General features: G+C 44.5%; 1 protein-coding gene across 1 annotated transcript; it reads right to left on the minus strand.

Moving 5' to 3' along the window:
• Positions 1-1,973: 1,973 nt before the first annotated feature.
• Positions 1,974-43,101, minus strand: LOC119329817 (disease resistance protein RGA5-like). Its single transcript, XM_037602912.1, has 2 exons — positions 42,290-43,101; positions 1,974-3,816 (listed from the first exon to the last, which is right to left on the minus strand). The coding sequence occupies exons 1-2, from the start codon at positions 43,099-43,101 to the stop codon at positions 1,974-1,976; spliced, it is 2,655 nt and encodes an 884-aa protein (XP_037458809.1).
• Positions 43,102-72,089: the final 28,988 nt, after the last annotated feature.

A 72,089-nucleotide genomic window follows, 5' to 3' on the forward strand; every position in this document is an offset into this window, starting at 1 on the left:
ATGCTGCAGTTTATTTCCATGTCAAGCATCATTAGCATCGTCTTCATGCATGCAGTCAATTCACGAACAGAGAGGTCTCCATTCCAACACCAGCCAGGACACTTAAAATTTATCATCTATTACTGAAGCATATGGAGAGAATCACTGCAAATCATTGGTAACATCGAAAATTAATGGTGATATACATAGCAAACGAATATTGAACTGTAAAAGACTTTAAGCATCACAACATCCAAATCGCCGAGAAAATGACAATGGCTTACTTATGAAGTGTTTTGCCTAGCTGGGAACCTAGCATAACAGTTGCACAAAGTTTCCTTGATGTCTAGCTCTCACCAAAGACAAGCTGTTTTTTGAGGGAGGGGAACGGTAACTATTGCTCAAGGAATAGTACTAGCTTGTTCACCATTTCTTTAATGGAAATGGTCTCTTTTTTCAGCTTTCCAGAGAACTTGGTGAAGGAAATGAACAACAATACATGACTAAATTAATTAAGGAGAACAAACAAGGGAAATTATCCTAAGTTGTACAGGACCAGGTGTTAACAAGACAAATGCTTAGCAATAAAAAACTTATTTTTCATTGCTTATGCACTGAATGAGCCTAATTTTAGTCCATGTACTCTGCTTCTAAGCAAGTGTGATGATATGATTAGTAGTGCCATTACAAAGTCATAGCTTGTGAAGCGCATTAGGCGAAGTTCCTTTTCTTAAGGGGGAATTCGTCGGTCAATAAAAACTGAAGACGTACTGAAGATGCAAAGAGTCCAAACACACAAAGTTCACACCACAAGCCAAGAAAAAGTCTGAAACAAGGGATAAAGCTACAACTTCTTGTAAAACCTGTTCAAATTTGAGATGATGTACCAGGTAAGCAGAAGCATCTAGCAGCAACTCTGATGTTCTTGGTTTCTACTTCCAAATTAATTGGGTAATATTGTCTTAGTCTCCTCAAGAGAGAGGTTGTAGTGATCCGATGCCTCATCTTCATGCAACTCATTAACGAATAGAGAAAACACATAAATAATAATCTGCTACTGAAGCATCTAGAGACTAGCACTGCAAAAAATAATAATTGATAACATCAAAATGTAGCAGCAATACAAATATAGCAAGCATGTATATAACTGTAAAAGATGAGAGAAGCGCATGAAGTGTAGATAGTGCGACAGTGGCACAAAGGCATTTCCTTGGTTGATGTCAACCTTGCCAAAGAACGTCTATGCTTGCAGAAGGAAATATTTAACTAAGAATGCATTTCTAATGGAGTGCAGACAGAAATGATATATATAGTTCTAGTAAAGTTGGGCAGGACCAAATAATTAACACACCACTTTTAGAAGAGAACTTCAAAATGTACCACTAGCCAATTCAAGGTATACACAATGTGTAGCAACAGCACAACTAGTTGGCCTGTCATCTTCCTCCCATCACCACAAGAAAAAGGCCCGTACGCGAATGCGGAAAGTTTGTGCAAGAACCTCACATGTGTACCACTAGTTTGTGGTCTATCTGAAGCGCGCATCAGTTATCTGGCGCTGGGAGCGACAACTACCAAAATTAAGACACATTTGAATACTTATCTTTGAGAGGCAAGACAACATATGCATTTTTGGATGGCAACTTGGATGTTGTTACGGTAAGGCAAGGGACTGCAAATCCTTTATCCCCAGTTCAAATCTAGGTGTCGCCCGACCAACAAGTACTCATGACAATTCAATGCATATACTTGACCAGCAAGAGACTGCTGCTTAACCTAGAAATAAATTATACTACCAACTAAATAAGATAGTTATGCTGAGGCCGGGGTTAATCCTCCTTTTCTATAAAAAAAACTAAATATATAGTACTACTAATGTATCGGTTCATGCATCATAAAAGGGAGAAGGATATATTAGCATGCTGATGATATACGCACCGGGTAAATATTTACAGGTCCAGCGGCAACTCCCCATTTCCTGGGCCTTGGCTTGTTTAATCAAAGCTGGGCAGTCGGGAGAAAAATATACTGTTACCTTTCCAAAAGCCTAGACTAGGGTGGTTGGGATGTGTGCTCGCTGCTGTCTCCACGGCAGTTTCTACGGCTTCAACAATGCCATCGTTGCCATTTACAAAGCATTTGACAGTACGCAGGCAGGGGAGGTTCTCGATTCCAAAGCTCGGAGAGTCAGATTCATTTACGTGGCAAACAAGCTTGAGTTTTTCTAGCTTGGGCATGGATCCTGCGGCAAATATCAGAGCTACCGGGGATACACCATTTCCATCATAAATAAAAATCCTCAATGACCGGAACCCAACTTCACCACTTATTCTGAGCTTATTCCTTGACTCTGTTCTCTGCGTGAGGTGCAGAATGAGCAGAGTGGGTAAGGCCCCAAGCATGCATAGGTCATCCTGCTTGACTCCATCCACTTGAAGGATTAACTGTTGGAGGTTTTTGAGGGAGCTCAGCCATTTCGGAATCTGCGGGATGGCTAAAGAGCAGTTGATAAGTTTCTCGAGGGTAGGCAGGCACAAAGGTTCCTGTAAGAGGCCGCTCAAATCCATAATAGTCAGAGAGCGAAGGTTCTGGGTGCCTAGCTTACACAGGGAAGAGATGACCTCCCCAATCACATTTGTATGCCCAGTGTCAGAATTAACATTGAACCTAATGTGAAGGACCAGATTCCTCAAATTTTTCAGCTGGCCAAGGCTTGACAGAAAGTCTAATGATTGTCTGGAGACACTGACCAATTTCAACGTCTCCAATGCTTGCATGTTCGCAACACCATCAGGAAATTTAACACCAACATCAACAAGTAGATGTGATAATTTTCTGAGATTAACAATAGATGCAGGTAATTCCATTACATCAGTTTCTCTTAGGTCCAGGATCTCTAAGCACCCTAAACGTCCAATTTGTTCTGGGAGCTTTCTTATTCCTATATGTCTGAAGCTCAGGTACCTTAGCTGGAACAGCCTCACTATATTTTCAAGATTTTGTTCTCCCAATCGTTGGTAATCGTGTAAGTTGAGAACACGCAGATGTCTAAACTTCTCCAAAGAAGGCATTTCCACAAAAGATCCAGAGACTGATCGGACATGGGACAGATCCAAACCTGTCGTTGGTATTGTTGAATTTCCTTCCTTGACGCCTTGCAAAAATAATCGACGAATGACTTTGCTTTCTATCCCAGTTGTCGGAATGGGAGTACTAAGGAAAGTAATGAAGTTCTCTTCGGTGGACTTGGATATTATGAAATCAAGAATTATGTCATGAACTCGGCAGCCCTTCACTTTACCATATTCATTTGTCTCGACGGGTTGGATCAAACACCTATTGACGAGCTCGTTAAAACACCTTTCTCCTACCTCATGTGTTGTATATCCGTCTTCTTTTTGAATGAATCCTTCACCTATCCACCTCCTTATCAAATCATACTTCTCAATAAAAGAATCTTCCGAAAACATACTCACATATAAGAGACAAAGGTAACCCAGCACATTTTTTATGTTAGCCAACAAACCAGAAACAGCGATGATTGCCAAAGGTAACCCAGCACATTTTTTCAAGATTTGATCACATACTTCTTCAAGGTATGGTGGGCAATTTTCTTGGGAGTCGAATAGTCTTCTGTGAAATAGCTGTCTTGAATGCACCACTGTAAGAGGCCTTACCCCATAAATATTGCCACTGAAATATGAACTGCATGATTCGGCAACATCATTTCTACGAGTAGTGGTGATTATGATACTGCAAGAACTAGTCTTGGGGAATGCAAGCTTAATAACATTCCATGCAGCCACATTCCATATATCATCAACGACAACAAAATACCTGCACATGGATTCAAAGATGATGTCAACAGGTTTTAATATAAAGAGTGTACAGCAAGATAGACAAAAAAAAGAAACTTGAACACAGTGACATCATAAAAAATACTCCTATGTAAGAATGCTACAGGTGTTGAAAATCATTGTCAAAAATGGCGTGCGCTTTGGTGAAATAGGTGGTAGGCAGAGGAAAAATTAGAAACTTATGCCAAACCACTAGTAGAAAAGGGGGCAACGTCTAGGCCGGGTCAGCCCATTAGTCCCGGTTCAGTCTGGAACCGGGACCAATGGGGGCATTGGACCCGGTTCGTGAGCCCAGGGGGCCGGCCGGGCCACGTGGGCCATTGGTCCCGGTTCGTCTGGACCTTTTGGTCCCGGTTGGTGGGACGAACCGGGACCAATGGGCCTGGCTCCTGGCCCACCACCATTGGTCCCGGTTGGTGGGTTGAACCGGGACCAAAGGCTCCCCTTTAGTCCCGGTTCATGCCACCAACCGGGACCAATGAGGTGCTTATATATACCCTCGCCCGCGAGCAGAGCACTCCGGTGCTCTGTTTTTCTCTGGCCGGCGAGGGGAGGGGTTTGTGGTGCTCTAGCTCACCTCCTATGCACATGAGGTGTTCGATGAAATGCCCGAGCCACAGTAGTTAAGCTTTCTCCTCTCGAACCTCGACCTCAAAGCTCCATTTTCCTCGAGATTTGTCTAGATTTAGCGGTCCGTCACGCCCCACCCCCGTCTTCACCGTCGTCGATCACCCGCGCCGATCTCATCACCGACACCACCGTGGTGAGCCTCTTGTTCTTATCTTCTTTCTGAAAGGAAAAATATTGTTACTTGTATGTTTAGATAGATATTTGTATAATTTTCTTACTTTTATTATTGCATCTTATATAGTGCGATGGTTTTGGTATGCGCCCCCGTCGGCCCTCGTCTTGTCTATGATTCGGATGTGGTATATATATTATCTTTATAACTATTGGTTCATTTATTGTTTATGAAAATTATGCGGACCAACGTGATATAGATTTTATATATCTAGGATGTATGTGAACCGGAAATTCCAACCGACCCTATTGTTGAGAGGTTAAATTTAGTTGAAAAAGAAAACAGTTTCTTGAAGGAAAAAATAAAAAAAATTGAGGAGGAGAAGATGATATTGGAGTTGCATGTTGCGGATGTCGTCGATGATCACAAGATCAAGATGGATGCAATGCCCTTGAAGATTAGAAAGATTAGAAAATATGCCATTCATACCGAGGCTTGGTATCATTATGCCGTTGGATCAATTGTTACCTTGGTTGCGATTATGATCGCCTTTGTTTTTGCATTAAAATGTTTTACATAGTTTCAATGTATGTTTTAATTAATTAGATGCTCTGGAGAGCTATATGTTGTTAGATGAGAACTATGTATGTACTTTGGTTTTAATGTGATGATGAACTTCTATTAATTTGGACACTTAATTATATATAATGCACGCAGATGAACCGGCAATGGATGTACGGTGACAGACACACCTCCGAGTACATTAAGGGCGTGCATGAGTTTCTCGATGCGGCTGAGGCAAACAAGCAGAATGGTTTTATGTGTTGTCCATGCCCTGATTGTGGGAATACGAAGTCTTACTCTGACCGGAAAATCCTTCACACCCACCTGCTTTACAAGGGTTTCATGCCACACTATAATGTTTGGACGAGGCACGGAGAAATAGGGGTTATGATGGAAGACAATGAATAAGAAGAGTACGATGACAACTATGTGCCCCCTGAATACCGTGATGCTGCAACGGGGGGAGCTGGTGAAGATCAAGAGGAACCAGACGATGTGCCCAATGATGCTGCAACGGGTGAAACTGCTGAAGATCAAGAGGAACCAGACGATGTGCCCGATGATGATGATCTTCGCCGGGTCATTGTCGATGCAAGGACGCAATGCGAAAGTCAAAAGGAGAAGCTGAAGTTTGATCGCATGTTAGAGGATCACAAAAAAGGGTTGTACCCCAATTGTGAAGATGGCAAAACAAAGCTCGGTACCGTACTGGAATTGCTGCAGTGGAAGGCAGAGAATGCTGTGTCTGACAAAGGATTTGAGAAGCTACTGAAAATATTGAAGAAGAAGCTTCCAGAGGATAACGAATTGCCCGACAATACATACACAACAAAGAAGGTCGTATGCCCTCTAGGATTGGAGGTGGAGAAGATACATGCATGCCCTAATCACTGCATCCTATACCGCGGTGCATACAAGGATCTGAACGCATGCCCGATAGGCGGTGCATTGCGGTATAAGATCAGACGAGATGACCCTGGTGATGTTCACGGCGAGCCCCACAGGAAGAGGGTTCCTGCGAAGGTGATGTGGTATTCTCCTATAATACCACGGTTGAAACGTCTGTTCAAAAACGGAAAGCATGCCAAGTCGATGCGATGGCACAGTGAGGACCGTAACAAAGACGGGAAGTTAAGAGCACCCGCTGACGGGTCGCAGTGGAGAAAAATCGAGAGAAATTACTGGGATGAGTTTGCAAAGGACCCAAGGAACGTACGGTTTGCTTTAAGCGCGGATGGCATTAATCCTTTTGGGGAGCAGAGCAGCAATCACAGCACCTGGCCCGTGACTCTATGTATGTATAACCTTCCTCCTTGGATGTGCATGAAGCGGAAGTTCATTATGATGCCAGTTCTCATCCAAGGCCCTAAGCAACCCGGCAACGACATTGATGTGTACCTAAGGCCATTAGTTGAAGAACTTTTACAGCTGTGGAATGGAAACGGTGTACATACGTGGGATGAGCACAGATAAGAGGAATTTAACCTAAAGGCGTTGCTGTTCGTGACCATCAACGATTGGCCCGCTCTCAGTAACCTTTCAAGACAGACAAACAAAGGATATCACACATGCACACACTGTTTAGATGACATTGAAAGTATATACCTAGACAAATGCAGGAAGAATGTGTACCTGGGCCATCGTCGATTTCTTCCGACCAACCATCAATGTCGAAAGAAAGGCAAGCATTTCAAAGGCGAGGCAGATCACCGGAAGAAGCCCGCCATGCGTACCGGTGATCACGTACTTGCTATGATTAATGATTTACACGTAATCTTTGGAAAGGGTCCCGGCGCACTAGCTGTTCCGAATGACGCTGAGGGACACGCACGCATGTGGAAGAAGAAATCTATATTTTGGGACCTAGCCTACTGGAAAGACCTAGAGGTCCGCTCTTCAATCGACGTGATGCACGTGACGGAGAACCTTTGCGTGAACCTGCTAGGCTTCTTGGGCGTGTATGGAAAGACAAAATATACACCTGAGGCACGGGAGGACCAGCAACGTTTGCACGAAAAAGACGGCATGCCTCCGAAGCAGTATGAAGGTCCTGCCAGCTACGCTCTTATGAAAGAAGAGAAAGAAATCTTCTTCGAATGCCTGCTCAGTTGAAGGTCCCGACTGGCTTCTCGTCGAATATAAAGGGAATAATAAATATCCCAGAGAAAAAGTTCCAGAACCTAAAGTCTCATGACTACCATGTGATTATGACGCAACTGCTTCCGGTTGCATTGAGGGGGATTCTACCGGAAAACATCCGATTAGCCATTGTGAAGCTATGTGCATTCCTCAATGCAATCTCTCAGAAGGTGATCGATCCAGAAATCGTACCAAGGCTAAGGAGTGATGTGGCGCAATGTCTTGTCAGTTTCGAGCTAGTGTTCCCACCATCCTTCTTCAATATCATGACGCATGTCCTAGTTCATCTAGTCGACGAGATTGTCATTCTGGGGCCCGTATTTCTACACAATATGTTCCCCTTTGAGAGGTTCATGGGAGTCCTAAAGAAATATGTCCATAACCGCGCTAGGCCAGAAGGAAGCATCTCCATGGGCCATCAAACAGAGGATGTCATCGGGTTTTGTGTTGACTTCATTCCTGGCCTTAAGAAGATAGGTCTCCCTAAATCGCGGTATGAGGGGAGACTGACTGGAAAAGGCACGCTAGGAGCGGACTCAATAATATGCAGGGATGGGCATTCTTGGTCTCAAGCACACTACATAGTTCTACAGAACGCTACCTTGGTGACCCCGTATGTCGATAAACACAAGAACAGTCTGCGCACCAAACACCCGGAGCAGTGCGACGACTGGATTACATGTGAACACATTAGGACTTTCAGCAGTTGGTTGGAAGCACGTCTCAGAGGTGACAACACTGTTTGTGATGAGTTGTACTTGTTGTCCAGGGGACCATCTTTGACTGTATTGATTTACATAGGATACGAGATAAATGGGAATACATTTTACACGATTGACCAAGATCAAAAGAGCACCAACCAAAACAGTGGTGTCCGCTTTGATGCAACAACTGAGAAGGGAAAGGACACATATTATGGTTACATAGTGGACATATGGGAACTTGACTACGGACAAGATTTTAAGGTCCCTTTGTTTAAGTGCAAATGGGTCAATCTGTCAGGAGGCGGGGTACATGTAGACCCACAGTACGGAATGACAACAGTCGATCTGAAAAATCTTGGGTACACTGACGAACCGTTCGTCCTAGCCAATGATGTGGCACAGGTTATCTATGTGAAGGACATGTTGTTGGAAATATGCCCTAGAGGCAATAATAAATTGATTATTATCATATTTCCTTGTTCATGATAATCGTTTATTATCCATGCTATAATTGTATTGATAGGAAACTCAGATACATGTGTGGATACATAAACAACACCATGTCCCTAGTAAGCCTCTAGTTGGCTAGCTCGTTGATCAATAGATGGTTACGGTTTCCTGACCATGGACATTGGATGTCGTTGATAACGGGATCACATCATTAGGAGAATGATGTGATGGACAAGAGCCAATCGTATGCTAAAGCTTTTCTAATGTCAAGTATCATTTCCTTAGACCATGAGATTGTGAAACTCACGGATACCATAGGAGTGCTTTGGGTGTGCCAAACGTCACAACGTAACTGGGTGGCTATAAAGGTACACTACAGGTATCTCTGAAAGTGTCTGTTGGGTTGGCACGAATCGAGACTGGGATTTGTCACTGCGTGTAAACGGAGAGGTATCTCTGGGCCCACTCGGTAGGACATCATCATAATGTGCACAATGTGATCAAGGAGTTGATCACGGGATGATGTGTTACGGAACGAGTAAAGAGACTTACCGGTAACGAGATTGAACAAGGTATCGGGATACCGACGATCGAATCTCGGGCAAGTATCGTACCGATAGACAAAGGGAATTGTATACGGGATTGATTAAGTCCTTGACATCGCGGTTCATCCGATGAGATCATCGTGGAACATGTGGGAGCCAACATGGGTATCCAGATCCCGCTGTTGGTTATTGACCGGAGAACGTCTCCGTCATGTCTGCATGGTTCCCGAACCCGTAGGGTCTACACACTTAAGGTTCGATGATGCTAGGGTTATAAAGGAAGTTTGTATGTGGTTATCGAATGTTGTTCGAAGTCCCAGATGAGATCCCGGACGCCACGAGGAGTTCCAGAATGGTCCGGAGGTAAAGATTTATATATAGGAAGTCCTATTTCGGCCATCGGGACAAGTTTCGGGGTCATCAGTATTGTACCGGGACCACCGGAACGGTCCCGGGGGTCCACCGGGTGGGGCCACCTGCCCCGGGGGGCACATGGGCTGTAGGGGGTGCGCCTTGGCCTACATGGGCCAAGGGGCACCAGCCCCAAGAGGCCCATGCGCCTAGGGTTTCAAGAAGGAAGAGTCCAACAAGGGGAAGGCACCCCCTAGGTGCCTTGGGGGGGAGGGAATCCTCCCTTGGCCGCCGCCAACCCTAGGAGATTGGATCTCCTAGGGCCGGCACCTCCCCCTTGGGCTCCCTATATATAGTGGGGAAGGAGGGTCTCTCAAGACACACCTTTGCCTTTGGTGCAGCCCTTCCCCTCTCCCAAGTCCTTCTCCTCTCCCGTGGTGCTTGGCGAAGCCCTGCAGGATTGCCACGCTCCTCCACCACCACCACGCCATTGTGTTGTTGCTGGATGGAGTCTTCCTCAACCTCTCCCTCTCTCCTTGCTGGATCAAGGCATGGGAGACATCGTCGGGCTGTACGTGTGTTGAACGCGGAGGTGCCGTCCGTTCGGCACTAGGATCTCCGGTGATTTGGATCACGACGAGTACGACTCCATCAACCCCGTTCACTTGAACGCTTCCGCTTAGCGATCTACAAGGGTATGTAGATGCACTCTCCTTCTCCTCGTTGCTGGTTTCTCCATAGATAGATCTTGGTGACACGTAGGAAATTTTTTAATTTCTGCTACGTTCCCCATCAGTGGCATCATGAGCTAGGTCTATTGCGTAGATTCTATGCACGAGTAGAACACAAAGTAGTTGTGGGCGTTGATTTTGTTCAATATGCTTACCGTTACTAGTCCAATCTTGTTTCGACGGTATTGTGGGATGAAGCGGCCCAGACCAACCTTACATGTACTCTTACGTGAGACCGGTTCCACCGACTGACATGCACTAGTTGCATAAGGTGGCTGGCGGGTGTCTGTCTCTCCCACTTTAGTCGGAACGGATTCGATGAAAAGGGTCCTTATGAAGGGTAAATAGCAATTGGCATATCACGTTGTGGTTTTTGCGTAGGTAAGAAACGTTCTTGCTAGAAACCCATAGCAGCCACGTAAAACATGCAAACAACAATTAGAGGACGTCTAACTTGTTTTTGCAGGGTATGCTATGTGATGTGATATGGCCAAAGGATGTGATGAATGATATATGTGATGTATGAGATTGATCATGTTCTTGTAATAGGAATCACGACTTGCATGTCGATGAGTATGACAACCGGCAGGAGCCATAGAAGTTGTCTTTATTTATTTATGACCTGCGTGTCAACTTAAACGTCATGTAATTACTTTACTTTATTACTAAAGCGTTAGCCATAGTAGTAGAAGTAATAGATGACGAGACAACTTCAAGAAGACACGATGATGGAGATCATGGTATCATGCCGGTGACGATGATGATCATGGAGCCCCGAAGATGGAGATCAAAAGGAGCAATATGATATTGGCCATATCATGTCACTATTTGATTGCATGTGATGTTTATCATGTTTATACATCTTATTTGCTTAGAACGACGGTAGTAAATAAGATGATCCCTCTTTAAAATTTCAAGAAAGTGTTCCCCCTAACTGTGCACCGTTGCGACAGTTCGTTGTTTCGAAGCACCACGTGATGATCGGGTGTTAGATTCTTACGTTCACATACAACGGGTGTAAGCCAGATTTACACACGCGAAACACTTAGGTTGACTTGACGAGCCTAGCATGTGTACAGACATGGCCTCGGAACACAGAAGACCGAAAGATCGAGCATGAGTCGTATAGAAGATACGATCAACATGAAGATGTTCACCGACGTTGACTAGTCCGTCTCACGTGATGATCGGACACGGCCTAGTTGACTCGGATCATGTAATCACTTAGGTGACTAGAGGGATGTCTATCTGAGTGGGAGTTCATAAGATGAACTTAATTATCCTGAACATAGTCAAAAGGTCTTCGCAAATTATGTCGTAGCTCGCGCTTCAGTTCTACTGTTTAGATATGTTCCTAGAGAAAATTTAGTTGAAAGTTGATAGTAGCAATTATACGGACTAGGTCCGTAAACTGAGGATTGTCCTCATTGCTTCATAGAAGGCTTATGTCCTTAATGCACCGCTCAGTGTGCTGAACCTCGAACGTTGTCTGTGGATGTTGCGAACATCTGACATACACGTTTTGATAACTACATGATAGTTCAGTGCGTAATGCTAAATGGTTTAGAATTGAGGCACCAAAGACGTTTTGAAACGTCGGGAAACATATGAGATGTTTTGAGGGCTGAAATTGGGATTTCAGGCACGAGCCCACGTCAAGAGGTATAAGACCTCCGACGATTTTCTTAGCCTACAAACTAAGGGAGAAAAGCTCAATTGTTGAGCTTGTGCTCAGATTGTCTGAGTACAACAATCATTTGAATCGAGTGGGAGTTGATCTTCCAGATGAGATAGTGATGTTTCTCCGAAGTCATTACCACCAAGCTGCTAGAGCTTCGTGATGAACTATAATGTATCGGGGACACATATGATGATCCTTGAGATATTCGCGATGTTTGACACCAAAGTAGAAATCAAGAAGGAGCATCAATTGTTCATGGTTGGTGAAACCACTAGTTTCAAGAAGGGCAAGGGCAAGAAGGGATACTTCATGAAACGGCAATTCAGATGCTGCTCTAGTGAAGAAACCCAAGGTTGAACCCAAACCCGAGACTAAGTGCTTCTGTAATAAAGGGGAATAGCCACTGGAGCAGAATTACCCTAGATACTTGGTAGATCGGAAGGCTGGCAAGGTCGATAGAAGTATATTGGATATACATTGTGTACTTTACTAGTACTCCTAGTAGCACCAGGGTATTAGATACCGGTTCGGTTGCTAAGTGTTAGTAACTCGAAATAAAAGCTACGGAATAAATGGAGACTAGCTAAAGGTGAGTTGACGATATGTGTTGGAAGTATTTCCAATGTTGATATGATCAAGCATCGCACGCTCCCTCTACCATCGAGATTGGTGTTTGCGTTGAGCATAGACATGATTGGATTATGTCTATCGCAACACGGTTATTCATTTAAGGAGAATAATGGTTACTCTGTTTATTTGAATAATACCTCCAATGGTCTTACACCTAAAATGAATGGTTTATTGAATCTCGATCGTAGTGATACACATGTTCATGCCAAAAGATATAAGATAGTAATGATAGTACCACCTACTTGTGGCACTGCCACTTAAGTCATATCGGTATAAAACGCATGAAGAAGCTCCATGTTGATGGATCTTTGGGCTCACTCATTTTTGAAAGGATTGAGACATGCGAACCATGTTTGTTGGAAGATATGCATGAAGAAAATCTATATAGATGGACCGTTTGGACTCACTTGATTTTTTGAATCACTTGAGACATGCAAATCATACCACATGGGCAAGATGACTGAAAGCCTCGGTTTCAGTAAAATGGAACTGGAAAGCAACTTGTTGGAAGTAATACATTTTGATGTGTGCAGTCCAATGAGTGCTGAGGCGTGTAGTGGATATCGTTATGTTATTACTTCACAGATGATTTGAGTAGATGTTGAGTATATTTACTTGATGAATCACGAGTCTGAATTATTGAAAGGTTCAAGTAATTTCAGGGTGAAGTTGAAAGATCGTCGTGACAAGAGGATAAAGTATCTATGATATGATCATAGAGATAAATATCTGAATTACGAGTTTGGCACAGAATTAAGACATTGTGGAAATTGTTTCACAACTGATACAGCCTGGAACACCATAGTGTGATGGTGTGTCCGAACATCATAACTGCACCCTATTGGATATGATGCATACCATGATGTCTCTTATCGAATTACCACAATAGTTTATGGGTTAGGCATTAGAGACAACCACATTCACTTTAAAAGGGGCACCACGTAATTCTGATGAGATGACACCGTATGAACTATGGTTTAAAGAAACCTAAGCTGTTATTACTTAAAAGTTTGGGGCTGCGACGCTTATGTGAAAAAGTTTCAGGCTGATAAGCTCAAACCCAAAGCGGGTGAATGCATCTTCATAGGACACCCAAAACAGTTGGGTATACCTCCTGTCTCAGATTCGAAAGCAATAAGGGATTGTGTCTAGAATCGGGTCCTTTCTCAAGGAAAAGTTTCTCTCGAAAGAATTGAGTGGGAGGATGGTGGAGACTTGATGAGGTTATTGAACCGTTACTTCAACTAGTGTATAGCAGGGCACAAAGAGTTTTTCCTGTGGCACCTACACCAATTGAAGTGGAAGCTTATGATAGTGATCATGAAACTTCAGATCAAGTCACTACCAAACCTCGTAGGATGACAAGGATGCGTACTACTTCAGAGTGGTATGTAGTCCTGTCTTGGAAGTCATGTTGCTAGACAACAATGAACCTACGAGCTATGGAGAAGCGATGGTGGGCCTAGATTCCGATAAATGGCCCGAGGCCATAAAATCTGAGAGAGGATCCATATATGAAAACAAAGTGTAGACTTTGGAAGAACTACTTGATGGTCGTAAGGCTGTTAGGTACATATGGATTTTAAAAGGAAGACGGACAATGATGGTAAATGTCACCATTAAGAAAGCTCGACTTGTCGTTAAGAAGTTTCCCCACAAGTTCAAGGAGTTGACTACGATGAGACTTTCTCACTCATAGCGATGCTAAGAGTCTGTTGGAATTATATTAGCAACTACTGCATTATTTATGAAATCTTGCAGATAGGATGTCAAAGCATTGTTTCCTCGACGTTTTTCTTGAGGAAAGGTTGTATGTGATACAACCGGAAGGTTTTGTCAATCCTGAAAGACGCTAATAAGTATGCAAAGCTCCAGCAATCCTTCTAAGGACTGGAGTAAGCATCTCGGAGTTGGAATGTATGCTTTGATGAGATGATCAAAGATTTTGGTGTATACAAAGTTTATGAGAAACTTGTATTTCCAAGGAAGTGAGTGGGAGCACTATAGAATTTCTGATGAGTATATGTTGTTGACATATTGTTGATCAGAAATGACGTAGAATTTCTGGAAAGCATATATGGTTATTTGGAAAGTGTTTTTCAATGGAAAGCCTGGACTAAGCTACTTGAACATTGAGCATCAAGATCTATAAGGATAGATCAAAACGCTTAATGGTACTTTCAAATGAGCACATACCTTGACATGATCTTGAAGGTGTTCAAGATGGATCAGTCAAAGAAGGAGTTCTTTCCTGAGTTGCAAGGTGTGAAGTTAAGACTTAAAGCTCGACCATGGCAGAATAGAGAGAAAGGACGAAGGTCGTCCCCTATGCTTTAGACGTAGGCTCTACAGTATGCTATGCTGTGTACGGCACCTGAAGGGTGCCTTGCCATGAGTCAGTCAAGGGGTACAAAAGTGATCCAAGAATGGATCACAAGACAGCGGTCAAAGTTATCCTTAGTAACTAGTGGACTAAGGAATTTTCTCGATTATGGAGGTGGTAAAAGAGTTCGTCGTAAAGGGTTACGTCGATGCAAGCTTAACACCTATCCGGATAGCTCTGAGTAGAGATACCGGATACGTATAATGGAGCAACAATTTAGAATAGCTCCAACTAGAACAGCTATTTGGAATAGCTCCAAATAGAACGTGGTAGCTACATCTAGGAGATGACATAGAGATTTGTAAAGCACACACAGATCTGAAAGGTTTAGACCCGTTGACTAAAGCCTCTCTCACAAGCAACATGATCAAACCCAGAACTCATTGAGTGCTAATCACATAGTGATGTGAACTAGATTATTGACTCTAGTAAACTCTTTGGATGTTGGTTACATGACGATGTGACCTGTGAGTGTTAATCACACGGCGATGTGAACTAGATTATTGACTCTAGTGCAAGTGGGAGACTATTGGAAATATGCCCTAGAGGCAATAATAAATTGATTATTATCATATTTCCTTGTTCATGATAATCGTTTATTATCCATGCTATATTTGTATTGATAGGAAACTCAGATACATGTGTGGATACATAAACAACACCATGTCCCTAGTAAGCCTCTAGTTGGCTAGCTCGTTGATCAATAGATGGTTACGGTTTCCTGACCATGGACATTGGATGTCGTTGATAACGGGATCACATCATTAGGAGAATGATGTGATGGACAAGACCCAATCCTAAGCATAGCACAAGATCGTGTAGTTCGTATGCTAAAGCTTTTCTAATGTCAAGTATCATTTCCTTAGACCATGAGATTGTGAAACTCCCGGATACCGTAGGAGTGCTTTGGGTGTGCCAAACGTCACAACGTAACTGGGTGGCTATAAAGGTACACTACAGGTATCTCTGAAAGTGTCTGTTGGGTTGGCACGAATCGAGACTGGGATTTGTCACTCCGTGTAAACGAAGAGGTATCTCTGGGCCCACTCGGTAGGACATCATCATAATGTGCACAATGTGATCAAGGAGTTGATCACGGGATGATGTGTTACGGAACGAGTAAAGAGACTTGCCGGTAACGAGATTGAACAAGGTATCGGGATACCGACGATCGAATCTCGGGCAAGTATCGTACCGATAGACAAAGGGAATTGTATACGGGATTGATTAAGTCCTTGACATCGCGGTTCATTCGATGAGATCATCGTGGAACATGTGGGAGCCAACATGGGTATCCAGATCCCACTGTTGGTTATTGACCGGAGAATGTCTCCGTCATGTCTGCATGGTTCCCGAACCCGTAGGGTCTACACACTTAAGGTTCGATGACGCTAGGGTTATAAAGGAAGTTTGTATGTGGTTACCGAACGTTGTTGTTCGGAGTCCCGGATGAGATCCCGGACGTCACGAGGAGTCCCGGAATGGTTCGGAGATAAATATTTATATATAGGAAGTCCTATTTCGGCCATCGGGACAAGTTTCGGGGTCATCGGTATTGTACCGGGACCACCAGAAGGGTCCCGGGGGTCCACCGGGTGGGGCCACCTGCCCCGGGGGGCACATGGGCTGTAGGGGGTGCGCCTTGGCCTACATGGGCCAAGGGGCACCAGCCCCAAGAGGCCCATGCGCCTAGGGTTTCAAGAAGGAAGAGTCCAACAAGGGGAAGGCACCCCCTAGGTGCCTTGGGGGGGAGGGAATCCTCCCTTGGCCGCCGCCCCCCCTAGGAGATTGGATCTCCTAGGGCCGGCGCCGCCCCCTTGGGCTCCCTATATATAGTGGGGAAGGAGGGCCTCTCAAGACACACCTTTGCCTTTGGTGCAGCCCTTCCCCTCTCCCAAGTCCTTCTCCTCTCCCGTGGTGCTTGGCGAAGCCCTGCAGGATTGCCACGCTCCTCCACCACCACCACGCCGTTGTGCTGTTGCTGGATGGAGTCTTCCTCAACCTCTCCCTCTCTCCTTGCTGGATCAAGGCGTGGGAGACATCGTCAGGCTGTACGTGTGTTGAACGCGGAGGTGCCGTCCGTTCGGCACTAGGATCTCCGGTGATTTGGATCACGACGAGTACGACTCTATCAACCCCGTTCACTTGAACGCTTCCGCTTAGCGATCTACAAGGGTATGTAGATGCACTCTCCTTCCCCTCGTTGATGGTTTCTCCATAGATAGATCTTGGTGACACGTAGGAAAATTTTGAATTTCTGCTACGTTCCCCATCACATGTCTACCAGACCGAGAAAAAGAAAAGATAAGGAAACGAATACATCATACGATGAGCCAAAGCGCCACATAGTTCTTTCAGGAAAAAGGGACATCCTGGGAGTGGAGGGCAAGACAGACATGTCTGAAGATTATGAAAAGTTTCATGAAATTCCTCCCTTCAATGTCAAGGCTGACCCAAGCATCCTGATAAACGATGAAGATTATTCATGGTTATGGCGCAATAAGCAAATGACACAAGCAAAGAAAAAGTGAAGATTTTATCCCGCAACTATTATGATGATACCATGCCAAATTTTTAACACGAGTATGCTATGCCAACTTTTTCAGAGTTCATTTGAAAACTATGAATTTATGTCGAATTTTCTCTATAGGTGCATCTATGTTCATTTTTTTAGTAAAGTTAATCACAAACTTGTGATCCACACAAATTTCAAAGAATTCAAATTTTAACTATTAAAATTTGAAAACTAATGGCACTAACAGAAAGTTTATATTTTTTCTAAAACTAATGGCACTAACAGAAAGTTTATAATTTTGCTGACCTAAAAGCAAAAAGAATTAAAAAATAAAGCAAGAAACAAAATAAAATAAATAAAGCAACAAAGAAAACAAAAAAACTAAAAAAGTGTTTTCAAATTTGAAAACTAATGGCACTAACAGAAAGTTTATAATTTTTCTAAAACTAAAAGCAAAAAGAATTAAAAAATAAAGCAAGAAACAAAAGGAAATAAATAATGCAGAAAACAAAACAAAAAAACTGAAGGGTTGGCCCTCGTTGCACCCGTAGTTTAGTCCCACCTCGCCAACCGAAGGGCGCCCACACCTGTTTATAAACCCGTCCCTCTCTGCGTTGTTGAGCTCCTCTCAAGGTGAAAATAGAAGCACCTATAGAGGAAATTGGACCTAAATTCATAATGAATTTCTCTGAAATTCATAGAAATTGATTATGAATTTAGGTTTAATTTTCTCTATAAGTGCATCTATGTTCACTAACAGAGAAGTTTATAATTTTTGTGACCTAAAAGAAAAAAGAAATCACTAAAAAACTATAATTATTTAGTTCTAAGTAGAAATGAAAAAATAAATAGCAAAAAAAGCCTATAATATTTGTTATGACTAATTAAAATTACCAAATTGAGTATAATAATAAAACACAGTAATATTAAATAGCAGGAAAAAGATTGACTCAAAAATCAATTTTTATAGTAAAGTTATTCATAAACTAGTGATTCACCCAAATTTAATCTAGTCAAATTTTAAAACTAATGGCACTAACAGAAAGCAAAAATATTTAAAAAATAAAGCAAGAAACAAAAGAAAATAAATAATGCAGAAAACAAAACAAAAAAACTGGAAAAAATTAAATATAGCAACAATAAGTATTTTGTTGTAAGTAGAAACAAATAAACAAAAAAAACAAAAAAAGTGCCACCTACTGGGCACCGACGTCCTGAATACGACTAGAAACCCTACCATGGGCCAGGACTCAGGCCTGCGGGAGGCCCAGTAGGCCCACATGCACATATTGCAAGGTTAGGCCCGAAAGCCTGCTTTAGAGAGGAGCTCGAGAGGGAAGGCGCACCGCACCTTATAAACAGGTGCGGCTCCCTCTCAACTAGCGAGGTGGGACTAAACATTTGGGCACGGGGCAGCACAACGCCTTTGGTCCCGGTTGGTGGCACCAACCGAGACTAAAGGGTGGCATTGGTCCCGGTTCGTGGCACAAACCGGGACTAATGCCCCCCTTTAGTCCCGGTTGGTGCCACCAACCGGGACCAAAGGCCGCCGCTTCCCTCCCTTTGGGCTGCTGAAAAGGGACCTTTGGTCCCGGTTGGTGGCACCAACCGAGGCTAAAGGGTGGCATTGGTCCCGGTTGATGCCACGAACCGGGACCAAAGCCTTTTCTATATGAGCAAACACTTAGCAGTTTTCGACCAAATCACACACTTCTCCCCCGACGCCCCCTGCTCCTCCTCGTCGTCGTCGCCGTCGCCGCCCGACGCCCTTGCTCCTCCTCGTCGCCATCGCCACCGACGCCGTCAGGCTGCTCACCTTCGCCGTCGCTGCCGCCACCGACGTCGTCAGGCTGATCGCCTTCGCCGTCGCCGCCGCCCTCTCGGGGCATTAGTAACAATTTTAGAAAAGTTTATACATGAAAACGTTACAATTTTAGAAAAAGAAGGATAGGAAAGAAGAAAATAAGAAGAGGAAAGAAAGAAGAAGAGGAGAGGAAAAGAAGAGGAGAAATAAGTAAGAAGAAGAAAAAAGAAGAACAAGAAGAGGAGAAGAAGAAAGGAATAGTGGAGAAGAAGAGAAAATAGAATATTCTATTTTCTCTTCTTCTCCACTATTCCTTTCTTCTTCTCCTCTTTTTTTTCTTATTTTTTTTCTTCGATCTTCTCCTCTAGCTATTCCTTTCTTCTTCTCCTCTTTCTTCTTCTTCTTCTTCTTCTTCTTCTTCTTCTTCTTCTTAATTTTTATCGGGAACAAGGGTGTCGAGGATCGCCGAGGGGTCGAGGGTCGGGAACTAGGGTCGAGGGTCGTTAAGGGGTCATGGATCGAGGGTTTCAGGGGCAAGGGTTCGAGGGTTCTATAGGGTCTAGGGATCGAGGGTCGAGGGTTCCAGGGTCGTCGAGGGTTCGAGGGGTCGAGAGAGGTTTCCTAGTGTCAAAGTATTGAAGAAATCCATGGCTTCATCATTAGCCGGAAGTAACCAGGGCATGATGGTACGAAGTCCTCCAAAGTTATTTTGGAATGGTGTCCCGGATAGGATAATTTGCCTTTTTGTATGAATTTCAGCTAAGGCCTTCCAAATAACGATATTTGGAAGGTTCTTGCTGAACTTTGTACCAAAAAGCGAATTATCCTATCTGGGACTCTGTTCTAAAATAACTTTGGAGAGCTTCGTACCATCATGCACCTGTTACTTTCGCCTAATGATGAAGACATGGTTTTGTTGAATCCTTTGACACTAGGCAACCTCCCGACCCCTCGGCGATCCTCTCGAACATGAGAGGACGAAGAGGATAAAAAAAGAAGAGGAAGAAGAAAAAAAAGAAGAAGAAAGAATAGAGGAGTTCTTCTCCTCTATTCTTTCTTCTCCTCTTTTTTTTTTCTTCTTCCTCTTTTTTTATCGGGAACGAGGGTCGTTGAGGGACATAGATGTAGTGTCGTCGTTGTCGATATACCCCCTCCCGATAGCTTCAACATGTGGGGGGGTCGATATTCCCCCTCCTTGAAGCGTTCTTGAGGCCACCCCAAACCCTTGAAGCGTTGTCGAGGCCACCCCTAACCCTAGAGAAGCAGCGTCGAGGCCACTAATTAATATATATGATTCCTTACTATGATTAGCTTGCTAGTTCTACGTTTGCCACTAATATATCCATCTGTCATGTTTGAATAATAATTGCCATGTTGTAAATATTTGTAGAAACTATGGACACCGCCCGAGACGAAGCAAACGAAGCGATGTTGAGGGACATAATCTCACAAGGAAATGATGTCGTCTCGTTGTTTCTCAACGACACCGATGGTCTGGAAGGAGAGGGTGAAGAAGCGGGCTCTGGTGACCTAATGCCGGTGCAAGAAGAAGAACGTGAGGACGGCTCCGGTGACCCAATGCCGGTGCAAGAAGGAGACCGTGATGACGGCTCCGGTGACCGAACCGAGGCCGGCCAGGTATATATATTAGTTAAGCCTGTGTTGACTAGCTAATTGATGCATTCATTGTTTTGCTATGTACACATATTAATTAAGTCTTTGCTCTTTTTTCTAGCCCTCCGGATCGAGCACAACTGAGGTAAAGAGACGAGGCCCGAAGAAAAAGTTGAGCTCGGACGAAAGGTTTGAGATCATAGCAATCGCGCCCGACGGCCAACCTATTGAACCCATCTGAACAAAGAAGGCATTTGTTGCTCAGTGCGGGGTTCTGGTTAGGGACAAGATCCCGATCAGCATCCAGCAATGGTTAAAGCCGGCTACAGAAGACCCTAAGGTGTCTTACGTCAATGATATGCAGAAAAATGATCTTTAGACTGAGCTGAAGACAAATTTCACCCTACCGCCAGAGGATGATCCGAAGAAGCCAGTTAAAGAGCAATTAATCAAGTCTTTTGCTCTTAAGAGGATGGCAGACCTATTCAAGAGGTGGAAGAAAGACGTGAATAGGTTTGTCGAGAAAAAAGAGACACCAAAATTCAAGGGCATATATGAGATGATCAGAGATGCCTAGCCTGCATTTGTGGCCCACAAGACATCGGAAAACAGTAAGAAGATGTCGGCGACAAACAAGAAAAATGCTGCGAAGAAGAAGCTTCACCATCGCACGGGGTCAGGTGGCTACCTCGTAGCCCGGCCTAAGTGGGCCAAGGCTGAGAATGATCTGGTTGAAAAAGGGATCGAACCAGAGACAATGAGCTGGCCAGACCGTTGCCGAACTTGGTTCTTCGGGGCTGGCGGAACCTTGGACCCTGTAACAGGGAAGTGCATTTGGACGGACGAGCAACTTGACATACCCTTGAAGAAGCTTCGGTACTATATCAATGCAGCGCATAAAGGGACGTTCCTACCAGACAGAGAGAACAACGAGCTCACAAAGGCCCTCGGGAATCCTGAGCACCCTGGACGGACACGAGGCACGCCAGGCTCCATTCCATGGAGGGCTGGGTTTCCGGACGCAGGCGGTTACAAAAGCCAGGAGAGGAGGAAGAAAGTGCAGCAGTCCGAACTGCACGCGCTTAAAGCAAGGGTGCTCGAGATAGAGGAACGAGAAGCAAATCACAGCAAACGAACTGCCGAAGCTTCCCCCGAAGCTACCCCGCAATCTCAGCGGAGAAGCAGCGTGGCTTCCACCGAGCTGCTTCAGCCGGAGCATGTCTTGACGGCTCCTGCCAGCTATCCCGTGGATGCTATCACGGAGTCTCAAAATTACCACCTTATGACGGAATGGATTAATATGAAGGTCAAGGTGGCTGTTGGCTTTGTTTATCCTTCTGAACCCGGCGCAACTTTCGACTGCTGGCCGATTCCAGAAGGATATGCTAGGGTGATGGTGGATGAAATAACGGAGGGATTTGTGGAGCTCCCGCTTGACCACCCTACCGGTGAAGGGGAGACTGGGCTGGGTTCTGCTCTGAAGACTCCATGCCTATGGCGGAAGGATCTCATCAACCTTCAGAACTGGACGCCTCCGCCTCCTCCTCGTCCTCCTCCGGCAAGTCAGGGCACTCCGCCTCCTCCACCGCCTCCTCCTCCGGCGAGTGACGATCAGGGCCCTGGGCCGGCTCCTTCTCCGGCGCGTGGCGGCACTCCGCCTCCTTCTCCGCCTGCGCTGGCGCGCCTGAGCAGCCAGCCTCCTCCTTCTTCGCCTCGTCAGCAAGGGCGGAAGAGACCCGCCGCCGCTCCGGCAGCTGCTCCGCCTCGTAAGCAAGTAAAGAAGACTGCCGCTCCGTCTGCTCTGTCGGCGTCTAGCAGTACAGCAAGAGGCGGGAGGACATACAGATTCGGTCCTTCTCTGAAGACTCCAAAGAAGTTACCATACGAGATGACCCCGGAGGAGAACGCAAAGATCGCGCGAACCGAGGTGAAGGACTGGTTTCAAGGGTTGAAAGCAAAGAGACATCCACCTCCGGAGGAGAAGGTAGATCCGGTGAAAGTGAAGCGCACTCTGGCTGCCCTGGCAAAACCACCCAAGTCTCCGCCGAAAGGCAACTATGAGCGCATTATTGCAAAGACATGGGCCGAAGCGGAGCAGTCGGGAAGTACAGTCAATGATCAGAGGCTGAAAGAACGACGAGCAGCTGGGAAACAAATTGCCCAGCTCGGCGAACAAGCGAAGCAATCGTGCCCCCCCGCTCAAGGTGCCTAGCGACATCGTCGATCCGAGGATGGTGCCCGGTTATAGCAATCTTGACGATTACCTGCCCGACGAACTACATTATGATCCCATGGAGGTGCAGATACACAGATACGAGTACGGGAAGCCTCTCGTCAAAGATGAAAAATCTCTATCAATGATGATGGGAAGATTGCATGATTGGTACTTGAAAATCTGCAGAGAGTCTGGGGGAGGAGTACTTTGTATGCGAGAGTTAAACCGGAGCATGACCTCGTTGGAATTGAATTGTTGCCTATTCCATTTGAGGATTTCTATCAGTTTTTCAATCAATTGGCCCTCGATAAAGCAACGGTCACCTGCTACTGTCTGTAAGTACTACTACTTCTGTCATTAAGTCTCTCTATATAGCTCAGCTCTTTCATTGCATGTATTTATAATTATCCTCACTATATTATGCAGATTGAAGATCGCCGAATTGAAGAAAAGACAAATCGGTGATATTGGGTTCGTTAACACAAATCTCATAGATGCAACTGAGGTTGACAAAAGGCCCGAAGAAACCAAGGCCAACTTGCTACGATCATTCAAAATAAATGAACACAATGATATAATACTCTTTCCTTACAACTTCAAGTGAGTGTTACTGTCTTGTGCATATTCGGTTTCCCTTATATATTAATCCAGGTTATAGTAATGTAATTGATGAGTTATGCATGCGTGCGCAGTTTCCACTATATTCTCCTAGAGATTATGCTTGAGAAGGGAGTAGTAACTATCTTGGACTCTAGACGAAAAGATCCCCAGGAGTATGCGGACATGACTGAAATCCTCAAGAAGTAAGTTAAATCGATCATTATCCACCATATCAGCAACTTTGTTCATTTCCTGATATCAACTAATTGTTTTCTTTGTCCGGCAGGGTATGGAGAAAATTCACCAGAAAAGCTCCGGGACTGCCGAAGGAGCTGCAAATTAGACACCCGAAAGTAAGTACTATAGTAGCATGTTCCGCGCATCTCCTAGTGATTCAAGCGCTAGTTTCATCAATACCATTTGGTATTCTTGCTTATCAATTTGATTGACCTCTATTTCTTGTAAAGTGGTTGTGGCAGGAACAAAGGAATGATTTCTGTGGATACTACGTCTGCGAGTCCATCCGCCACATGACCTGTGAGCGGGGCGGGTACACTGACGAACAATATGAAGTGCGTAAATAACAATATTCACAATTTTATTTTATTACCATCATTTGTGTTGAGTTTCATTCATTTATATATATATGTATTGACCCCCTTCTTCAAATTAGATGTTTCGGATGCGGAATGAACTACTAGCACCAGATCGCATGCGAGCAATTCAACATGAATTGGCGGCATTCTTTCTTGACCACGTGATCGCTGAAGACGGAGAATACTATGTGGACCATGCGTCCATAATGTAGGAGATTATATTTGTAAGAGATAATTATTGTATATATGTAGCCGGTAGTGTCGGACCATAGATATACGAGAACTTGTTGTTCGACCAATCTCTCGGAGAAGGAGAGGGGGTCGATATCACTTCTCTCTGTATGCATATATGTTCATGACGATCTTCTGTTTCCTTCGTTTGCTTACTAGCTAGTTAGCATGTCTAGTCCTCTCTATACGTATGTATAGTATACGTAGCGTCGACCAAGCACGGACATAAGAGAGGACACTTCTCTCTATTAATTAGCTATCTAACACAATATATGAAATACCTAAATTAATTCCCCAAAACCCCCAACCCCCCCCTCCTTTCAAAAAAAAATAAAAACCCCAGCCACAGAAATACTGACGCGTGGAGGCCTATTGGTCCCGGTTGGTGCCACCAACCGGGACCAAAGGCCCTCCTGCCTAGGCTCAGCGTGCAGGCCACGTGGAGGCCCATCGAGTGAACCTATTATCAACAGTATTGCCCAAAACTGGCCATAGCATATAACACTAAAAAAGGATTTAGGGCATCACCGGAGGTTGGGAGCCAAAAGAATTAGGAAAAAAAATCGAGCCAAGGGAGGAAAATGAACCTTTCCCACGTATATAAAATTCTAAGGGTGTGTTAGCAATAGGGGCTACTCGATGTACTCCTTACATAAGGTTATGTCATATACTCGATGGAGGTAGTAGAGATGTCTTGAAGATTCTACAACATCAAAAGAAAAAGAAAAAACACAGAAATCACAAAACATATGTTCATAGCCCCCGTCCCCGCCCCGTCGCCGCCCCGTCCCCGTCCTCGATGGAGGCCATCGCCGCCCCGTCCCCGTCGCCGCCCCCGTCCCCGTCGCCGCCCTCGTCCCTGTCGCCGCCCCGGGCCCGTCCCCGTCGCGCCGTCCCCGCGTCGCCGCCCCCGCGTCACGCCCCGGCCCGTCGCCGCCCCCGGCCGTCGCCGTCACCCCGCTGTGAGCTCTCCCCATTTAACCCCTCTCCCACGCCCCCGGCGGCCACCATGGGCGCCGGCCCTCCCCGAGCCCATACACACACACACAAGCATGATGAACACACACACACACATGTACATATGTATGAATTAATGCATGTATATATTAGTATATACGTATTTTGTATGTTTAATTAGTCTAGATTTTTTAGATTATTATTTTTTCACTAGTATATATGTATGAATGCATGTTAGATGGATATAATTAGTGTTTAATTAGTATGGATTTTTTATATAATGTTGTTTTTCAGTTTTTTAATGGATGTATAAAAGTTGTGTTTTCTGTTTTTAGTGTTAGATGCTTAATTAGTATGAAATAGCATATAGAATTTTGACATATGCAATGATAGCATAATTAGTGTTATATAGAAATGTTAGAAATTTTAGTTATCAAAATCCAATCATTAAAAAAATGTTACTTCTTGCGGGCATATAGTTAGTATTTGTTGTCGACGATGCCCGGCCCGCATCATCGCCGTCGACACGTCCGCGACGACGTCCAGCTGACCCATGTCCGGGACTAGGCTCCGCCGGGCTGGCACTGGGAGGTGCTGCCTGGAGGGGCGCGCCGCTTGATGAGGAACCCGGCCCCGGGTTCCGTCGTCGACCCTGATCTTGTTTGGTGGCGTTCGCGTGGGCCAGTTTCGGTGCGGAGTGAGCCGGCCCCGCCGGAGGTGGTACGTCGTCGTGTCAGGGAGGAGGACGAGCACGTCCATCGCTACATGGTTGCGTTAGAGGGCGGCAGGTTCTCCAATACCTGGTAGTTTCTTCAGGGATCTCACTTCAGCTATGATCCTGTGAGGGTTCCTTCTCTTTGGGTGTCCACCGCCTAGCCAGTGATGTACTATTCAATATTATATATTATTCGAGACGATGTATTCGAGATTAAATCTATTATTCGAGACGATGTATTCGAGATTAAATCTATTATTCGTGAGGATGTATTCGAGATTATATCTATTATTCGAGATGATGTATTCGAGATTATATCTATTATTCGAGATTATACTAAATTGTTTTATATTTCTTTTGGCATAGTTAAATAAAAGCTATGGCGGACAATACCGACAGAGAGAGAGAACAGACCATGTTCGATATCATACGCGGGCCAGATGATGATCAGAATGAAGAAGATTTTGATGACTCCGAATTTCTAAACAACACCGGAGAGGGTGATATGATATTCGATCGCGACGACCGAGAAGATGAAGTCATGAACTACGACGAAGAACATGTTGATTCTGAAACAACAAACACCGGCGAGGTATATATATTTATATAAGCAGGAATCTGGTGATCATCACATGTTTTAAATGAGTTGAAGATATATTAACGAATCGATCTTTCTTCTTTCAGCCATCCGGATCGAGCAAATCTTTAGGCAAAAGGACGAAACGAGGGCATAAAGTACAATATCGAGGCATTCAAACCTAAGCGCCTAAGAAGATTGCGGACAAGTTCGTTCGTTAGTGCGGAGTTCTTGTGAAGGACCAACTCCCGATCTCCCTTCAAGAATGGAGAAAGCCAGCAAAGCCACGTCCAAATGTTACTTTTGTTGACGAGAATAAAAAAACTGCTTTGGGATACTCTCATGGAACATTTCACCCTACCAGATCATTTCACAGAAGCAGATGTGCGGAAAGTCAAGGACGCTGCTTTTAAGAAGATGGCGGTTGCATTCAAGAACCACAAGAGAACGACGTGGGAGAAGTACGTCAAGGAAGGAAGGAAGACTCCAGTATTCGAGGGGATACTAGAGAATCAAAGTGCTCATTGGGACGATTTCGTGAAATTCAAGGATTCAAAATTAGCTAAGGAACGGTCGAGAATAAACAAGAAGAATGCCAAAAAAGGATAAGTTCCATAAGCTGGGGCCAGGTGGCTACGCGGTGGCAATGCCTAAGTGGTATAACTCTGAGAAAGAGATGGAGGATGCAAGTGTCACTCCGGTTACTAAGAGCTGGCCCCCCAGGTGCAGGAGTTGGTTCTATGCGCATGGGGGGGAGTTGGACCCGAAGACAGGCAAGGTTTCGACGAAGGCATGTCTGAACGGAGCCGACGATGCGCTACTTGTTGCAATAGAAGAGGCTCGATCGGGGGTGTTCCATCCCAACAGAGAGAACGACGAGCTTACGCGTGCCCTGGGAAATCCTGAACACCCGGGAAGAACACGAGGCAAGGGCGCTCTTCCGTGGTATGAGGGGTTTTCGGACTAGAACGCCGACTACAGAACCCGTGCGAGAAAGAAGATTGCGGAGGAGAAGAAGAGGAAGATGGAGGAGGAGCAGAGGAAGCGGGACTATGAACGCCTTCAAGGCCTAGAAGCAAGTCAAGCGGAATTGGCAGCTAAATTCCAGCGGCAACATGAGCAGATCGACTCACTTAGCCAATAAAGGGGGTCTCAGCAGGTGCAGCAGCTAGCAGATGATCCAACATTGGATACCACCTCCCCATCCATGCCGAGAAGCAGCGTGGGTTCCGCCCCGGGCTACGCAGTGCTGGATAGATACCCCGTGGATGACATCACGGAGAACACTAACTGCGAGCTACACTTCAAAATGAAGAACATATCCATGAAGGTGGCGGACGCCGTTGCTTTTTCAAATTCCCCCGAGGCAACCTTCCATTGCAACCCGATTCCAGCGGGCTATGCTCGTGTCTTGGTTGATGAGGTGGTGGACCCATATTCGGAGCTACAACTTGACATTCCTGGAGGTGACGACGAGCACACATTGGGAGAGGCCATACATCATGTCATCCTATGGAGAAAGGATTGTGTCATCTTTTGAAGGCCACCGACACCGCGTCACCCGACTCCTCGTCGAAGTCCACCACCGAGTCAACAGACTCCCGCTCCTCCAAGTCCACCAATGCGTGAGGCCACTCCTCCTCCTCCAAGTCCGGCAAAGTGTCAGGCCACTCCTCCTCCAAGTCCGACACAGCGTCAGACGTCCACTCCTCCTCCAAGTCCGGCACAACCTCAGACCATTGCAAGTCCGGCACAGCTTCAGGCCACTCCTCGTCCAACTCAGCCCCGTCAGCCGTCTCCGCCGCCTCAGCAATCGCAGAAGAGACACCCCGCAGCTATGGTGCGTAGCGGTACGAGTCGAGCTCATAGTACAGGAAGTACAGGCGGAGGCAAGCGATATAAATATGGTCCAAACCTCACTACTCCTCTTCCTGTGAGGGCTTACGACAGGACCGAGGAGCAAACCAATGCCATAGTGCGGGCAGAACTCGACGCCCATTTTGGACCGAAACCGCCACCGCCGCCAAGGGAGAAAGTGCCTGTGGAAGTAGTTGACCACTTCATTCCTATGGCTCAACCACCAGCTCCTAAGCCTGTTGACACAGACTATGAGCGCCACATCAGGAAGTTACATCGACAATGTCTACAGAAGGAGGCGAGCTCGAGCTCGAGCAAACAACAAGCAGCTGTCAAAAAATGCGGGAAAACCGTTGCCCAGCTGGGAAAACAGGCGGCGCAATCGATCCCCCCGCTTGTTGTGCCGCCAACAACACGTGACAGTACGCGCGCCCAATATTATTGTGGCCAAATAGTTTACGTTCCCGAGGTGGGCGATGTGGTAATAACCCAGGAGCATATAATGCAGGCTGAAGAACTCAAGATCACTGTTGGACAACTCCTCGAGATCGAGGACATGCCTGGGATTACAAAGGAGGAAATAAAACGAAAATATGTCCGGGGCCAACCTTTGGTCGAGCCAGAAGATGTCAACAAGCTCCCAACGAGAATGTATGAATTGCATAAATGGTACATGGACATTACCAAGAGATCCGATCGAGAGTCCCTCATGGTGTAATGTCAAGAAGGATGATTACTACCATGAGAAAGCTATGGCCGTTGAGTATTCTGAACTGTTTCAGTTATACAATCAAGATGCACTCGACAAATCTATCATCAGTTGCTATTGTCTGTAAGTGATTTCTTTCTGTAATTTAAGTCTCAAGCTAGCTGTAGTGATCCTTTTGATCAATCATTACCTGTAATTATCCTCATTATATTCTTTCTGTGGTATTATGCATGATGAACATGTATGAAATGAGAAAAGGTGGACGCTATAGCATTGGGTTCCTTGACCCAAACACCATTAATGAATACACATGGAAAATAAACAAGCATCATGAAAAAGAGGTAGAGGACAGCATGCTAGAGTTCTTGAAGCGCCTCAAATACAATGAAGATATACTACTTCCTTACAACTTTCAGTGAGTCACACTTTCTTGTACTACAAATTCTCTGTTTTTGCCTACTAGCTAGCTACATGTTTTTGCTTACATATGCCCGCTTAATTAAGACATGCAAACGTGTGTGCATGCAGATTTCACTGGATCTTGTGTATCATTAAAGTTGACGCCAGAACAGTTGAAATACTGGACTCGCTACTCAAAGCAAATAGTGACTATAACATCTTGTTTGGGATAGTCAACAGGTAATTTCAATCATTATTAACTATATATCTTGGCCTATTTAGTTCGTCATTTCATGATATGAACTATTTAATAACCCCTTTATTCATTTTCTTTGTCGGCGGGCAGGGCTTGGGCAAGGTTCATCAGCGTCACGGAAGGCGAATGGAAACCACAGCTGAAATGGTTTCGACCCAAGGTAAGTAATTAAGTAGTACTAGCTATCTAGCTAGTTGCCATCTCTTTAATTATCATGCTTGATTAATTATTATCTGATCAAATTAAATTCCATTCTCGTAATAAAGGCCCTGAAGCAGGCGCAGGGGACTGATCTGTGTGCATTCTGCGTTTGCGAGAACATTCGCATGATGGCGTCCGAAAGGAGCAGATCTCAAAGACAGGAATGGGTACGCTTGTCAGAACATTATTCACAATTTTTACACCATTATCGATATCTAGTCACACAACTAATACACATGCATATTGATCTCCTTCTTAACAGTTCAAAGAGGTGCGGGACAAGCTCCTAGAAACGGAGCGCGTAGAAGCACTTCAAGAGGAAATAGCGGGATTTTTGCTCGACCAGGTCATAAATCCGAAGGGAGAATACTATTACCCGCTACCGCCCCCATCGACCAGGTCATGAACCACTTCCAATTGTCATCATGCTCCGAAGGCACCAATTAGGCTAATGCCACTCGTTCCGAAGGCAACATGCATATGTAGGAGAAATTGTATATAGCTATACATGTGTGTATGTCTGAATTAATATGGTTTGTGAGACATTGATGATATATATATGATTGGTTCTACTAGAAATTCTATATATATATATATATATATATATATATATATATATATATATATATATATATATGCATAACGTGTACAATGTGTAGTACCGTAAAATACCAGCAAACGAAAAAGAATTAAAATGGAAAACACAAAATTAAATGAAAAAGAAATCATTAAACCAAAAAAAACCCAAACATTTTAGTACCGGTTGGTGTTACCAACCGGTACTAAAGGGCTCCCGGCCCCCGGAGCTGGCTCCTGCCACGTGGTTGCCCTTTAGCACCGGTTCGTGCTAAACCGGTACTAAAGGGGGGGGCCTTTAGTGCCGGTTCCTAAACCGGCACTAAAGGGCCTTACGAACCGGTGCTATTGCCCGGTTCTGCACTAGTGATCATCTGATCCGGTAGACCTAGATCTAGGGTTCTCCCTGGACCATCCCGATTAACACTGGTAGAAAAAGAGGCTTCCGGCCAGCCCCATTAGTCGCGAAACTGTAGGAACCGCGACTAATGAAGTCTTTAGTCACGGTTCGGCAGACGAACCGCGACCAAAGGCCTGGGCCCAGGGCGCTCGGTGGCCAGCTGGTGCACGTGAGGGGCTTTAGTCGCGGTTGGCCAGGCCAACCGCGACTAGAGGTGCCCAAAGGCCTTTAGTCGCAGTTGGCCAGGCCAACCGCGACTAAAGCTCCTCCCCTATATATACCAGTTCAGCACGCTCACTTAGCCATTTGGTGCCACTTCTCTTCACAAGCTTCACAAGGGGGTGTAGGTTTGCTTTTGGTTCCTCTTATGCACACAAGGTGTTTGATGAAATGCCCCAAGAGGGTGAAACAAACATGATATGAAGTGTTGGAGCCACACTTGAGGTTCCTCATTTATTTTTTCCTCCTCGATCGCGGTTAGCAACTTGAACCTTTCATGCATGTGTGTCATTGATAAAATATGCATGTGTGTTGGTCATTGTTTAATTTCTATTGTTTATAGCTAGTTAGTTTAACAAATGCATGATGGTTAATTATATATTTTATATTATAATAATGCAAATGAATCGGCAATGGATGTACGGTAACCGACTCTCCCGCGAGTTCACTACGGGTTTGAAAGATTTCCTCGTAGTGGCTAATGCGAACAAGCAGAAGGGTTTTGTTATCTATCCATGTGTTGACTGTAAGAATCAGAAGGGTTACTCTTCCTCAAGAGAAGTTCACCTGCACCTGCTTCGGCATGGTTTCATGCCAAGCTATAATTGTTGGACCAAGCATGGAGAAAGAGGGGTTATAATGGAAGAAGATGAAGAAGGGGATGATTTCATCGATGAAAGCTATCTTGCTCATTTCGGTGATACTTTCATGGAGGATGCTGAAGGTGAAGGGGAAGGTGAAGGGGAAGGTGAAGGTGAAGAAGAGGAACGTGATGAGACCGTTGATGATCTTGGTCGGACCATTGCTGATGCACGGAGACGCTGCGAAACTGAAAAGGAGAGGGAGAATTTGGATCGCATGTTAGAGGATCACAGAAAGTCGTTGTACCCCGGATGCGGTGATGGTCTGAAAAAGCTGGGCTGCACACTGGATTTGCTGAAATGGAAGGCACAGGCAGGTGTAGCTGACTCGGCATTTGAAAACTTGCTTAAAATGTTGAAGAATATGTTTCCAAAGAATAACGAGTTGCCCGCCAGTACGTACGAAGCAAAGAAGGTTATCTGCCCTCTAGGTTTAGAGGTTCTGAAGATACATGGATGCATCAACGACTGCATCCTCTACCGCGGTGAATACGAGAATTTGAATGAATGCCCGGTATGCACTGCATTGTGTTATAAGATCAGAGGCGATGACCCTGGTGACGATGTTGAGGGCGAGAAACCCAGGAAGAGGGTTCCCGCCAAGGTGATGTGGTATGCTCCTATAATACCACGGTTGAAACGTCTGTTCAGGAACAAAGAGCATGCCAAGTTGTTGCGATGGCACAAAGAGGACCGTAAGTCGGACGGGGAGTTGAGACACACCGCAGATGGAACGCAATGGAGAAAGATCGACAGAGAGTTCAAAGATTTTGCAGCTGACGCAAGGAACATAAGATTTGGTCTAAGTACAGATGGCATGAATCCTTTTGGCGAGCAGAGCTCCAGCCATAGCACCTGGCCCGTGACTCTATGCATCTACAACCTTCCTCCTTGGTTGTGCATGAAGCGGAAGTTCATTATGATGCCAGTGCTCATCCAAGGTCCGAAGCAACCCGGCAACGACATCGATGTGTACCTAAGGCCATTAGTTGATGAACTTTTACAGCTGTGGGGCAGACCTGGTGTCCGTGTGTGGGATGAGCACAAAAAAGAGGAATTTAACCTACGAGCGTTGCTTTTCGTAACCATCAACGATTGGCCTGCTCTTAGTAACCTTTCGGGACTGTCAAATAAGGGATACAATGCATGCACGCACTGCTTACATGAGACTGAAAGTGTACATTTGCCAAATTGTAAGAAGAACGTGTACCTTGGGCATCATCGATTTCTTCCGAAAATTCATCCAGTAAGAAAGAAAGGCAAGCATTACAACGGCAAGGCAGATCATCGGCCGAAGCCTGCGGAACGCACTGGTGCTGAGGTATTTGATATGGTCAAGGATTTGAAAGTCATCTTTGGAAAGGGTCCTGGCGGACAATCAGTTCCGAAGGGAGCTGATGGGCATGCAGCCATGTGGAAGAAGAAATCTATATTCTGGGAGCTAGAATATTGGAAAGTCCTAGAAGTCCGCTCTGCAATCGACGTTATGCATGTTACGAAGAATATTTGCGTGAACCTCCTAAGCTTCTTGGGCGTGTATGGGAAGACAAATGATACAAAGGAAGCACGGCAGGACCAGCAACGTTTGAAAGACCCTGATGACCGGCATCCGGAATGGTTTCAAGGTCGTGCCAGCTACGCTCTGACCAAAGAAGAGAAGGTCATCTTTTTTGAATGCCTGAGCAGTATGAAGGTCCCGTCTGGATTCTCGTCCAATATAAAGGGAATAATAAACATGGCGGAGAAAAAGTTCCAAAACCTGAAGTCTCACGACTGCCACGTGATTATGACGCAATTGCTTCCGATTGCTTTGAGGGGGCTCCTGCCGGAAAATGTTCGAGTAGCCATTGTGAAGCTATGTGCATTCCTCAATGCAATCTCTCAGAAGGTAATCAATCCAGAAGTTCTACCACGGTTACAGAACGATGTGATCCAATGTCTTGTCAGTTTCGAGTTGGTGTTCCCACCATCCTTCTTCAATATTATGACGCACCTCTTGGTTCACCTAGTCGAAGATATTTTCATTCTCGGTCCTGTATTTCTACACAATATGTTCCCCTTCGAGAGGTTCATGGGAGTATTAAAGAAATATGTTCATAATCGTGCTAGGCCAGAAGGAAGCATCGCCAAGGGCTATGGAAATGAGGAGGTAATTGAGTTTTGTGTTGACTTTGTTCCTGACCTTAAGCCGATTGGTCTTCCTCGATCGCGGCACGAGGGGAGACTAAGTGGAAAAGGCACGATCGGAAGGAAATCAACGATATGTATGGACGGCCATTCTCTGACTGAAGCACACCACACTGTACTGACCAATTCCAGCTTGGTGGCTCCGTACTTTGAGAAACACAAGAATATTTTACGCTCGGACAACCCGGGGAAGCCTGAATCTTGGATTAGGAAGGCCCACATGGAGACTTTCGGCAGTTGGTTGAGAAAACATTTAATGAATGACAATGATGTTGTAGATCAGCTGTACATGTTGGCCAAGACACCATCTTCGACTATAACGACTTTCCAAGGGTACGAGATAAATGGGAATACATTTTACACGATCGCCCAAGATAAAAAGAGCACCAACCAAAACAGTGGTGTCCGCTTTGATGCAGCAACCGAGAATGGGCAAAAAGTCACATATTATGGTTACATAGAGGAGATATGGGAACTTGACTATGGACCCTCCTTTAAGGTCCCTTTGTTCCGGTGCAAATGGTTCAAGCTAACAGGAGGTGGGGTAAAGGTGGACCAGCAATACGGAATGACAATGGTGGATTTCAACAATCTTGGTTACCTTGACGAACCATTCGTCCTAGCGAAAGATATCGCTCAGGTTTTCTATGTGAAGGACATGAGTAGCAAACCGAGGAAACGGAAAGATAAGAAAATGATCAGTACATCATGCGATGATCCAAAGCGCCACATTGTTCTTTCAGGGAAAAGAAACATCGTGGGAGTGGAGGACAAGACAGACATGTCAGAAGATTATAATATGTTTGCTGAAATTCCGCCCTTCAAAGTGAACACCGACCCAAGCATTAAGTTAAATGATGAGGATGCTCCATGGATACGGCACAATCGTAAGCAAGCAGGGACACAAGGGAAGAAATGATGTGTAATAATTTATTGTACCAAACTTTGTTGAATGGATCATGTGAATTATATTACCCGTGATGTGTTTGGTGTCCATTTTCGAATGATTCGAGATACCACTGATGATACATGAAATTTGGAGTGATTTAGTCATACTCCTGCCTAGGCGTATAATATGCATACTCGTAGTCTTCATAGCCGTCGCCGTTGTACTGGTAGTCGTCGCCTTCTAAGTTGCCGCCGTCGTCGTTGCTGCTGTCGTCGCTGTCGTACTCCTGCCTAGGCGTATAAAATTTTGAATTGAATTAGTTTTATTTTTCTGAATTTTTTGATATATTATTTGTATTTTTAACATTTTGAATTGAATTAGTTTTATTTTTCTTAATTTTTTGATATATTATTTGTATTTTTAGAATTTTGAATTGAATTAGTTTTATTTTTCTGAATTTTTTTATATAATATTTGTGTTTTTAACATATTGAATTGAATTAGTTTTATTTTTCTGAATTTTTTGATATATTATTTGTATTTTTAACATTTTGAATCGAATTAGTTTTATTTTTCTTAATTTTTTGATATATTATTTGTATTTTTAGAATTTTGAATTGAATTAGTTTTATTTTTCTGAATTTTTTGATATAATATTTGTGCTTTTAACATATTGAATTGAATTAGTTTTATTTTTCTGAATTTTTTGATATATTATTTGTATTTTTAATATTTTGAAAAAGAAAAAGTATTTTGAAAAATACCTTTAGTCGCGGTTGGCCTGGCCAACCGCGACTAAAGGTCGTTGCGCGCGGGAACGCAAAAACCCGCCAAAAAACCCTTTAGTCGCGGTTGGTCTGGCCAACCGCGACTAAAGGTACCCTTTAGTCGCGGGTCGCCTCCCCAACCGCGACTAAAGGTACCTTTAGTCGCGGGTCGCCTCCCCAACCGCGACTAAAGGGGGGGGCTATAAATACAAGGGCCCGAACCCTTTCTCGTCTTCTCCGATTCAACACCGCGCCGAAGGCCTGCCGCCGTCGCCCTCGCCCTCGACGCCGCCCGCCGTCGCCCTCGCCCTCGACGCCGCCGCCGTCGCCCTCGCCCTCGACGCCGCCCGCCGTCGCCCGCCGTATGTTTGCACACCGTGCCCCGCCCGGCCCACGCGCGCCGCCCCCTCTCGCCCACACGTACGGCGTCGCCGGCCGTCACCGGCCTCCCTCGCCCACCGCGCGCGCGCCGCCTCCCTCGCCCGCCCTCAACGCCGTCGGCCGGCCTAGGTACTGCCGCGCGCGCACGGGCCACCGGTCTCAGACAGAGAGCGAGATCGTGGAGAGAGAGAGGGGCGCCGCGAGCCACCGGAATTTTTTCTTTTTTTTCTTTTTTTGTTCTTTTTAATTTTAACTAGTTAATTAGTTTAACAAAAACGGTAAAATAACTTAAAACTTGATAATTAACAAAAAAACCGTAAAATTTGATAATTAACAAAAAAAACGTATATAAAACTTGATAATTAACAACAAAAAAGTAAAACTTGATAATCAATATATACAACGACCCCGCGCGTCAATGTACAACGATCCCGCTTTAAAAAAATGTACACGACCCCGCGCATATACGGAGAGGGGGCGGCGATGCGCGCGGTGTTTTTTTTTGGATCGAGAGGGGGCGGCGAGGGTTATACATGTGTGTTGTCCTCGCCTCATTCTCCGTGACGCCGTCGTCTGCCGCCCCGTCTCGCGCTCTACCGCGACACCCTCTCCCACCCCTTCCTCGCCCCCTCCTTTTGCCACCGCCCTTTCGCCACCGCCACCGCCACCGCCCCCCTTCTTCACTTAATTAATTTGTTTTTACTACATGTTTTCAGGACTGACATAATGGCGGACGATAGAGCTGACCCGATTATGGACAACTATGATCCGGACGGTGAAGCACATATGTTCGGCATCATAAATGGCGATATTCTATATGTGCCGACCGGACAAGAAGAAGATGATATCTCTTCTTATCTGAACCTTGACGGTGAAGATGAAGGGCGCCGTCAGCAAGATGATGCCGAACAAACGTCGATAAACGACGATCTTCAAATGGAAGTAGCAACCACCTCCGGCGCCGAGGTATATATATACATTGAGCCTCTGGTGATACAAACTAACTGATTTGAATAAATATGTGTGTACTAACGCGCGCGACTCTCTTTCTTATTTTAGCCCTCGGCCGGATCGTCGAAACAATCGAGTACGTCGTCAAAGCGTGGCGCAACCAAGACGATGAAACAAGGAGAAACATGCACCATCGAGGTTGTCGACAGTGCAACCGGCAGGCCGCTCGAGCCCCGCAAGAACGCCACCAAGTTTGTCAACCAATGCAGAGCCGTTGTTAGAGACAACGTCTCGATCACCGTCCAGGAGTGGAATAAGCCAAAGAAGGCACGAATTGCTGGTTTCACTTTTGTCGATAAGGGAACAAAAAGAGATTGCTTCAAGAAGCTTATGGAACATTTCGTTCTACCTCCGGAATACAACAAATTCGATGAGGAGGGTAACAAGATTGAGGAAAACAAGGAGAGGAGGAGGCTAGTCAAACAGTTCGATCTTCATAAGATGGCCGACGCATTCCGGAAATTCAAGCAAAATCTAGCCCATGACTTTGTCAAGCAGAACAAGACTCCGGATTTCAAAGGACAATATGAGAAACTGAAACATGATTGGCCAGAATTTGTGAAGCAAAAGAAATCGGAGCAGTTCATTCAAATATCGAAAAAATAAGGAAATGCGGCTAAGAAGGAGTACAATCATATTATGGGGCCAGGAGGGTATCGCCTTTGGGAGCCTAGGTGGGAGAAGATGGAGAACGAGCTGAGGGCGCGAGGAATCCGTCCAGGTTCGGAGGGATGGGACCCAAGGGCCAAAAGCTGGTGGTACGGGCATGGGGGAACGCTGAACCCGGAGACAGGGGAGTGTGTTTACCGGGGCAAAATAATTAAACCCACCCAAGCCCTTATTGAAGCAATGAGGGATGCTCAAGAGGGGAAGATCAAGTTCAACAGAGAGAACGACGCGCTGACAAAAGCCCTCGGGAATCCTGAACACGGAGGACGTGTACGAGGCATGGGGCACATTCCATGGAAAATAGGGTTCCCCCAGAATGATGACCCGTACGGTTACAGAAGCCGGAAGAGAAAGATGGATCGGGAAGCAGATGTTGTGGCGCGGTTGGCATCGGAAATGGATGTGATGAAGAAAACTGTGAGTGTACTAGTAGCCGAAAGAGATGCAGCTCGGGCGCAGCATGAAGATCATCCAGCGGATCTCAGAAGCCAGCAGCGGAGAAGCAGTGTGTCTTCCACGGAGGCCCCACCGGCTGGTGCAGATGCACCGACGATCGAAATTACTGCACCGGAGCCTCTGGTGGTCGAAATTACTGCACCGGAGCCTCCTCGCTACCCCGTGGACGATATAAAGGAGATGAAGGAATGTCATCTGTATTATCCTATCGAGAACATGTCCATGAAGGTAGCCATCGGCAGTGCTTTACCATGTTTACCTGGAGCACTCCACCACAACAACCCCATTCAAGATGGCTATGCTCGTGTCACGGTGGAGGACATAGTCCAAGGGTTTGAGGACCTGGAGATTGACATTGCTACACCTGAAGGGGAGAAAAGACTTGGAGATGTCAAGCGCCATTTCAGGCAAAAGAAGTTTATCAAGTTTCCAGGCGAGGCGCCAAGGACAACAAGTCCACCCCCCTACGGTGGTGGCGGTTCACCTACACCTCCGTCACGTCAGCCGACGCCCCCCAGTCCAGAACGTCCGGCGGGTGATCAGACGCCGCCCCCCAGTCCTCGTCCGGCGGGTGATCAGACGCCGCCCCCCAATCCACCTCCGGCAAAGAAGCAGAAGCAGTCCTGGATTATTAACCCGGACCCTTATGTACCTAAGACCACAAAGGTACCGGAGCCATCACTGAAGCCTCTCCCCACAAGGCCTTGGGAACGTAGTGCCGAGGAAACTGCCGCGGCCGCGGCTGCTGATCATGAGAAATCGAAGGCGGACTGCAAGAAGAAAAGAGAGCCCAAGCCCAAGCCAGTATTTTCTGATGAGCAAAAGAAGTGGGCTAAGTCATTTTTGAGCACACCTTCCCAAGCCACGAAGAATCTGCCTGACGACTATGCACGTGAACTTCGTAGGCAGGCACTCATGTTGAAGGAGAAGAAAGAGCGGGCGGAGAACCAGGAGAACAAAGCCTTGGAGGAGGCCGAGAAAACGGAATTAGAAAGTAAAAAAAGCGGGAAACGAGTTACCCAGCTCGGGGAACAAAGTAAACAATCGATTGCCCCGCTTATAGTGAAAGCCGCCGGTCCGGATGACCCCGATATCATAGCAGCTGCGGCAGCACATGGATTGACTGTAACGAGTGCCAGAGAACAAGCGGCCAACTTAGGTATTACTCTTCGTGAACTGTTAGGCCTTGATGAGGCGCCAGTGAAGGAGGTAGTAATTACATATGTGAAGAATGGGCCTCTCGTCGAGCCTGCGCAGGAAGAGGATCTACCTCCACAAATGAAAGGTCTGCTGAAATGGTACAAGGGTTACATAAAAAATAAAAACGCCAAAGAATATATTTATGCGGAAGTTAGATATGAGCATCACTGCAAACATTACTATGTACAAATTCATCTGAGTGAATTGTTCCAGCTTTTCAATCTGCGCGAGCTCGACAAATCTATCATCAGTTGCTACGTTCTGTAAGTGATTTATTTCTACCCCATCTCGTTCATATTGCCTGCACTATATATATGTCCTAACTATATTGTTGTGTCCGCTATTATACATGCAGAATGAAGATTAAGGAATGCAGAGTAAGGAACATCCATGATGTTGGGTTCATTGACCCACACATCGTTAATGGATATGTGTTGGAGCATCACCCCGCCGGCATGGAGGCAGACCTGTGGCAGTTTCTTACAAAGCAGGAACTCAAAAGTGATATTCTATTTCCTTACCATTTTGGGTGAGTGTTTCTGTCTTGAGCACATTCTCTTTTGTTTACTCCATGCATGGTATGTGGCCGGCTAATCGATGAGTTATGCATGACGTACTGTGCATGTATCGTGTCCGCAGGTTCCACTGGATTCTGCTAGTAATTAAAGTTGACACCTCAGAATGTCTCGTCCACGACTCTTTAAATAAGGATCCAAAGCTTTGGGGCGGCATGAGAAGAATGCTGCAGAAGTAATTATTTTCATTCATTTGCGCTCTATATCGATCGGCCTATTTCGTTCATTTCCTAATATCAAGTAACTAATAACTCTCTTGTTCATTTAATTTTCTTTGCCTCGTAGGGTTTGGAGACGGTTCGTAGATACAAAGGTCGGTGAATTCAAAAAAGAGCTAGAATTCAAAAGGTCAAAGGCTAAGAATGGTGAGGATATTCAGCCAGCGGGGACCAATCTATGTGCATACTATTTCTGTGAGATGATCCGGAGATACACCTCTGAGCGGGTTCCGAGTGATACCAATGCTCAGAGGAATAACCTCCGGATGATGCTTAGTCCAGAAGCTCGCTTCCGACCATTTCAAGAGGAACTAGCTGGATGGTTCAGGAGGGAAGTCCTCCATCCTAAAGGAGAACACCATTACGAGGACGTAGAACTTTATATGCATTAAATTATGTATGGAAACTTATTCAAAATTGTATATGGTCATCCGATGATATTGAATATATATTGTATATTCCTCTTGAATTCTTTTTGGTTCTAATTTCAAATTTGTTTGAAATTGTACATTCATATGCATGTATGTAGTACCGTAGAATATGTGAAACTCCTTCAAAATTAAAATAAAGCACAAAAGAAATAAAACAATACAAATTAAATAGAAAACAGGTTTAGGGGGGGCTAAAACCCTAAACCTGCGGCGGCCTTTAGTCGCGGTTGGCCAGAAGAACCGCGACTAAAGGTCCTTCGCCCCGACGGCTGCCTGGCGCCCACGTGGACAGGCCTTTAGTCGCGGTTCTTAAGCAACCGCGACTAAAGGGGGGGCCTTTAGTCGCGCCTATTTGGTCGCGGTTGTGCAACCGCGACTAATGGCAGTTGCGAACCGCGACCAAAGGCCCTTTTTCCACCAGTGTAAGTTGACGTGACCTGCAACAACGATGCCTCGAGAAGGAAACGACGTCAGAGACGCCGCCATTGTCCGTCAAGACTACTGCTCGGCACGGTTTTCACCGGAAGCCGCGTCATTTCGATCTTGGGGCTGGCTGGAACATCGCGGAGCTTCACCATGAAGACGTATGCTGCCACCGGTTCTCCGGCGGAGAACCTCCATCCCCTGACTAGAGCCCTCATCGCGCCACCGACCATCCACATTAAGAGTTGACAACGAATCTGGGTGGGATCCAGATCCGCGGCCGCCGCCATGCCCACCATCGCTGGAGACCTCGGATCCCACATGTCATGGAGGGTAGTGTGTCCGCCGCATGATCAGGGGCGCCGCCCTGGACGCTGCGCGCAACTCCCTCCCGGCCACGCCCCATCCGCACCAGGAGATAGCCGCCGCATCCAGATCCCGATTCCTTTGGCGCCGGGCCCGCCGCCACCGCGGCCTACGCCGGCGGCCGCAGCGGATGGGGAAGCAGCAGCGCGAGGGTCTTTGGTGGCGCGAGAGTTCGCCCCTGGCGAAAGGACGCGAGGATCCGGTATGAAGATGGAAGAGAGTTCTAGAAGGAGAAGGTGAAGGAAGAAGATGGTGACATCAGTAGAAGGCTTCGAGTGAACCTATTATCAACAGCATTGCCCAAAACTGACCATAGCATGTAACACTAAAAAAGGATTTAGGGCATCACCGGAGGTTGGGAGCCAAAAGAATTAGGAAAAAAAATCGAGCCAAGGGAGGAAAATGAACCTTTCCCACGTATATAAAATTCTGAGGGTGTGTTAGCAATAGGGGCTACTCGATGTACTCCTTACACAAGGTTATGTCATATACTCGATGGAGGTAGTAGAGATGTCTTGAAGATTCTACAACATCAAAAGAAAAAGAAAAAACACAGAAATCACAAAACATATGTTCATAGCATAGGTCGTTGTTGCTATTTTCCCCATTCCACTTCACTTGACATCGTCATGGTCTTCACTACAAACATTTAACCATTACTTTTTGTAACAATGGACGAGAAAATATGAAAAGAAATTACATGGAACTGTTTTCTTAGCAAGTTACTGGTAAACTTTTCATGTGAAACATCTAAATATCTTCCCTAATTATATATATATATATATATATATATATATATATATATATATATATATATATATATATATTCGAGGAGAACATGTACTCCTAATATTGATGATAGAAAGTTAGAAACTGTACCTTTTTTCTGCTAGGAAAGTCGTGATATTGATGATGACTTGTTGTATGCTTCCTGCTTCAGTGTCAGCAAAACGTAGACCACTAACTTGACTATGAATAATTCTCATGATATTCATCATGTCTGGATTTCGCGACACGGATAAGAAGGCCCGATATTTGAATTTTCTTTTGAGGTCTTGATACACTTGGTTTGCAAGAGTTGTCTTGCCGATTCCTGCAGATCCTACTATGGAGACCAGCTTCGGTTGCCGATTTATCGACACACCGTCAATCAACAGTTTGATTAGCTCAGCTTTGGGTTCATCAATTCCGACGAGCGTCGAGGCAAGATCAAAGATAGCAAGAGCTCTAGGGTCAACAGTCAAATTTCTGGCCTTGGATAAGGCGTGACGAGTTTGGTACCTTTGATTCCTCTCGGCCACCTCAGTGACTTGTTTCTTTAGATCTTGGAACACCTGATGGTGAGCCTTCCTCTTCCCCACCTTTCCCAGAATGTGCTTGATCTTTTTTATGATGCCATCTGGCTTAGCGTCTTTGTCGTCTTCGTCTTGCATGAAGTCATCAATGGAGTCCTCTATATCATAGGAGAGCTCTCGCACCTTGGACATCCATACCTTATCTTGCTGGTCAGGGTCCTCCTCCTCAGACATCTTCAGGAGAAAGTCGTTCATGGCTGTGAGCTCCCCAGTCAGAAATTTGATCTCGCCGCGCACCCCCGTGTGCAGCTTGTATTGGTCTACCAGCAGAGTGCCCAGCTTCTCCACGATGGAGTTGAGGGCCCCCGTCGCTGCACTCACAAGAATCCCCGCCATGGTCGTGCTAGTTGAATCGCCGTCGGATCGAACCCTGGAAGAGAATGGATTCACGGAGGTAAGCCCCAGCGTTACTGCACCAAACCAGTAGCAAATCGACCTCGTGCCGGCGTAGGCAAATGGACGCCGACGGCGGCGGCGTCATGCAAGGAGATCGAAGCACGACAGGGGCAGGAGGGGGTGATGGCGCCTTACCTAGCCGGATGGATCTGCCGTGGAGGATCGCTAGCCGCGGAGTAGCCCCGGCGAGGAGAAGGAAACGGGGGAAGATCGGGCGCCGGCGGTGCGTGCACGACGAAATAACGGCGAGCAGCGGGCACTAGCACGAGAGAGGTGTGAGGGATCTGGTCTCATTTATTTAGGGAACTAGAAACACTGATGATACCCGTGCGTTGCACGGACTAGTTTATTTCATAATTTATATAGAAAAGACTCAAACTATTTATAGCTTTTGGTTCTAGTTTAGTTTCCAACATACATCAAACACCTTATAATTTCCAAATCTTTTATTGATATGTTTGAATTGGTTTCAAATACAAAGTTAGCAAGCTAGGAGTACCGGGTTTGTATACACTTCTACTCTATATGAGTTTGCATGTAGTTACTCGTGAAATCCAATCATCGGCAAGAAAACTTCTACCAGGATATCTATTGGGTGAAATTACATGTACACCATAAGAGAACTTTTAATTACATATTGTCTATTAATTATAGCTGCATCACGTACATAGATTCCTGTTGGTTAGGAAATATACCATAGTTCACTATAAAAACAAACACTTCATTGATAAAATACAACAATGTTGGCATACCGTATTTCCTAAAAATCTTATTCTTAAAATATATGGAATGTCAAGAATTATTCAGATTTCCTTTTAGGACACACATAAGTGTCTTTTTACAAATGCAAGTAATTTATGGGGTACGATGTTATTTTTACCGAAATTTATTAGATCATGTACTATTGGTCAAATTGACGGTAAAAGCCCACATAAATTACATGTAGTTGCCTCCAGCAATTATATTATTGGATTTCTAACTGTCGTCCGTAATAGTGTCAACTAAATCATTTTAATTGCAACGACGTCTAAAAGGGAGTAGTTCTTTTCAAATATAATTCTTTCACACTGCTACCGCTGATGAATGTTTATCCCAAGCCTATTCAAATGAATATCCTAGCTAATATACTCCTCGGGGAATTAAAGGGAATACAAATTCACATCAAGTTTTACTTACGTAGCAGCAATTCAGCCATGTATCACTTGTTATCTTCAAAGAGAAGTACTAATATATGCATATATTAGTTGTACTAATATATGCATATATGTATAATTTCATCTTTATTGTTTTCTTGTGTCTACCACTGGAGAGTAACATGCTATAATATTTGGCTACAAAAGATAGATCTAAATACGATGCACAAAATGATAACGCGAAAGAGTCTTACTTTTAGTCAACTCATGCCTACAAATCCTTTATTTAAGCTACTAACCTCATCAAGTATCGTGGAGAGAAAGAGAAAGATCTGAGTGATAACGCTGCCATCTTTCAGAAAATAAGTCAAACACGCCAATAATATTGGAAAAATGTAAAGGCAATGAGGCCTGCATGAAATAAGTTGATCCCAACTTCATTTGTAGACAACTACAGAAGCTCGTTGTACATATATATAATAAGGAGGCAAAAGTTACGTGAGGTGGGTGTCAACCATATCAATGGACACGTACATGTCATCACCTAGGTGAATAGTGATGTTCTTTCTACCACTTCTTTTGCAACATGTTGTCAGTCCGAGCTGCAGGATTTTCTGTGCTGACTCATGAATCACATAGCAAACTTGTTTTTGGTAAATATGCCAAATTTAGTGGATAAAATGAGTTTTGGTGCCCTCTTACAAAATGCATGTTTTAGATTAAAATGAGTTTTTGCGCCCTCTTACATTTTGCATGTTTTCTGCCCTCATAAAGAAAAAACTATATACCAGCATGAGCTAATGAGATTATTAATAAGTGATATATGCTACTACTATGAAATAGTACCATAAAATAAATTTATATTTTTAGTAGTATTGTCCGATATAATCAACCATGCAAACCATAAATTAGTAGACACGCAAAGAATACCAAAAAGAACAAAAACAAATGATTCATATCTACCTATAAAACATATATTAACATACTGGCCTACAAAAATCATGGATTCACGACTTCTATATATGAGAGATATTCATGGATTAATTAATCGCATAAGGAGCTGGTCCGACAGGTACCTACTCTACTCTATCAGATGTTAAAATATTTCCCGAGTCGACTACATATTTTCGTCGTATATATTTATAAGCAAGCACCGTAAATTAAACAGCACATACCTACAGGCATACACATAGTCCGAGAGCCCAACGCGGTATCATCCCGCTGTTGCATGATCAAAGGGCAATGTTCTTGTTTCTTTTATTAAGTTATTCTGTCTAACCGCAGACATGGTATGCCTAATTAAGAAAAAACCATGAGGACTGAAAGGATTGGAAGAAGATTTGCATTCATTATATACCTGATGCAGAAGGTTTCGCATGCTGGCTTGTGGCATACATGATGGTCAGAAGCAGACAGTCATTCCGAGATCAAAATATTAGATTAGATTTCTTTTGAAGGCGTGTTATTTGTACCTGCGCTGAGAGGCATTCCTGGCATGTTCGTACTTGCACTGCACTGAAGCATTGTTGCATGCGGGGCATTCGATGGGAACACTCAGCGCCGGTGATCTATGGTGCCTAATCCCTTCAGTCTTGTGGTTGATCAACTTTGTTTCCACATAAGCAAAGATAGATTGGTCCATATTATACATGATTAGCTGCAGCCCTTTGCATGCGTACCTGCTTTAAACATGAGATGGAGGAGAGCCAGAATGATTCAAGTAAATATGCATGGGCCAAATCATTGGAAAGAAATCAGAACGCCTCATAAGAGTGAGTAGCCAATACATTTTCTCCTGATCCAGCTCACCTGAGCCTATGGATTTTAACGAAATTACATATGCGAAACCATTAGCTATGATTTGCAGTGGTCTCATCTGCTCCAAATCTTTCATATAGGGCGGCTGGTGCAAGTTGGAGGCCAGGAGATTGAGGACCTCGCAACCATCATGGATGTGGATTTTATTTCTGCAGAACACATCAAGCATTAGAATCAAGTTACCAATCAACCAACACGTACGTTCAGAGTCACCTTCGTTAGGCTAGATAAGGAATACGATGGATGTGGACTGAAACTGAAAATATCAAGAAAACAACTTGTAACTGCTGAATTCAGCAGCTCTCACCAGCTCGCCTTTGCAGCCCATGTCCTAGAGTATCCACATAGGTTTAGGTAATACTTTGAAACTCCAGTGCTCAGTACCATTACGTACTCGTTGGTTAGCGTCATGTCGACAACAATCTGTAGGTTCCCTTGTTGTTAAAGGGCAACAAATGGCTATTGTTTGTGAGCAGGACATGTAAATCAAAAGCAGCAGCATCAGTCTGTGCAATAACCATCCACACATGATCTCTTGCTGGTAAAAACAATAGACCCTCGCCTTTGCAGCCCATGTCCTAGAGTATCCACATAGGTTTAGGTAATATTTTGAAACTCCAGTGCTCAGTACCACTACGTACTCGTTGGTTAGCGTCATGTCGACAACAGTCTGTAGGTTCCCTTGTTGTTAAAGCGCAACAAATGGCTATTGTTTTTTAGCACGACATGTAAATCAAAAGCAGAAGCATCAGTCTGTGCGATAACCGTCCGCACATGATCTCTTGCTGGTAAAAACAATAGACCCTGAAAATCAAAACCAGCAACATCGACAAATCAGTGTTAATGCAATGGTAAAAAAAATACATTGAGGAACCCACACGGATCCTCTAGATTGAATTGCGCGAGATTAACCATGAGGAGGAATCGGAAGGGATGGAGGGATTGAACCTTGCCCAAGGCGAATATTCTTAGAATGACTCATCTATCTCTTCCTTCCCCTCGCCTCTGCTCCTGCTATCTACCACTGCAAGTCGTTCATAGATATAGATGTTTCGAGAGAAGAGGAGGGCTGGCTCACAAAGGGGAAACGGTGGCTGCCGGGGAGGGCTCGATGTGAGATCACGGTCGCCGCCGGGTAGGGCTTGATCTGAGATCATGGTCGCCGCCGGAAAAAGCTCGGGTTCTGAGATCGGGAGTTCCTTTCCTTCTGCTGACCTAGAGGAAGGAAGAAGACGTGAATTTATTTTATGACATGGAGAGGCGTGAAATATTGGGACAAAGACCAAGGAAGCAGTCGTGAGAGGAGAGAGACGTGGGAATTTTTTTGAGATGTAGACACGTGAGACATTGGGAGATGGAGGAAGGAGGAGTCGTGAGAGATTGGGTTACGGGAGTGTGATAAGTCAGTTTTTTTCTAGTTGGAGAGATAATGAGACGTAAGAGATTGAGTTTTTCTATGGGGAGGTTTGAGAGAGTTGGATCGTGGGAGAGATACGGATACTTGAGTTTTTTTCCTATGAGTCTATCTAAACCGTAATAATTCGGTCCCACCAGATTAACGCCTCGTAAAATCTAATTAACGTGAGAATTTCTAGAAAGTCACTTTAGGGAATATCCAACACCAACCCTCAAATCATTCACATACATCCGGTCTGTACGTATTTTACCAACCAATGTGGTTGTGCATAGGTCCGTAAGTTGATCCGGACTCGCTTTTTCCCACAAATCAAAGATATGTGGGGGCTTTTGCAGGCATCTAGACCGTTGCCACACCAGCTTCTTTGTTTTTGCGAGAAAACTTTCGATCTACTCATCTTCAATTATAGTTGTACAACAAACACTATAAATAATAAAAACTACATCCAGATTTATAGACCACGTAGCGACGACTACGAGCATTGAAGCGAGCCGAAGCCCCGTTCCGGAGTCGGACACAACTTGTTATAGTAAACAGTCAGAAAGTCGTCGTACCAAGGCCCCATAGGACCAATGCACCAGAACAACAACTGCCATCAATGAAGAATAACGTAGATCGATACGATCCAACAGGGAGGCACACGATCATAGACGAACAACGACGAGATCTGAGCAAATCCACCAAAAATAGATCCGCCGGAGACACACTTCCACAGGCCAACCAACTATGCTAGACGCATCGCCGGAACGGGGGGTAGACAGGGAGACCTTTATTCCATCTTCAGGGAGCCGCCGCCGTCTCGCCTTCCAGAGCAGAACACAAATCCTAACAAAAACTGAAAGAGACAACTAAAAACGAAGCCCTCCCGCCAACCCTTGCCAGGATCCACCGCACCCCATGGCCCTAGGGCCACTGGAGACGAGGCGGACCTGCGGCGGCACCGACGAGAGGCAGGAACCCCAGCTTTTCTTGGAGGCGCAGGCAGAGGCTGCTCTGACGACCCTAGACCATCAAAACTCTCCCACCTCACCCTCGTGCTTTCCCCCCCAACGCCAACTGCCCCCATTCATGCCGTTGTAGAGCGGTTGATCCGTATTGACGCCAGCTAAGAGCGTACAAGACCTCAGACTCGCTCCGACACAGATACGACGCGCCGCGTCATCGTCCTCCGCGCTTGTTCAATGTTAGAGACACGCGTACTGGACAGGATTGGACAGATATCTACCACGCACGCTCAATGACCGTCCGTCCTTGTGTTGGGAAACGTAGTAATTTCAAAATTTTCCTACGCACACGCAAGATCATGGTGATGCATAGCAACGAGAGGGGAGAGTGTTGTCTACGTACCCTCGTAGACCGAAGCGGAAGCGTTGACGCAACGTAGAGGAAGTAGTCGTACGTCTTCCCGATCCGACCGATCCAAGCACCGTTACTCCGGCGCCTCCGAGTTCTTAGCACACGTACAGCTCGATAACGCTCCCCGGGCTTCGATCCAGCAAAGCTTCGGGGATGAGTTCCGTCAGCAGAACGGCGTGTTGATGATGATGATGTTCTACCGACGCAGGGCTTCGCCTAAGCGTTACAAAGATATGACCGAGGTGGAATATGGTGGAGGGGGGCACCGCACACGGCTAAGGAACGATCACGAGGATCAACTTGTATGTTCTAGGGCGCCCCCTGCCCCCGTATATAAAGGAGCAAGGGGGAGGCCGGCCGACCCTATGGGGCGCGCCAAAGGGAGGGGGAGTCCTCCTCCTAGTGGGAGTAGGACTCCCCTTTCCTAGTCCAACTAGGAAGAAAGAGGGGGAAGAAAAGAGAGGGAGAGGGAGAGGGAAAGAGGGGTCGCGCCCCCCTCCCTAGTCCAATTCGGACTCCCCATGGGGGGGGCGCCACCTCCTGGGCTTCTGCGCTCTCTCTCCCCTCAGGCCAATAAGGCCCATTACTTCCCCGGGGGGTTCCGGTAACCCCTCCGGCACTCCGGTTTTATCCGAAATCACCCGGAACACTTCCGCTGTCCGAATATAGTCGTCCAATATATCAATCTTTATGTCTCGACCATTTCGAGACTCCTCGTCATGTCCGTGATCACATCCGGGACTCCGAACTAACTTCGGTACATCAAAATGCATAAACTCATAATAACTGTCATCGTAACGTTAAGCGTGCGGACCCTATGGTTCGAGAACAATGTAGACATGACTGAGACAAATCTCCGGTCAATAACCAATAGCGGGACCTGAATGCCCATATTGGCTCCTACATATTCTACGAAGATCTTTATCGGTCAGACCGCATAACAACATACGTTGTTCCCTTTGTCATCGGTATGTTACTTGCCCGAGATTCGATCGTCGGTATCCAATACCTAGTTCAATCTCGTTACCGGCAAGTCTCTTTACTCGTTCCATAATACATTATCTCGCAACTAACTCATTGGTTGCAATGCTTGCAAGGCTTATGTGATGTGCATTACCGAGAGGGCCCAGAGATACCTCTCCGACAATCGGAGTGACAAATCCTAATCTCGAAATATGCCAACCCAACATGTACCTTTGGAGACACCTGTAGAGCTCCTTTATAATCACCCAGTTACGTTGTGACGTTTGGTAGCACACAAAGTGTTCCTCCGGTAAACGGGAGTTGCATAATCTCATAGTCATAGGAACATGTATAAGTCATGAAGAAAGCAATAGCAACATACTAAACGATCAGGTGATAAGCTAATGGAATGGGTCATGTCAATCAGATCATTCACCTAATGATGTGATCCCGTTAATCAAATAACAACTCTTTGTTTATGGTTAGGAAACATAACCATCTTTGATTAACGAGCTCGTCAAGTAGAGGCATACTAGTGACACTCTGTTTGTCTATGTATTCACACATGTATTATGTTTCCGGTTAATACAATTCTAGCATGAATATAAACATTTATCATGATATATGGAAATAAATAATAACTTTATTATTGCCTCTAGGGCATATTTCCTTCAGTCTCCCACTTGCACTAGAGTCAATAATCTAGATTACACAGTAATGATTCTAACACCCATTGAGCCTTGGTGCTGATCATGTTTTGCTCGTGGAAGAGGCTTAGTCAACGGGTCTGCTACATTCAGATCCGTATGTATCTTGCAAATCTCTGTCTCCCACCTGGACTAGATCTCGGATGGAATTGAAGCGTCTCTTGATGTGTTTGGTTCTTTTGTGAAATCTGGATTCCTTTGCCAAAACAATTGCACCAGTATTGTCGCAAAAGATTTTCATTGGACCCGATGCACTAGGTATGACACCTAGATCGGATATGAACTCCTTCATCTAGACTCCTTCATTTGCTGCTTCCGAAGCAGCTGTGTACTCTGCTTCACATGTAGATCCCGCCACGACGCTTTGTTTAGAACTGCACCAACTGACAGCTCCACCGTTTAATGTAAACACGTATCCTGTTTGCGATTTAGAATCGTCCGGATCAGTGTCAAAGCTTGCATCAACGTAACCGTTTACGATGAGCTCTTTGTCACCTCCATATACGAGAAACATATCCTTAGTCCTTTTCAGGTACTTCAGGATGTTCTTGACCGCTGTCCAGTGATCCACTCCTGGATTACTTTGGTACCTCCCTGCTAGACTTGTAGCAAGGTACACATCAGGTCTAGTACACAGCATTGCATACATGATAGATCCTATGGCTGAAGCATAGGGAACATCTTTCATTTTCTCTCTATCTTCTGCAGTGGTCGGGCATTGAGTCTGACTCAACTTCACACCTCGTAACACAGGCAAGAACCCTTTCTTTGCTTGATCCATTTTGAACTTCTTCAAAATCTTGTCAAGGTATGTGCTTTGTGAAAGTCCAATTAAGCGTCTTGATCTATCTCTATAGATCTTTAATCCTAATATGTAAGCAGCTTCTCCGAGGTCTTTCATTAAAAAACTCTTATTAAAGTATCCCTGTATGCTATCCAGAAATTCTATATCATTTCCAATCAGTAATATGTCATCCACATATAATATTAGAAATGCTACAGGGCTCCCACTCACTTTCTTGTAAATACAGGCTTCTCCGAAAGTCTGTATAAAACCAAATGCTTTGATCACACTATCAAAGCGTTTATTCTAACTCCGAGAGGCTTGCACCAGTCCATAAATGGATCGCTGGAGCTTGCATACTTTGTTAGCTCCCTTTGGATCGACAAAACCTTCCGGTTGCATCATATACAACTCTTCTTACAGAAATCCATTCAGAAATGCAGTTTTGACATCCATCTGCCAAATTTCATAATCATAAAATGCGGCAATTGCTAACATGATTCGGACAGACTTAAGCATCGCTACGGGTGAGAAGGTCTCATCGTAGTCAATCCCTTGAACTTGTCGAAAATCTTTTGCGACAAGTCGAGCTTTGTAGACAGTAACATTACCGTCAGCGTCAGTCTTCTTCTTGAAGATCCATTTATTCTCAATTGCTTGCCGACCATCGGGCAAGTCAACCAAAGTCCAGACTTTGTTCTCATACATGGATCCCATCTCAGATTTCATGGCTTCAAGCCATTTTGAGGAATCTGGGCTCACCATTGCTTCTTCATAGTTTGTAGGTTCATCATGATCTAGTAGCATGACTTCTAGAACAGGATTACCGTACCACTCTGGCGTGGATCTTACTCTGCTTGATCTACGAGGTTTAGTAGTATCTTGTTCTGAAGTTTCATGATCATTATCATTAGCTTCCTCACTAATTGGTGTAGGTGTCGCAGAAACAGGTTTCTGTGATGTACTACTTTCCAATAAGGGAGCAGGTACAGTTACCTCGTCAAGTTCTACTTTCCTCCCACTCACTTCTTTCGAGAGAAACTCCTTCTCTAGAAAGGATCCATTCTTAGCAATGAATGTCTTGCCTTCGGATCTGTGATAGAAGGTGTACCCAACAGTCTCCTTTGGGTATCCTATGAAGACACATTTCTCCGATTTGGGTTCGAACTTATCAGGTTGAAGCTTTTTCACATAAGCATCGCAGCCCCAAACTTTAAGAAACGAACTTTGGTTTCTTGCCAAACCATAGTTCATAAGGCGTCGTCTCAATGGATTTTGATGGTGCCCTATTTAACGTGAATGCGGTCGTCTCTAAAGCATAACCCCAAAACGATAGCGGTAAATCAGTAAGAGACATCATAGATCGCACCATATCTAGTAAAGTACGATTACGATGTTCGGACACACCATTACGCTGTGGTGTTCCGGGTGGCATGAGTTGCGAAACTATTCCGCATTATTTCAAATATACACCAAACTCGTAACTCAAATATTCTCCTCCACGATCAGATAGTAGAAACTTTATTTTCTTGTTACGATGATTTTCAACTTCACTCTGAAATTCTTTGAACTTTTCAAATGTTTCAGACTTGTGTTTCATTAAGTAGATATACCCATATCTGCTTAAGTCATCTATGAAGGTGAGAAAATAACGATATCCGCCACGAGCCTCAATATTCATTGGACCACATACATCTGTATGTACGATTTCCAACAAATCTGTTGCTCTCTCCATAGTACCGGAGAACGGTGTTTTAGTCATCTTGCCCATGAGGCACGGTTCGCAAGTACCAAGTGATTCATAATCAAGTGGTTCCAAAAGTCTATCAGTATGGAGTTTCTTCATGCGCTTTGTACCGATATGACCTAAACGGCAGTGCCACAAATAAGTTGCACTATCATTATCAACTCTGCATCTTTTGGCTTCAACATTATGAATATGTGTGTTACTACTATCGAGAGTCATCAAAAATAGACCACTCTTCAAAGGTGCATGACCATAAAAGATATTACTCATATAAATAGAACAACCATTATTCTCTGATTTAAATGAATAACCGTCTCGCATCAAACAAGATCCAGAGATAATGTTCATGCTCAACGCTGGCACCAAATAACAATTATTTAGGTCTAATACTAATCCCGAAGGTAGATGTAGAGGTAGCGTGCCGACCGCGATCACATCGACTTTGGAACCATTTCCCACGCGCATCGTCACCTCGTCCTTTGCCAGTGTTCGCTTAATCCGTAGTCCCTGTTTCGAGTTGCAAATATTAGCAACAGAACCAGTATCAAATACCCAGGTGCTACTGCGAGCTCTAGTAAGGTACACATCAATAACATGTATATCACATATACCTTTGTTCACCTTGCCATCCTTCTTATCCGCCAAATACTTGGGGCAGTTCCGCTTCCAGTGACCAGTCTGCTTGCAGTAGAAGCACTCAGTTTCAGGCTTAGGTCCAGACTTGGGTTTCGTCTCTTGAGTAGCAACTTGCTTGTCATTCTTTTTGAAGTTCCCCTTCTTCTTCCCTTTGCTCTTTTTCTTGAAACTAGTGGTCTTGTTGACCATCAACACTTGATGCTCCTTCTTGATTTCTACCTCCGCAGCTTTCAGCATTGCGAAGAGCTCGGGAATAGTCTTGTTCATCCCTTGCATATTATAGTTCATCACGAAGCTCTTGTAGCTTGGTGGCAGTGATTGGAGAATTCTGTCAATGACGCAATCATCTGGAAGATTAACTCCCAATTGAATCAAGTGATTATTATACCCAGATATTTTGAGTATATGCTCACTGACAGAACTGTTCTCCTCTATCTTGCAGCTATAGAACTTATTGGAGACTTCATATCTCTCAATCTGGACATTTGCTTCAAATATTAACTTCAACTCCTGGAACATCTCATATGCTCCATGACGTTCAAAACGTCGTTGAAGTCCCGATTCTAAGCCGTAAAGCATGGCACACTGAACTATCGAGTAGCCATCAGATTTGCTCTGCCAGACGTTCATAACATCTTGTGTTGCTCCAGCAGCAGGCCTGGCACCCAGCGGTGCTTCCAGGAGGTAATTCTTCTGTGCAGCAATGAGGATAATCCTCAAGTTACGGAACCAGTCCGTGTAATTGCTACCATCATCTTTCAACTTTGCTTTCTCAAGGAACGCATTAAAATTCAACGGAACAACAGCACGGGCCATCTATCTACAATCAAACATACATAAGCAAGATACTATCAGGTACTAAGTTCATGATAAATTTAAGTTTAATTAATCAAATTACTTAAAGAACTCCCACTTAGATAGACATCCCTCTAATCCTCGAAGTGATCACGTGATCCAAATCAACTAAACCATAACCGATCATCACATGAAATGGAGTAGTTTTCAATGGTGAACATCGTTATGTTGATCATATCTACTATATGATTCACGCTCGACCTTTCGGTCTCCGTGTTCCGAGGCCATATCTGCATATGCTAGGCTCGTCAAGTTTAACCTGAGTATTCTGCGTGTGCAAAACTGGCTTGCACCCATTGTAGATGGACGTAGAGCTTATCACACCCGATCATCACGTGGTGTCTGGGCACGACGAACTTTGGCAACGGTGCATACTCAGGGAGAACACTTTTATCTTGATAATTTAGTGAGAGATCATCTTATAATGCTACCGTCAATCAAAGCAAGGTAAGATGCATAAAAGATAAACATCACATGCAATCAATATAAGTGATATGATATGGCCATCATCATCTTGTGCATGTGATATCCATCTTCGAAGCACCGTCATGATCACCATCGTCACCGGCGCGACACCTTGATCTCCATCGTAGCATCGTTGTCGTCTCGCCAATCTTATGCTTCCACGACTATCGCTACCGTTAGTGATAAAGTAAAGCATTACAGCGCGATTGCATTGCATACAATAAAGCGACAACCATATGGCTCCTGCCAGTTGCCGATAACTCGGTTACAAAACATGATCATCTCATACAATAAAATTCAGTATCATTTCTTGACCATATCACATCACAACATGCCCTGCCAAAACAAGTTAGACGTCATCTACTTTGTTGTTGCAAGTTTTACGTGGCTGCTACGGGCTTAAGCAAGAACCAATCTTACCTACACATCAAAACCACAACGATAGTTTGTCAAGTTGGTGATGTTTTAACCTTCGCAAGGACCGGGCGTAGCCATACTCGGTTCAACTAAAGTTGGAGAAACTGTCACCCGCAAGCCATCTCTGTGCAAAGCACGTCGGGAGAACCGGTCTCGCGTAAGCGTACGCGTAATGTTGGTCCGGACCGCTTCGTCCAACAATACCGCCGAACCAAAGTATGAAATGCTGGTAAGCAGTATGACTTATATCGCCCACAACTCACTTGTGTTCTACTCGTGCATATAACATCAACACATAAAACCTGGCTCTGATACCACTGTTGGGAAACGTAGTAATTTCAAAATTTTCCTACGCACACGCAAGATCATGGTGATGCATAGCAACGAGAGGGGAGAGTGTTGTCTACGTACCCTCGTAGACCGAAGCGGAAGCATTGACTCAACGTAGAGGAAGTAGTCGTACGTCTTCCCGATCCGACCGATCCAAGCACCGTTATTCCGGCGCCTCCGAGTTCGTAGCACACGTACAACTCAATAACGCTCCCCGGGCTTCGATCCAGCAAAGCTTCAGGGATGAGTTCCGTCAGCACAACGGCGTGGTGACGATGATGATGTTCTACCGACGCAGGGCTTCGCCTAAGCGCTACAACGATATGACCAAGGTGGAATATGGTGGAGGGGGGCACCGCACACGGCTAAGGAATGATCACGAGGATCAACTTGTGTGTTCTAGGGTGCCCCCTGCCCCCGTATATAAAGGAGCAAGGGGGGAGGCCGGCCAGCCCTATGGGGCGCGCCAAAGGGAGGGGGAGTCCTCCTCCTAGTGGGAGTAGGACTCCCCTTTCCTAGTCCAACTAGGAACAAAGAGGGGGAAGGAAAGAGAGGGAGAGGGAGAGGGAAAGAGGGGCCGCGCCCCCCCTCCCTAGTCCAATTCGGACTCCCCATGGGGGGGCGCCACCTCCTGGGCTGCTGCGCTCTCTCTCCCCTCAGGCCCAATAAGGCCCATTACTTCCCCGGGGGGTTCCGGTAACCCCTCCGGCACTCCGGTTTTATCCGAAATCACCCGGAACACTTCCGGTGTCCGAATATAGTCGTTCAATATATCAATCTTTATGTCTCGACCATTTCGAGACTCCTCGTCATGTCCGTGATCACATCCGGGACTCCGAACTAACTTCGGTACATCAAAATGCATAAACTCATAATAACTGTCATCATAACGTTATGCGTGCGGACCCTATGGTTCGAGAACAATGTAGACATGACTGAGACAAATCTCCGGTCAATAACCAATAGCGGGACCTGGATGCCCATATTGGCTCCTACATATTCTACGAAGATCTTTATCGGTCAGACCGCATAACAACATACGTTGTTCCCTTTGTCATCGGTATGTTACTTGCCCGAGATTCGATCGTCGGTATCCAATACCTAGTTCAATCTCGTTACCGGCAAGTCTCTTTACTCGTTCCGTAATACATCATCTCGCAACTAACTCATTGGTTGCAATGCTTGCAAGGCTTATGTGATGTGCGTTACCGAGAGGGCCCAGAGATACCTCTCCGACAATCAGAGTGACAAATCCTAATCTCGAAATATGCCAACCCAACATGTACCTTTGGAGAAACCTGTAGAGCTCCTTTATAATCACCCAGTTACGTTGTGACGTTTGGTAGCACACAAAGTGTTCCTTCGGTAAACGGGAGTTGCATAATCTCATAGTCATAGGAACATGTATAAGTCATGAAGAAAGCAATAGCAACATACTAAACGATCAGGTGATAAGCTAATGGAATGGGTCATGTCAATCAGATCATTCACCTAATGATGTGATCCCGTTAATCAAATAACAACTCTTTGTTTATGGTTAGGAAACATAACCATCTTTGATTAACGAGCTAGTAAAGTAGAGGCATACTAGTGACACTCTGTTTGTCTATGTATTCACACATGTATTATGTTTTCGGTTAATACAATTCTAGCATGAATAATAAACATTTATCATGATATAAGGAAATAAATAATAAATTTATTATTGCCTCTAGGGCATATTCCCTTCACCTTGTGCCACCATTAAGCAGCCTCGCCGGCCGAGAAACCCACTCGATTGTCGCGCATTGACGGACCTGGATGTTTGGCCTCACTGAAATCCTCAATTTAAAGGCTGCCACACCTGGCTAACTCCATGCGACAACACAGTAATTCCACATCATTCTCCCTTGCACCACAATCGCCATGACTGCGAGCGGCAACGCTCTGTGGGAGAGCCTGCCGATGGAGATGAAACACGAGGTGGCTGCCCATGTGACTGCCTGGCAGAGCCGCCATAACAGGCGTATCGAGGCCGACATGACGGCTAGCTCCCCCGAGCTCTCCAACGATGAGCCTACGATGGAGACGGGCTCCAATGACGATCAGCGCAGGACCCCACACCGGTGCATTTCGACTTGACCATGGAGCAGGTGCAGGAACACTTCAATGCCGCCATGGCCGAGGAGCAACATGCGTCGGCTCCTATGTCGACGTTCCGGCAGGTGCAGGAGGAATAGCGGTACAACCTGCTCCTCCTCGAGTAGTACCGGCTGGCTGAGGGGCCAAATCAACGGTGAGCACGCCAGCGAGGAGGTTGTGCGGCCATGGCCGTGGTGAACTCCAACTTCGTCGCGGAGCAGCGTGTGATCTACGAGGCCGCTCACGCTCAAGCCGTTGCTCGCAATGCACAATCGAATGCAGAGGCGGCGCTGGCTGCGCAGGCGACTGCAGACACGAACACCATCAGCTACAGGTCCTACGCCCCGCCAAACACTATTTGGCCATGCCGGTGGGACGGCAAGAGCGCCGACGGCTCCATTTCCATCGTTGACCTCACGTCCACCAGCGACGGACAAGTCGCAAACTCCTCCGAGGATTGGTAGGGCATGGGAGGCGGCAAGGCCTTGTGACCCATGTGGGCTGGTCCGTCTCTCGTGTTCTACTCTTCCTCGCCAATGATCACACCTTCAGTTCAAGGATTTTATCACCGGCGCTCATGGAGACAGCGGATGGAGGGCGCGATCGCGGCAAGGAAACAACAAGGACTTGGACGACAGCCGCTGTCGTAGTCTAGGTTTAGGTCCGACCCCCCCCCCCTCCCCCTCCTTTTAAACAAAAATTGTCTGAAGTGTAATGAATGTGCTACGGTTTGTATGAATATTATCCAGCTTGCATGAAATTCGCCTGGTTTATTGAAACAGTGTTTGAAATGTATGCGGGTACTGTTGAATGGCTGACTCCCGCATCCGTGTCTGCGAACTAGTCCCCCTGTTTGTGGACGGATGCGGAAGCAAATTCGTGAATTAATGATGCTCTTACGCACCAAAATGCGTAAACAAACAGCCATCATAACTGCGCATGTGGGGATGGCGTCATCATAGCAACTTTAATCAGAGGATTAAAAGAAGAGAAAGGTATCCCACGGTCAGTATGATCAGCAAAACACAATGAAGAGTGTTGGATATTTAATCGCCTACAGTAAAGTAGAAGAAACTCATTTGGAGTCGCCATTCGCATGGGCGTTATTTAAAGGTGAACATAAGAAATAGCGACCTCTCCAATCTATCTTTTTCCAATTGTTTGTTCACGCATTTATTTCTCACGCACATGTGACCACCTCCTCTTCTGCGGCGTCAAGAAATAAATCAAACATGGGAATGCATGATTGAGGTTACCATCAAGAAGAAGTAACAAACTAAGAACGTGAAATCCATTTTTTCAAATAATCGGTCATTTTTTAGGTTAGGATTTGAAACACAATTTGCTCGGATTTTCGAAAGAAAAAGAAGCTTGGATGGAGTGTGTGTAGGAGTTTTAGCTTCCTGGTCTGAGCAATTTTTGGCGATCGACCCAGGCTAGAAGTCCCATACGGACCGTGGTGGCTTAGTATTGCATCTCCAAATTATTGAATTCATGCTCAAGCTAGTTGCCCCGAAAGCCAAATGTGATGGAGATAGGCGGGCAATATATTTCAAGAAAAATCTTACATTGGTCCTCTTCCACCTGTCCGGCGCGAGCAAAGGGAATGACGTGTGTAATACCCTTAAGTGTTAGTTAAAAAATAACTAAGGATATATTAGTAGCATGTAACTACTTTGCTATCAAATTAATGCTATTCTAAAAACCCTATGCATTCACTAATTATTTGTTTTTTTTGTGATGTCACTAATTATTTGTTTGACGGTTTGTTTTATACTCCCTCTGTTTTTATTTACTCTGCATATTAGAGTTGACTGAAGTCAAACTTCGTAAAGTTTGACCAAGTTTATAGAAAACAATATAGACATTTATCATAATAAGTCTATACGATGTGAAAGTACATTCAATAATAAATCTAATGTTGTTGATTTGTTATTGTATATCTGAATAATTTTGTTTATAAGCTTGGTCAAAGTTTGTAAAGCTTGACTTTGACCAAAGCTAATATGCGAACTAAATAAAAACGGAGGGAGTACTCTCTCCATCCCAAAATAAGTATCTCAACCTTAGTACTATCACTTTGTACTAAAGTTAGTATAAAATTGAGAGACTTATTTTGGGACAGAGGAAGTATAAGCCAATGTTGAATATAGTACAACGGATGTTTTAGTGTTCACGTGCATACATGTGGCCTGGTCTATATTTACCTTCTTAAATCAGAGGATAAAATGAAGAGGTAGGTATCCCACGTTCAATGTGATCAACAAAACAGAATGAAGAGTATTGGATATTTTATCGCCTACAGTAAGGTAGAGGAAACTCATCTAGGGTCATCGTTTGGTTTTATTTCCACATGGGCCTCCATTAAAGGTGAACAGATCAAATAGTGACGTCCCCGATGCATCATTTACCAATTGTTTGTTCACGCATTTACTCCAAGACAACATGTGACCACCACCTCTTCTGCGGGGTCCAGCAATAAATCCAACATGGGAATACGTGATTTTGACTAGCTTCAAGAAGAAGTAGCAAACAATGATCATGCCTTCTTCTTCTTTTTGCAAAGGGTCGATCATTTTTTAGGTCAAAGATTTGAAACACAATTTGCTCGGATCTTCGAAAGCAAATGCAGCTTGGCTGGAGTGCGTGTAGGAGTTTCAGCTTCCTGGTCTGAACATTGTTTGGAGATCAACCAAGGCTAGAAGTCCCATAGGGACCGCAGTGGCATATTATTGCATCTCCAAATTTTTGAATTCATAGTCCAGCCAATTGCTCCAAAAGTCCCAAATAATGGAAAGGGGCGAGCAATATATTTCAGCACAACTCTTACATTTATCCTCTCCCACCTGTCCGGCGAACGCAAAGGAAATGCCACGTGCAATAGGCGTACGTGTTAGATGAAAGAAATCAACTAAAGATAGATAAATAGCATGTTTACCAAAACACATACCGAAAACGATTTACTCTTTTTATGGGCGCTTTCGACTAGGCTCTCATTAAGGAATCGGCCCAAACAAGACCGAGATTCCCGTGAGAATTGGTACGCTGCCTACAGTGAAATTGCAAGAATCACTTTACACGCTATTTCGAAATCGAAGGAATTGAGCAACTGTATTTCCCCAGGTTTCCATTGGAAAAGGGGCTTTTTTTTGTATGCAAGTGATGATCGATTGGCGGAGAAGCCGCTCCCGTGTGAGGTGGCCGTGAGAATGATTCCGAGTATTCCTAACCAGACCCATGTGGAACTTGTAAATAAATAGGTTTGTAAGTGCCTAGCTGAGTAATATGATAAGTACCTCTGCTAGTAATCCAGCTACTTTACTATCAAATTAATACTATTCAAGAAACCATATGCATTCACTAATTATTTGTTTCACGGTTTGTTTTACATACGTTAATGTTGAATATGGTACGATAGATGTTTTAGTGCTCGCGCTGCATATATGTGGTCTGGTCTATATATTTAGCTACTTAAATCAGAGGATAAAAAGAAGAGCCTGGTATCCGACGGTCAGTGTGAATTGCAATACAAAATGAAGAGTACTTGATATTTAATCGCCTACAGTAGGGTAGAGGAAACTCAGTTGCAGTCGTTGTTTGCTTTTATTTCCACATGGGCCTCCGTTAAGGGTGAACAGAATAAATGGCGACCTCTCCAATCTATCTTTTTCCAATTGTTTGTTCACACATTTATTCTTCCCACATAACATGTGACCACAACCTCTTCTGTGGGGTCAAGAAATAAATCCAACATGGGAATGCATGATTGAGTTTGCTAACAAACAAAAATCGTGAAGTCCATTTTTTCAAAGGGTCGATAATTTTTAGGTCGGGATTTGAAACACATTTTGCTTGGATCTTCAGAAGAAAGTTCCGCTTGGCTGGAGTGCGTGTTGGAGTTTTATCTTCCTGGTCCGAGCATTATTTGGCAGCCGACCCAGCCTAGAAGTCCCATACAGATTGTGGTGGCTTAGTATTGCATGTCCATATTACTGAATTCATGCTCCAACCTGTTGCTCCAAAAGTCCAAACTGTTGAAGATAAGCGGATGATATATTTCAACACAAATTTTACATTGGTCCTCTCCCACCCGTTCGGCGAGAGCAAAGGGAATGCCGCGTGTAATACCAATACGTGCTAGTAAAAAAAGTAACTAAAAATAGATTAGTAGCATGTTCACAATAACACCCAGCTCCTTTACTATGAAATCAATACTATTCTAGAAACCCTATGCATTCAACATTTATTGGAAGGTTTGTTCGACATAAGGTAATGTATTGAGTATAGTACAGTAGATGTTTTAGTGCTCACATGCATATATGTGGGCTGGTCTATATTTAGCTACTTATAAATCATAGGATAAAAAGAAGAGCTAGTTATCACGTGGTCAGTGTGGTCAACAAAACAGAATGGAGAGTATTGGACATTTAATTGCCTACAGTAAGGTAGTGGAAATTCATTTGGGTCGTCGTTTGGTTTTATTTCCACATCAGCCTCAATTAATAAAGGTGAATATAACAAACAGCGACCTCTTATTTTTCCACCGCATTTATTTCTCCCACACAACATGTGACCACCACCTCTTTTGTGGGGTCAAGAAATAAATTCAACATGGGAATGCATGATTGAGGTTAGCTTCAAAAAGTAACAAACAAAGATCGTGAAGTCCCATTTTTCAAAGGATCAATCATTTTTTAGAAACCCATTTTGCTCGGGTCTTTGGAAGTAAACGTAGCTTGGCTGGAGTGTGTGTAGGAGTTTCAGCTTCCTGGTCTGAGTATTGTTTGGCGACCGACCCATGCTAGAACTCTCATACGTACTGTGGTGACTTGGTATTGCATCATCGAAGTATTGAATTCATGCTCTAGCCAGTTGCTTCAAAAGGCCGAATTGATGAAAAAAGGCGGGCAATATATTTCAACACAAATCTTACATTATTGGTCCTCTCCCACTGGTCCGTTGAGAGCAGAGGGAATGCCGCTTTGTAATACCCTTACGTGTTAGTTAAAAAAGTAACTAAAGATTATGTTCACATTAACACCTAGCTACTTTCTTTGAAATATGACATACCTTGGAGATTCATCGTCATTATCCTATTTATCTTGACATGCAAGCTATCCACATCATTAAGTAGGTCCACCATTTAAAAATGCTTTCCCACTAACTCTTCATGCGCATGCTCCCACTAACTGCTCATGCTCATGGAGTCTATCACAAATAATCATTAACTATTTTTCTCATGCACTCTCAAGCAAGCACGTCACCCTAGGTTTCTTTTTCTATTTGTATATCTATTGATGTCACCCGACCCACTCTAGACGTACATCTTAAGTCCCCGTCCAACCATTTGATTAGACTTCATGTGTTGTTAATGCTCTCTTCTGATTCTGAAAGCCCAAACGACCGTATTTTTTCATTCTCATTCTCTTGCGCTCTTGTTCATGTCTCTTTTGTTCCCCAGAGGTCAGAGAATTGTGTTAGATGCCTTCATTCCCTTAAACATCTCCGATGTTCCAAGCATCCTTTTAATCTCTATTTGATTCCATTGCTTACAAAGAGGTAGCTTATCAAGTTTTTCTTTTTGTAGAATCCACTATTCCTATGCAACCTTTGAAGCTCAGTTTTATTAATTTCCGTACACCTAGAGCTAATCAGACTTTTTTCATGACGGAGCTAAACTTGACCTAATGGGGAGGCATGCATGGTTGCGCATGAGATAAGACAAACAAAAATAATTATAACTACCTAGGCATATTCTGGGAATGTGCAACCTCAGTAAGTGACCTTTTTTTTAACAGAAACTCAAATTATGAGTGAACTCGCATTTTATTTTTCTATAGGAGCTATGTTTCTTTACGAATGCACTTCTATAGTTGATATCGTTGTTTTAGGATTAGCGGAGGATGACATGTCTCCACTATCTCTACGCAACACTGTTTTTACCTCATATTGCATTAACAAAAAAAAATTACACCTATTTTCGGGTTTTCATCAAATTTCTTATAAATGCTTACTCTAAACAATATTTCTTCCAAACAAATTTCTACATCTACTTATACTATCTTTCAGTAAGAAAATCATGCTTTTAAATATCAAATTATTTATTAAAATTTCCAGCAGCAACGCAAGGGTTATCTAGTTAATACTATTTCAGAAACCATATGCATTCACTAATTATTTGTTGCACGGTTTGTTTTACATAAGCTAATGTTGAATAGAGTAGAGTAGATGTTTTATTGCTCACATGCATATATGTGGCATGGTCTATATTTAGCTACTGAAATCAAAGGATAAAAAGAAGAGCCGGGTATCCCATGGCCAGTTTGATCAACAACTGGAACCGTCTACTGGAGGAGTGGTTGATGCAAAACCACAACTGTCTTACAAATTTGGGAGTGCTTGACGCTTCTCAACTGGAGTTCCTGCCTTCAACAATTGCAAGGCTCTCTTGCCTCGAAATACTTGATTTTCGGAGCGCTATACTGATCCACTCACTCCCAGAGCTGCCTGCCTCCTTACGGAAATTACAATTCCTTGGTTCTCACTCTGTGCTGGTACGAAGATGCCAGAAGAATAAGGGTAATGACTGGCACAAGATTGCGCACATCCCAGAATTTCAGATTGAACAATGCTTTCCAGGCTCATATTCATATGGATGGAGTTATTTCAAGAGGCTTAGGTAAAACTTTGTGATATATGCAACTCTTTCCTTATTTCCTCGGTTGGTTATTGTACTCAATATAGCTATGCTGATTTGATTAGGCCCGCGTTCTGAACAAGATTCTCCATCATCATATTGATATGGATGGCATTTCTACCAGGGTTCATAACCCTTTAAAAGTCTCTTGATATATGTAAGCTTTTTACCTCTTTTCCCATTGGTTACTTGGTCGGTTGAGCAATGCTGATTTTCTTATTTATTTAGCCCATGTGCCATACATCACAGAGTGAAGCATTCTGATTTGTAACTTCCCACTCGATTTAAAGATCTTTATTCATCAGAGAGAGTTTAATTTGTTATTTAGGATATCCTTGTTCTTGTGTAATAAATTATAAACTTTCGCTAAGCATCCTTTTGCTGTTTGCAGGCGTCAGTTGTGTGACAGTGTAATTGGATGCATTTGCCTTGCGGAGCACTGGACACCTATAAATCTACGATGGCCAAGTTGACAGAACCTAAGATAGTTCAAGGGTTGTGATACGAGTTTATGATGAAGCTAGCCAGTGTCCCAGAGACTGAGACCACACAAGTTGCTGCCCTTGTGATGAATAGCAGTCTGTTGTATATCATATACTGTAACAGCTATAGCCTATTTGTTTATTTGAGATGAACTCCTGACATGACATGTTGATTGTTTTTCATGCTCCTTGTTGTTACCTGCCCTTTTTAATTGACAGTACTAAGGTTGTGAAGAGGCTCATATATAGCTTTGAACAAGTGAACCTCTCTTTTTGTTTTGTTTTGAAGACTCGTATATAGTTTTTCATATATAGCGATAATCGGCGGCTATTTTCCTGTCGGGTAAAACAAAACAGGGGGTTTTGTACTAGTATCTTTTAGTTCTTGTTTTTGCTGTCTTGAGTGAGAAAAAGGAGGGCATTTCTTTGCTGGAGCTTGTCCTGATGCTCTGTTTTTCCTTTCTTCTCACCTGTGTGTCCAGTCCGTCGAGCAGCTGTAGTGTGTACTGGATCCACCAAAATGCATTTTCATATATTGAATCCGACCAAAAAGTGGCAGCATGGCGGTGCTAATAGAACTTCACTGATGGAAATCCGTTTCAGGGAAATGATAATGTATATCATACATACAATGTAACAGCTAGGTAAGTTTTGTACCTAAAAAGGCAGCAAGGATGTCCAAGCAGGCAGTAAGTTGCTTATTTTTCAGGCACAGAGTTTATTCAGTTAAGCGGATGCTCCTTGCTGTCGTTGTTTCCTTTCTTAGCTGACTAAGAATCAGAAATTTGAAATGCAATGCCTAAGCCTAAGCTAGGATGGTCTTCGTGGACTGAAATTCTGTCAATGTATAGGACTACGCGATAGAATCAAGTGAACGAGATCTCCTTTAGCTCACCAAATATGTTGAATAAATCTTCAAGTAGTCGCTGTAACAGAGCCTGCATGCAGCTGGCGGCAAGCAAAAACAGAGGAGAACACGCACATGCTCTCTCTGTACAATTATTCGATTGTGTGTTTTTTAATCGGCCGTCACCCCTTAAGTATATAAAAGGTGGATGGACTTCCCGTACAAGAAAATGACTTCAAATCACGTCCAAATTGTTGGGACATCCTCCTCATGTGGGCTGTGAGGAGATGACCATTTGAGGCCTTTAAGGCAGCCCAAAGAGGTGCATAAGCCCACTACCCATTAGGGTTATGACCTAGCGTCATTTTGGACTTTGCACATGAGTGGATGGGGAGGCTTTACCCTCCATCCAACAGCCACCACCAAGAACGACGAAAAACAGTTCATCCTCCAAGAGAGAAGAAGAGAGAAAACCAAGAGAGCAAGGGAAGAAGAGGAAGATTGAAGGAAGAAGCAAGGGAGCTCCTCCCCAAGGTTGTGATGGTCCAGATCCACTACCTTGTCTCCTTTAAGCTTCGGTTCCACCATCTTTGGTGAGATTGTTTCAATCCCTAGTTCTTGAGCCCCAAATCTTGTTGTGTTCATCCAAGATTCAGAAATCTTGTTTATGAGATCCTCTAGTGCTGTCTAGAGAAGAACTTGTTGTATCCCACATTTGATAATAGTGGAAGAGGATTTGGGTGGCTTCGGCCCGTGGTTTTTCCCCTCAAGTTGAGGGGTTTTCCACGTAAAAATCTGGTGTCTCTTTGTTGATGCTTGGTGCTGTCCAGAAACTTACTCCTACCACAAGACACTAGGCTGAGGAGTGTCTTGCCTGCTGAGTAACATTTTCTGCCTCCATATATGCTGCTGCATATGTTTCCTTTCGTGCTAAGCAACGATCCTTGAATTAGTACATGATGTGGTTCTGAGATTACTTGTTTCCGCTGCAGTTATCAGTTAACCACAAGTGCATTTGTGTGCTAATTCCCAACAGAGTGGCATCAGAGCCTTGGTTGCTTAGAAGGTTGCAAATCCCAGTTGGTTGACTGTTGCTGGAAGTGCTGCTCACAATGGCTTTGGAAGAAAGCGCTACTACAAGTGGCATGATAAAACTTGATTCTTCCAATTACTCATTATGGAAGCCCATGATGAAAGACATCCTTTATTGCAAGGATTTGTATGAGCCAATTGTGAAAGACAAGATACCCACAGGTGTCACGGAAGAAGAATGGAGAGTGTTGCACAGAAAGGCAGTAGGTATGATTCGGTTGTACATCAACCACAATATTTTCCACCATGTTGCAAATGACACAAATGCTTATGAGATGTGGCAGAAGTTGGAGTCTACGTATGAGAGGAAGACATCAATGAACAAAGCCTAGGTGATCAAAATACTTGCAAAGCTTGAGTACCGAGATGGCACAAGTGTGATTGAGCACTTAAATGTCTTCCAATGCCATATAAATCAACTTTCAGCCATGAAGATAAACTTTGAGGATGAGGTGCAAGCATTGTTGCTGCTGAGTTCCATGCCTGATAGTTGGAACACGCTTGTTGTGTCACTTAGCAATTCAGCTCCGGATGAGAAGCTGACTTTGGAGATGGTGAAGAACAGTATGCTGAATGAAGAAGCCAGAAAGAAGGAAAAGGGTGATGCCTCTTCTTCTGATGCGTATGTGGCTGAAACCCATGGGAAGAATGAGAACCGTGGACGCAGCAATACAAGATTTCAGCAAGGCAAAAGCAAACCCAGGTGGAGATCAAAGTCAAAACAGAGAAAAGATATTACTTGCTTTCATTGTGGCAATCCGGGACACATAAAGAGCGAGTGCAGGAAGTACAAAAGAGAGCTTGCAGAGGGGAAACTCACAAAGAAAACCGAGCAAAAGGCTGAGAGTAGTCCAGCCATGACCGCAACAGATGAGGACTATCTACTCATTGAAGATGAAGATTGCTATAGTGTTGTTCGTGATGATATCATGAGTTGGGTTGTGGATTCAGATGCGTCCTTCCACATCACATCACACAAGGAGTATTTCACATCTTACACTAGTGGTGTTGCTGGCCAAGTGAGGATGGGAAATAGTGGTTCGTCAACAATTGTTGGCAAGGGCTCTATATGCATTGAAACAAACACAGGTTGCAGATTGGTGCTCAATGATGTGAGGCATGTTCCCGACATAAGGCTGAATTTGTTGTCAGTGGGCAAGCTTGATGATATCAAACATCCTAGTTATTTTGGTGAAGGAAAGTGGAAGCACACCAAAGGCTCTTTGATTGTGGCTCGAGGAAGTAAGCAAGGTAATCTCTATGTGACTAAAACCAAGTTGTGCAATGAGGTGTTGAACATTGTTGAAAAAGACACTTCGGTTGAATTGTGGCACAAGAGGCTTGGGCATATGAGTGAGAAGGGCATGCACGCTCTTGCTCGCATGGAGTACCTCCCCGAGTTGAAAGGTATACCCTTGAAACCCTGTGCACATTGTTTTGCTGGCAAACAACATAGGGCTGCATTTTGTACACTCCCTCCACATCGTGCAGAAAATGTTCTTGATATTGTGCACATTGATGTTTGCTCCATGACTGAAAAAATATCATGGTGGAGCATTATACTTTGTGACTTTTATTGATGACCATTCCAGAAAGGTTTTTGTGTATGTGCTGAAACACAAATACCAGACGCTTGAAGCCTTCAAGGAGTTCCATGCCAAGGTTGAAAGAGAAACTGGCAGGAAATTGAAGTGCGTGAGATCAGACAATGGTGGTGAATACAGAGGTCCTTTTGAGAGGTATTGCAGAAATGTTGACATCAGGCTTGAGAAGAGTCCACCGAAGACACCTCAGCTCAATGGTGTTGCAGAGAGAATGAACAGGACACTCACATAGAGGGTCACAGCTATGCTCTCTCATGCTCATTTACCTAATTCATTTCGGGCTGAAGCATTGATGAATGCTATGTATGTGGTTAACCTATCTCCCTCAGTTCCTCTTGCAGGTGATATTCCTTAGAGAGTTTGGTCAGGGAAGGAGGTATCATACAAGCACTTGACGGTCTTTGGTTGCAGGGCATTTGTACATGTTCCAAGGGACGAGAGATCCAAGCTTGATAGCAAGACAAAGCCGAGATGTAGTGTTCATTAAAGATGAAACAATAAAAGATATTGTGAAACCAGAGAAACCAATGACCAACACACCTCAGGTTGACATGGATCCAATCATTCCTCCTCTCGTGCATGACAATCATGGGGGAGATGATAACACTGAAGACAGTGAAGATGCAACTGATCAAGGCAGTACAAGTCAAAGTGGCGAGCAGCCATCAAGTGATGATGATGATGATGAAGTTGGTAATGATGATGCCAACGCAAATCCACCTAATTCACCACCAGTGCAGCAACAAAGAAGAAGTGAAAGAGGTCACATTCCTTCTTCTAAATATCCACCACATCAATATATGTTGATGATAGATGCAGGTGAGCCCTCATGCTATAAGGAGGCAATGTCTGATGAGAACAAGGAAGAATGGTCAGAAGCCATGCAGGATGAGATGAATTCCCTGTATGAGAATGATATCTTTGAGTTGGTGAAACTGCGAAAGGGCAAGAAAGCACTCAAGAACAAGTGGGTGTATAGAGTGAAGACTGAAGAAAAAATCTCACATCCAAGGTACAAGGCCAGATTGTTTGTGAAAGGATTCAGTCAGAAAAAGGGCATTGATTATAGTGAGATATTCTCTCCAGTGGTCAAGACGTCTTCGATCCGAGTTGTGCTTGGCATGGCTGCCACCATGGACTTGGAAATTGAACAACTTGATGTGAAGACTGCATTCTTACATGGTGACCTAGAGGAGGAGATATACATGGAGCAGCCAGAGGGATTTATGGTTGCAGGCAAGGAGCACTTAGTTTGCAAATTGAAGAAGAGCTTGTATGTCTTGAAGCAAGATCCTCGGTAGTGGTACAAGAAGTTTGAGTCTTTTATGACTGGGCTTGGTTACCATAAAGCACAACCTGACCATTGTGTCTTTATGAAGAGGTACGCCGAGGGTGACTTCATTATTCTCTTGTTGTATGTTGATGATATGCTGATTGTTGGAAATGGCACAAAGTGGATTGCTCTCCTCAAGAAGGCATTGAGTAAATCATTTGGCATGAAGGATTTAGGACCTACTAAGCAAATAATTGGCATGAAGATCTCCCATGATAGATCAAAGAAGCTGCTTTGGCTCTCACAGGAAAGATATATTGAGAAGGTACTTGAAAGGTTCAATATGAAAGATGCAAAATCTGTTATCTCTCCGCTTGCAGGCCATCACAAACTGAATTCAAAACAATGTCCTACAAGCAAGAAGGAGCAAGAAGAAATGAGGAAAGTACCTTACCAATCTGCTGTGGGCAGTTTGATGTATGCCATGGTTTGCACTAGGCCTGACATTGCCTATGCAGTTGGAGTTGTTAGCCGGTTCATGAAAAATCCAGGTAAAGCTCACTGGAAAGCAGTGAAGTGGATTCTCAGGTATCTCAAGGGTACTTCTACATCTTGTCTATACTTTGGAAATGGTGATCCTGTATTGCAGGGCTATACAGATGCAGATTACGCAGGTGACAAGGATCGTAGGAAGTCCACATCTGGATACCTGATGACTTATGCAGGGGGAGCAATGTCATGGCAATCAAGATTGCCGAAATGTGTTTCTACATCAACTACAGAAGCTGAGTACATTGCAGCAGTTGATGCTGGCAAGGAAGTTTTGTGGATGAAGAACTTCTTGCAAGAGCTCGGCATGAAGCAAAAGAAGTATGTTCTGTTTTGTGACAGTCAGAGTGCTACTCATCTTGCCAAGAATTCAAGCTATCACTCTCGAACCAAGCACATTGATGTGAGGTACCAATGGATTCGAGATGTTGTGAGTTCCAAGTTGCTGAAACTTGAGAAGATCCATACCGACGACAATGGTTCGGATATGATGATCAAGATATTGCCAAATGAGAAGCTACAAGCATGTTGCAAGGTAGCGAGCATGGCGGTGCCACCCTCATGAGTCGGAGGGGGAGATTTGTTGGGATATCCTCCTCATGTGGGCTGTAAGGAGATGACCATTTGAGGCCTTTTAGGTAGCCCAAAGAGCTGCATAAGCCCACTACCCATTAGGGTTATGACCTAGCGTCATTTTGGACTTTGCACATGAGTGTATGGGGAGGATTTACCCTCCATCCAACAGCCACCATCAAGAACGACGAAAAACAGTTCATCCTCCAAGAGAGAAGAAGAGAGAAAACGAAGAGAGCAAGGGAAAAAGAGGAAGATTGAAGGAAGAAGCAAGGGAGCTCCTCCCCAAGGTTGTGATGGTCCAGATCCACTACCTTGTCGCCTTCAAGCTTTGGTTCCACCATCTTTGGTGAGATTGTTTCAATCCCTAGTTCTTGAGCCCCAAATCTTGTTGTGTTCATCCAAGATTCAGAAATCTTGTTTATGAGATCCTCTAGTGCTGTCTAGAGAAGAACTTGTTGTATCCCACATTTGATAATAGTGGAAGAGGATTTGGGTGGCTTCGACCCGTGGTTTTTCCCCTAAAGTTGAGGGGTTTTCCACGTAAAAAATCTGGTGTCTCTTTGTTGATGCTTGGTGCTGTCCAGAAACTTACTCCTACCACAAGACACTAGGCTGAGGAGTGTCTTGCCTGCTGAGTAACATTTTCTGCCTCCATATATGCTGCTGCATATGTTCCTTCCGTGCTAAGAAACGATCCTTGAATTAGTACATGATGTGGTGCTGAGATTACTTGTTTCCGCTGCAGTTATCAGTTAACCACAAGTGCATTTGTGTGCTAATTCCCAACACAAATCAAATCCAAATCTTTCCAAAATTAATCGAACTCGGATTTAGGTAAGTCTTTTTCGATAAAGGAAATATATTAATATCGCGATGATACCAAATACACCCTCTGCACCAACAAGATGTCCAAAGACATCAGGGATGCACACAGCCAAGAAAAAATAAAAAAGAGAAGAAAGAAAACAAAGACCCCATCACGGTGTTTACACTCGCAACAGTAGCACTCTAACCACCACCGAAGACAACACCAGTACTACAAACGAGATCTGGGGTTTT

The sequence above is a fragment of the Triticum dicoccoides genome, chromosome 7A (assembly GCF_002162155.2).
Source record: "Triticum dicoccoides isolate Atlit2015 ecotype Zavitan chromosome 7A, WEW_v2.0, whole genome shotgun sequence".
NCBI classification, from domain to species: domain Eukaryota; kingdom Viridiplantae; phylum Streptophyta; class Magnoliopsida; order Poales; family Poaceae; genus Triticum; species Triticum dicoccoides.

What these genes read in the sequence shown, in the direction of transcription:
- LOC119329817 (XM_037602912.1), bottom strand. Translation starts at nt 43,101, where the DNA reads ATGGCGGGGATTCTTGTGAGTGCAGCGACGGGGGCCCTCAACTCCATC. An exon ending in ACTTTCCTAGCAGAAAAAAG is followed by an intron (nt 3,817 to 42,289) that starts GTACAGTTTCTA and finishes ATCCATGTGCAG; the next exon opens with GTATTTTGTTGTCGTTGATG.